Below are 72,089 nucleotides of genomic sequence, written 5' to 3' on the forward strand. Positions count from 1 at the left end.
TTAGATAGTCGTCCGTTAGGATCTGGGTTGATTGGGGAGGTCACAGCGCCACTTAGGATGATGACGCAGGGGGGTCATGAGGAGACGATTCAACTCTATCTGATCGACTCTCCTGCGTATCCGGTGGTACTGGGGCTTCCCTGGTTGATTACCCATGATCCTACTATTTCGTGGCGAGAGAAGGCTCTTAAAGGGTGGTCTGCTCAGTGTGAGGGGTTATGTCTGGGTGTTTCCGTAGGGGCGACCTCGGTGGAGAGTCCGAACCAGATGCCAGCACTGCACATTCCTCCTGAGTATGAGGATTTGGCGCTCGTGTTTAGTAAGACCAGAGCGGCACGGTTGCCACCTCATAGACAGGGGGATTGTGCGATAGACCTCCTGACAGGAGCCGCGCTTCCGCGGAGCCATGTGTATCCTTTGTCACAGGAGGAGAAAAGGGCAATGGAGACTTACATTGCAGAGTCTCTGAGACAGGGATACATACGGTCCTCCACTTCTCCCGCGTCCTCGAGCTTCTTTTTTGTGAAGAAAAAGGATGGAGGTTTGCGTCCGTGTATTGATTACCGCGGTCTCAATCAGGTAACTGTGAAATATAGTTATCCACTTCCGCTGATTGGGACCATGACGGAGTCATTACACGGGGCACGGTTCTTCACAAAATTGGACCTCAGGAGCGCATATAACTTGGTGCGCATTAGGGAGGGCGATGAGTGGAAGACAGCATTTAGTACTACCTCCGGCCATTACGAGTATCTAGTCATGCCATATGGGTTAATGAATGCTCCATCAGTCTTCCAATCGTTTGTAGATGAAATTTTCCGGGACATGCAGGCGCAGGGAGTAGTGGTGTACATAGATGATATTCTTGTGTACAGTTCTACTCGGGCCGAGCATGTAGCCCTGGTGCGCAGGGTATTGAGGAGACTGTTGGAGCATGACCTGTATGTCAAAGCTGAGAAATGTCTGTTCTTTCAGGAGTCAGTTTCCTTTTTGGGTTACCAGTTGTCTGCGTCAGGGGTGAGAATGGAGGTGGACCGAGTGGCAGCCGTGCGTAATTGGCAAACCCCAACTACGGTTAAAGAGGTGCAGCGGTTCTTGGGTTTTGCGAATTACTACCGGAGGTTTATCCGGGGTTTTGGACAGGTGGCAGCTCCCATAACGTCTCTTCTGAAGGGGGGTCCGGTGTGCTTGCAGTGGTCGGCTGAGGCGGACAGGGCCTTTGGGAGACTGAAGGACCTGTTTACCTCGGCTCCGGTGTTGGCGCACCCGGATCCCACTTTACCCTTCCAAGTTGAGGTGGACGCGTCTGAGGCCGGTATCGGGGCAGTTCTTTCTCAACGATCCGGTACACCACCTAAGCTCCGCCCCTGTGCTTTTTATTCTAAGAAGCTCAGTCCGGCGGAGCGGAATTATGACGTAGGGGACAGGGAGCTGTTAGCCGTAGTACAGGCCCTAAAGGTGTGGAGGCATTGGCTTGAGGGGGCTCAGCACCCTTTCCTCATTCTGACCGACCATCGTAACCTGGAATACATTCGGGCAGCTAGGAGACTGAATCCTCGCCAGGCTCGATGGACTATGTTTCTCGCCCGGTTTGTGTTCAAGATCACTTACATCCCTGGGTCCCAGAACGGGAAGGCAGATGCTCTGTCCCGTCGGTATGACACAGAGGAGAGGTGCGTGGAGTCCATTCCCATACTACCGGAGTCTTGTCTGGTGGCACCGGTGGTGTGGGAGGTCGATGCGGAGATCGTGCGGGCGTTACGCACCGACCCTAGTCCTCCACAGTGTCCGGTGGGTCGGGCGTACGTCCCGCTCGAGGTTCGGGATCGGCTGATTTATTGGGCTCACACGTCCCCCTCCTCTGGACATCCAGGTATTGGCCGGACAGTGCACTGCCTTAGTACGAAGTACTGGTGGCCAACGTTAGCCAGGGATGTGAGGGTTTATGTCTCCTCCTGCTCAGTGTGTGCCCAGTGTAAGGCGCCCAGACACTTGCCCAGGGGTAAATTACAGCCCTTGCCCGTTCCACAACGACCCTGGTCTCACCTCTCGGTGGATTTTGTTACCGATCTTCCCTCCTCACAGGGGAATACCACCATCCTGGTCGTTGTGGATCGGTTCTCGAAGGCCTGTCGTCTCCTTCCCATGCCGGGTCTTCCTACTGCCCTACAGACCGCTGAGGCTCTATTTACTCACGTCTTCCGGCATTACGGGGTGCCCGAGGATATAGTGTCCGATCGAGGCCCCCAGTTTACCTCCAGAGTCTGGAGAGCATTTATGGAACGTTTGGGGGTCTCGGTGAGCCTTACCTCGGGTTACCACCCGGAGAGTAATGGGCAGGTCGAACGAGTCAACCAGGATGTGGGTAGGTTTCTGAGGTCATATTGTCAGGGCCGGCCGGAGGAGTGGGCGAGATATGTGCCCTGGGCCGAGATGGCACAGAACTCTCTCCGCCACTCCTCCACGAGACTAACCCCTTTCCAGTGTGTGTTAGGGTACCAGCCAGTTCTGGCACCGTGGCATGAGAGCCAGATCGAGGCCCCCGCTGTGGATGAGTGGGTGCGGCGCTCGGAGGAGACGTGGAACGCTGCACACGTCCATCTGCAGCGTGCCATACGTCGACAGAAGACGAGCGCCGACCTACACCGCAGTGAGGGGTCAGTGTACGCACCTGGAGATCGAGTCTGGCTCTCAACCAGAAACCTGCCCCTCCACCTGCCCTGCCGGAAGCTGGGTCGGCGGTTTGTGGGGCCTTTTAAAGTCCTGAGGAGATTGAACGAGGTGTGTTACAGGTTAGAACTACCTATTGATTACAAGAATATTAACCCCTCGTTCCATGTGTCTCTCCTCAGGCCGGTGGTAGCTGGTCCACTCCAGGACTTTGAGATTGAGGAGACTCCTCCGCCCCCGTTGGACATCGAGGGGGCTCCGGCGTACACTGTTCGGACCATCCTGGATTCGAGACGCCGGATGGGGGGTCTCCAATATCTCGTGGAGTGGGAGGGGTACGGTCCGGAGGAGCGGTGCTGGGTGCCGAGGAGGGACATTCTGGATCCGTCCCTGATGACCGAATTCCATCGTGGTCATCCTACGCGCCCTGCTCCGCGTCCTCCTGGTCGTCCCCGAGGCCGGAGGCGGCGCGCGGCTCCAGCTGTCAAGGGGGGGGTACTGTCACGGTTTCGGCCGAGGCGGCTCCTCCTCCTTGTTCGGGCAGGTTTCGCCGGTCGTCGTCTCCGGAGTACTAGCTGCCACCGCTCTATGTTTCTTGTTTGATTGGTTTTGTCTGTTAGTCACACCTGTTTTGTGTTATGTCTCATTTAGCACCCTATTTAGTTTCCTTGTTGTTAGTTTAGTGTTGTGTGTAATTGTTCGTGTCGTGTTGTTGCGCTACCCGTGTCGGTACGCTATTTTCATAGCTTCCTCCTTGTGTTTAGGAGAGTATTTTCGCACCTGTGTGTGCGCTCGCTTATTTACGCCTGTGTGCGTCCTTTTGCCTCCGGGCTGTTTGGATTATTTTTGTGTGCTCTAGTAAAGTCTTGTTGGACTTATCCTCTGCTTCCTGAGCCTGATTCTACACCACACCAATCCACAGCAACGTGACAATAATCTTATTAAATACTTTTTTATTTACATAGTTGAATGTGCTGACAACAAAATCACACAAAAAATATCAATGGAAATCAAATGTATCAACCCATGGAGGTCTGGATTTGGAGTCACCCTCAAAATTAAAGTGGAAAACCACACTACAGGCTGATCCAACTTTGATGTAATGTCCTTAAAACAAGTCAAAATGAGGCTCAGTAGTGTGTGTGGCCTCCACGTGCCTGTATGACCTTCCTACAACGCCTGGGCATGCTCCTGATGAGGTGGCGGATGGTCTCCTGAGGGATCTCCTCCCAGACCTGGACTAAAGCATCCGCCAACTCCTGGACAGTCTGTGGTGCAACGTGGCGTTGGTGGATGGAGCGAGACATGATGTCCCAGATGTGCTCAATTGGATTCAGGTCTGGGGAACGGGCGGGCCAGTCCATAGCATCAATGCCTTCCTCTTGCAGGAACTGCTGACACACTCCAGCCACATGAGGTCTAGCATTGTCTTGCATTAGGAGGAACCCAGGGCCAACCGCACCAGCATATGGTCTCACAAGGGGTCTGAGGATCTCAACTCGGTATGGCAGTCAGGCTACCTCTGGCGAGCACATGGAGGGCTGTGCGGCCCCCCAAAGAAATGCCACCCCACACCATGACTGACCCACCGCCAAACCGGTCATGCTGGAGGATGTTGCAGGCAGCAGAACGTTCTCCACGGCATCTCCAGACTCTGTCACGTCTGTCACATGTGCTCAGTGTGAACCTGCTTTCATCTGTGAAGAGCACAGGGCGCCAGTGGCGAATTTGCCAATCTTGGTGTTCTCTGGCAAATGCCAAACGTCCTGCACGGTGTTGGGCTGTAAGCACAACCCCCACCTGTGGACGTCGGGCCCTCATACCACCCTCATGGAGTCTGTTTCTGACCGTTTGAGCAGACACATGCACATTTGTGGCCTGCTGGAGGTCATTTTGCAGGGCTCTGGCAGTGCTCCTCCTGCTCCTCCTTGCACAAAGGCGGAGGTAGCAGTCCTGCTGCTGGGTTGTTGCCCTCCTACGGCCTCCTCCACGTCTCCTGATGTACTGGCTTGTCTCCTGGTAGCGCCTCCATGCTCTGGACACTACGCTGACAGACACAGCAAACCTTCTTGCCACAGCTCGCATTGATGTGCAATCCTGGATGAGCTGCACTACCTGAGCCACTTGTGTGGGTTGTAGACTCCGTCTCATGCTACCACTAGAGTGAAAGCACCGCCAGCATTCAAAAGTGACCAAAACATCAGCCAGGAAGCATAGGAACTGAAAAGTGGTCTGTGGTCACCACCTGCAAAACCAGTCCTTTATTGGGGGTGTCTTGCTAATTGCCTATTGTCTATTCCATTTGCACAACAGCATGTGAAATTGTATGTCAATTAGTGTTGCTTCCTAAGTGGACAGTTTGATTTCACAGAAGTGTGATTTACATTTACATTTAAGTCATTTAGCAGACGCTCTTATCCAGAGCGACTTACAGTTAGTGAATACATATTTTTTTTATACTGGCCCCCCGTGGGAATCGAACCCACAACCCTGGCGTTGCAAACGCCATGCTCTATCAACTGAGCTACATCCCTGCCGGCCATTCCCTCCCCTACCCTGGACGACGCTGGGCCAATTGTGCGCCGCCCATGAGTCTCCCGGTCGCGGCAGGCGGCGACAGAGCCTGGATTCGAACCAGGATCTCTAGTGGCACTCTCACTGCGATGCAGTGCCTTAGACCACTGCACCACTCAGGAGGCCTGATTGACTTGGAGTTACATTGTGTTGTTTAAGTGTTCCCTTTATTTTTTTGAGCAGTGTACAATCTGTGCGAAGGATCAAAGATGTGAAGTTGGAGCTACTGTAAAATATGAGAAGACAGAGAATCTCAAGAGAAAAGGATCATATTTGTTGGGGAAGGCAAATTGTCCAAAGGATATCAGTCAAAGAGATTGCCTCCAAGGTAAGCAGACAGACAGCAGGCCTCTCAGTCAGAAGAGCACTCTTCCATGGCCATGTGTCTGGCTATACCTTAAATACCCAGGCTCAACATAACCTGTCCTTGTCTTTCTAAGGAAGAAAAAATAAACACATTTCAAAGAATTGTATGACGGTTTGACTGTAAGACAGTGTATACCAGGACTACTCCAAATAGGCCTTGAAGCTCTACATTCTCAATGACTCAAGGGGTGTTACAATCCCACTCACTTGCTAAAGGTATTTTTATGGCACCAATATAATATAATGCTCGGTAGCCTTGGTTTCAGGTCTAAAGCCCTCTGTCACAATATTGGAACTGAAGTCCTCCATTGTCCAAAATGGTTTGAAAACCTCTCCAGTCATCAAATGCCTTTTTGGCAGATGCTGAAAAATCTCAACCTCATTTTCTGGTGACTGACTTTACTGCTGAATTTCATATTGTGTTTGAAGACTTGGTGAAGTTCTAGCTCATATTTCATATCAAAATCATATGGAATTAAACGTGTTGTAGTAAACTAAGCAATTTCAAATCCATAAACATTTCAATCTCTTTTGCTTCAACACATTTATTGTCTTGCTAATTCTGTGTGAATTACTTACTGGCTGTTAGACATCAACTATAAAAAGGCAATGGAACTTGGATTGGAGAAATGTTTTATTAACTATTGATCATTTATCTCAGATTTGTGACTTCTTAGTCACCTTTATCGACAATGGCTGTTTTTGATAACCACCTCGGCATTGTTTTCTCAATCTGCCTTATTGTCTGCACAAATACTACTCCTGTGCCTAATCTCCTGGAGCACTCAGTCGCTCAGTGGGTGTGAAGGGTGTGAGAATGGCGAGTTGCCACAACATGCTGCTCCTGGTTGTTTATGGACATATTGGAGCATTTCAGATGTTATAAGTCACGCAAATGTAAATGAATGTCAGGAAATTGTTGTGTGAGTTTCATTGCAGCTTTGAATCAAAAACATTTGTTAAAATAATACATGCTAAATATCATCAACAAAGATAAATATACTGCAGTCTACATATGAAAGCAAAATGCATACATATGCAAAGCTATTCACAAGCTGCCAATCAGTTTTCCTATTCTTGTCAATGTTTATATGTATGATTCATTGGAAACAATTACAATTTCGGAGTTATTATCTACAATAATAAATATATGACCCAAATGAAGCTTTGAAATGAGGGCCAGGTTGTCAGGATGGGTAGTGTGCTGTATAAGTACACATTAATTACAAGTAAGTACCCCTCAAGATACACTTCATTTTAACTATCTAAATCATGTGTAACCCCTAGTAATTACATTGTGCTTAGGCAAACATTACATGTACGATGCTTTGAAATAATGTTTTTCCTCAACTGGGATGACCAAATTAACCCAGATAGTACACTTTATTTTGGTGTCAAGTGCTAGCAAAAACGTTGAGTTATTTTGAACAGTGCATATTCGTGGGTAAGTAATTAGAGCCTATTGGGCATAATCTCTCGGACACCCAGCGCATCCACGAGGGGTCACAACCTTTGTGACAGTTGTTACAATTGGATAGAGCTGAGAAGAAACAAAACACTACATTTGTGAATTTAGTGGAAACCTGCACATTTGTAACATGCATGGTAACAAGCGTCCATTGTTACACCTTCGTAACTACACACCGCAATGTTGTTATTACAGTGTAACTATTGGTTGTTACAGTTAACTACCATACTTGTTACAGTGTAATTACACATGTAATTACACTGTAATAAGGACCCCTTAAAATGCAGTGTTACCCAATATACTGTATAGTAGAAAAAAATTAAGTAAAGTAGAACAAAAACACATGACAAATAGAAATAAGAAGAACACGAGAAAGTAAGTAATCTATATACAGGGTCAGTGCCAAAACCATATAATGTGCAGGGATACTGGAGTGATAGGGGTAGATATGTATAGGGTTAAGGTGACTAGGCATCAGGAGTAGCAGCAGCGTATATGATGATTGTAGGTGAATATGTATACGTGTGTTTAGAGTCAGTATGAATATATGTGCGTCTTATGTGTTTGTGAGCAAATGAAGTGTGTGAGTGTGTGTTGGAGTGTCAGTATGAGTGTGTGTGAGTGAGTGTGTAGTGTCCTGTGAGTGTGCATAGAGTCAGTGCCAAAAAATATATAAAAATAAAGGGGTCAATGGCTTATGACCTAGTAATGAAGAATAATGTTGTTGAGTATTGGCCATGCCAATAAAAAAGTGATTTTTCCTTTGAAAAATAAATTCAAATGGAGGACATTTGTATTGCAGGGTAGAAAAGCATTTCACTATGGCAATCAAATGAGCCCTGCTGGCTCAGCAGACATGTAATGATAAAAATATGCCTGATGCACAATTGATTGTGAAGTCCTGGCTATAAAGAGAGGATAAAGCGATTCTAAATCAACCATAAAATTGCAGATGGTGGTCCAGTATATGCCAGTAAATATGTTAAATGACTGTCATCATTACCTCCATTCCTTGCCTGACCTGTGGTATACATCATTACCTTATCAATGAGTTGTAACTCCAACGCTCTTGGATGAAAACATTTTATTATATTTTCACAACAAAGGAGACCTTTAAAATCCTGCTTGATTTGCATCATCTTTCTCTATGGACTATGATTTAAATACCAGATGGCTCTCTTTTCTTCACTAAGTTGTGTGATTTAGCACACTTTGTTCAAGTGCGGTAGTGTGTGGAGAAAAAACAACAATAACAAAACAAACAAATTAATCTTTCATTTGATTTATTTTCAACACACTGACTATACTGAGTGGATCAGTTATTACTATTACATGTCTATGTCTGTGTCATACTGTATGAGGCGATTTAGGCTATTGATTAGTGGTACATAATTATGCATTATGGTTGTCTACTTAAATCAGTTATCAATGCCATGTCAGAGAACAGAGAAGGTTACATAATGAGCTGGGCACTCTGCCCAACCAAGCAAAAGAGCAGTAACTGCACATTTGGTCAAAAATGAGTTACTAACAAATACACGCTTTATCATGTGGACAAATTGTGTTATGGAGAAAATGGGGGGTTCATGTTTGCAGTAAGTTATTCAAGTCAGACAAAAAAAAAAATCAGGGACGGATGTCAAGCAGTGAGATCCAAGACTCCAGCTCTGGGGTAGAATAATGTAAACAATAGGATCCAGGTCAATTATACAGAGAAAACTGATCATCTGCTCTGAAAATCAGATAAGTCTCAGCAGCCAGCTCTCATGAAGAGAAGATCAATGTCATTGAGGGGGTGATTGTGGTAAATAACTTTTACCCAGGTAGGTGTATTCCAGTCTGGTTCTTCTGGTAGTTGAATGTACCAGGCCAGCGCAGAGCCGATCTCTGCATCATGCTATAACATCATGTTATATAGGCCTACCCGTTTTTCAGAGCCATGTGAAAGGATAGATCTGCGATAATCTTCACAGCAAAGCTGGTAATTTAAATGATTTAATGATACATTGTGCTAGATTCATGAAATTCTAATTTAATTGTCATGCACATTATCATGGTTATTGTCATAATTGTAATGAATACAACACTGCTTTGGTGACAAAAACAAATGGTTTTGACCGTCTCAAAAACAAATGGTTTTGACCGCTTAGAACTTTAGGAAATAAAGCTTTTCCTCTCGACCGTGCCATACTGCTCGTAAAATGATTGCTGTCCTCGTTGAGAAAATTACAAACTATACCCTCTTCTTGTAAAAATGAAAACTGCTATCAGGTAAACTATATTTACATGAAAATTACATTGAAATCCCCTCTCCCCCCTCAAATTCATGTATTATGATTATTATGATTATTTTCCGTTCACAGTTAATGTCCATAACTGTTGATTACAGAATAATATGATTATTGTGTCAGCCCTCATTTTCATAGCAATTTACATATATATATATAAACATTTTTACCCCTGAAAGTCAAAGTGATTGAGCCGGATTGCCTTGATTGTAGTGCTCTGAAGCTGATCCTCTCTAGTGTGAGGGCTTTTTAAAGTGGCATAGTAGGACTTTGGCTCAGTTTATGCTGGAGTAACTGGTATAAAAAATGTGGTCAGAATGTGTAAGCGCCTCTGCTCCTCCGGCGTGGTCGACAGCCCCTGGTGGGGAGCCCTGTGCAGGAGGCTGGCTGAACAGCCCAGCACACAGCAGACAACAGCCTCCTCACCTGATTGGATCACAGAGAACCACTCCTCTTGCGGTCTCCTCGCCAGCTGTGAGCTGGAGGCGATGTCCACTCAAGTTATTAAGTTGTTAGACATACTTTATATACTATAGGTCTTCTGAGATGCCAGGGGCAGTGCTGTGTCTCTCCTCACACAAGATATAGCAGCACAAAACATCTTAGATTAGGCTCCTTGCAGAGAAATAACTGTGTAATACAATTGAGACATAAATGACTTGTTGGTAAAAGTGAAAGTCTCATTGACTCAATGAGTTCAGTTTTTTCTAAAATGAGGTTCAGTTTGTTTCTCAAATCATTATATTGGCATTTATTAACATCATTATATTTTGAAGTATTTGTAGGACCAGTCAATGCTTTTCAATATTTGATCAACATAAATTAAATCTCTTCAAAAATATCATAAGCATTTGGGGTATTCACTTTTAGTGCTATGTTGCACTTGGTGCTCTGAGAGCAGACCAAATTGATTTATTGCTCAATAAACCAGGGACCTGTTTTGCCCAATTAACTCTATTTATCGGAATAATAGTATTTCACTTTACTTGGCCAGCCCACTTTGTTGTATCTTGGAGCTGTACTACATGTTTCATTGAAGCTTGACTTCTTATTCCAATCCATTCCTGTTGTAAATCAAACAGATGAAAACAAATCATGGACAACTGAATTATTAGGCCATATATTATCACTATTACTTTTGACTGCAATGTAATGAAACAATTTTGAATTCATTTTTGGTAACACATTTGTCAAACACATTCATTGGTGCTGCATTACACTGTGCAGTTGAAATGCGCTGGCAGTATTCAGCACAGCAACCACTTAACATTGATATTGCTCATAAAATTAGGTGGACATGGTGTACTTGAATGTAAAGAAAATATTTCTGCATTTAAAAACCAGTGGGAATTTATCCATCTGTAAAGTACTCTGGCAAAACGAATCATCCTAATCCTAAAGACCAGGGGCAGGAATTTGCAGAACACCATTAGGACAATAACGAGAAGCTGTTTAATGCCCCAGCATATCAATAAATAATACATTGCATTTATTTTATTACACTTAAGCTTTGGGCATTTCTTAGGTTCCTGCATATCATTTCCACAAACAGTATGTTAATGTTCAGGAGGACGTATCTGTCATTCATATTCCTGATTGGGTGCATATTACATTCTGCAAATCCATCATTATTCCAGGTGATAGTCTATATGAGCCTTGCATAGAGACATACAGGCAGGAGTGTAAATGGGTGTGGAAAAATGTTTTCGATTGCATTGTGTTTTAATGACAAAGAGAGTAAAATATGCAAATACAATTCGAAGCATGCATCGACTTGTGCATTTGTGATAAGGGAAGGTCTCTGTAGTATGGTAATGTTGCTGTTTATTAATTTATTTCACACTTTTTATCATTCATGAAACCCATGGATTATACAAGCTAGGGGAACCTGTTCTCTAGTAGAGAAGGCCATACTGTAGCACTGCCTAGAGGACAGACACTGTGCTGCTCATGAGACCACACAGACAGACAAGCTGATGCACATACAGTGGAGGGTGATGTGTGGAGACTTGGCCAGAGATGAATGGAGATTCCAGGTCAAACACGGAGTCACCCCAGTCTGAACTGCAGAAACCTCTGCTACAGTATTGGGCTGTTTCCAGAGCAGCCCAGAGCCGTCTTAGTTGTGTGATATACCCCCATCTGTCCACCTCCCAAGGGGACCCATTTACCTTTGCCGTGCCATGTGTTCCTCCATAGCCTACATTCCTAAATAAGTGCTACCAGAGTCACAGTACAGCATCTGTCTGTGCCAGATATGTCAATCTATGGTTGGTCATTTCACAGCTTCTCCAGAAATACTGGGAAGATGTCCTAGTCCTAGCATTCAAAGCTTCAGGAAAATACTCTGTTACAACTACAAAAACAGTTTTACTGAAAAAGCCACTCTGTTCTACAACAGTTTGGATTGCACACCATCAAGAGCCAGTACCAGATATTTGAGATGTCTCTGTAATCATCATTAACCTCATCATTACTGTTAGACTATAGGGCCACTAGAAAGTCAAGGCTGAAGCATCACAAATGCTTATGCCAAGTCTGTAGGTGAGAGTGCATGCATCCGGTCTGTTGATAATTGGACAGAAATGCAGACACTTTGCTCCTCAATGACCTGAGTCATTACATCACTTGTCAAACTCATTCCACGGAGGGCCGAGTGTCTGCGGGATTTCGCTCCTCCCTTGTACTTGATTGATTAATTAAGTTCACTGATTAGTAAGGAACTCCCCTCACCTGGTTGTCTAGTTCTTAATTGAAAGGGAAAACCAAAACGAGTAGACACTAGGCCCTCCATGGAATGAGTTTGACATCCCCTGCATTACACAGATAGTTTCTTTCTTCTCATAATAAAGATTAAATCCATTTAGGCCAAAAATATTGATTTATGGTATTGCAGTACATACATATGATTACAGCATAAATACATATCTAATAAACCATTTAGCAGACAATTGTGTGTGTATACATTTTGGTGTGGTGGGAATCAAACCCACAACCCTGACATTGCAAGCACCATGTTCTACCAATTGAGCCACGCAGGACCATATATAATAATTTCGTTTTATATATCCCTCAGAAGAGCAGAAGAACAGAAATACAGTTTTCAGAGGCCAGGCCAAATGCATTTCAAATCATCTGGGACACTCAGCAAGCTCTAACCACCCCCTGACCATAATTTGTTTCCTGAAATGTCTAGTAGTGCTGGCAGCAGGATTTATGCAACAAATAGGACAGGGCAGAGAAGTTTAGCTCTATTTTTCTCCCCCCAAAGTTGCTGCTCACATGGAAAATGTGTTGATGAATGAAGGCCTCATACAAAGTGAGTTGCTGACAGCTCCAAGAGACCTGCGGATCAATTCATTTGCAGCGTAAGTACGATGTGTTGAGATCATTCCCTTAGATGTCCCAGCTGCATCAGAGCTTTGAGAGAGTCACAGGCCTGCACAGGCATTAGCATTTTTGCCACTCTCCAAATTAATCACCCTTCAGTTCAGTACACTTGTAATGTAGGATTGCCTTACATTAATATGAATATGGACTGTAACTAACTCTTGCTAAGACAATAAGAGGGACAGAAAGAGTTCATTTTCATGCAGAAAATACGGAAAGTATACTAGCTAGGGACAAATTGGGAAATTTACTTTGGAAATCAACCTGTTGGGCACAGATAATGTTTCGGTCTTTAATTCAAAACAACACTTTACATTTAAGTCAATGGAGATTATGAAGCAACAAAATATCTGTCCTTTCAAGTCCCAAAGACAATTTAAACCATGACTGTGCAAACTTGATGAAAATGATTACTCCTTCCCTGGAAGACATTTACAGTTTCTACTGTTCCAAATTGTTCCTGTGTGCTTGAACAGATATAATTAAACTGAAACAAAGTATAAAAAGTTACATAATGTCCTTGATTATTTCACAAAATGGCCTCATGATGTGAATGCCAGTATATCAGCAAAAACATTAATCAGGGCCAACATTAATGCCACACACACACATGCACACACACAGATACATTCATATTACTCATCATATTTCTGCTGCTACTGTTTACTCTTATTATTTTCTATCCTGATGTCTAGTCACTTTACCCTGCCGTTATGGACACAGCGCATTCGGAAAGTATTCAGACCACTTGACTTTTCCCACATTTTGTTACTTTACAACCTTATTCTAAAATTGATTAAATCAATCTACACGATACCCCATAATGACAAAGCGAAAACCGGGTTTTTAGAAATGTTTGTACATTTGTTACAAGTAAAAAACAGAAATACCTTATTTACATAAGTATTCAGACCCTTTGCTATGAGACTCGAAATTGAGCTCAGGTGCATCCTGTTTCAATTGATCATCCTTGAGATGTTTCTACAACTTGATTGGAGTCCACCTGTGGTAAATTCAATTGATTGGACATGATTTGGAAAGGCACACACCTGTCTATATAAGGTCCCACAGTTGACAGTGCATGTCAGAGCAAACACCAAGCAATGAGGTCGAAGGAATTGTCCGTAGAGCTCCGAGACAGGATGGTGTCGAGGCACAGATCTGGGGAAGGGTACCAAAACATTTCTGCAGCATTGAAGGTCCCCAAGAACACAGTGGACTCCATCATTCTTAAATGGAAGAAGTTTGGAACCACCAAGACTCTCCCTAGAGCTGGCCGCCTGGCCAAACTGAGCAATCGGGGGAGAAGGGCCTTGGTCTGGGAGGTGACCAAGAACCATATGGTCACTCAGACAGAGCTCTAGAGTTCCTCTGTGGAGATGGGAGAACCTTCCAGAAGGACAACCATCTCTGCAGCACTCCACCAATCTCTGCAGAACTCTCAGACCATCTGAAACAAGATTATCTGGTCTGATGAAACCAAAATTGAACTCTTTGGCCTGAATGCCAAGCGGAGGAAACCTGGCACCATCCCTACGGTGAAGCATGGTGGTGGCAGCATCATGCTGTGGGGATGTTTTTCAGCAGCAGGGACTGGGAGACTAGTCAGGATCGAGGGAAAGATGAACGGCGCAAAGTACAGAGAGATCCTTGATGAAAACCTGCCACAGAGTGCTCAGGACCTCAGACTGGGGCAAAGGTTCACCTTCCAACAAGACAACTACCCTGAGCACATCTCCCGAGTGGTGCAGCGTTCTAAGGCACTGCATCGCAGTGCTTGAGGCATCACTACAAACCCGGGTTCGATCCCAGGCTGTGTCACAGCCGGCTGTGACCGGGAGACCTATGAGGCGACTTACAATTGGCCCAGTGTCGTTAGGAGAGGGTTTGGCCGGCCAGGATTTCCTTGTCGCATCGCGCTCTAGCGACTCCTTGTGGCGGGCTGGGCACCTGCAAGCTGACTTCAGTCGCCAGCTGTACGGTGTTTCCTCTGACACATTGGTGCGGCTGGCTTCCGGGTTAAGGGAGCAGTGTGTCAAGAAGCAGTGCGGCTTGGCAGGATTGTGTTTTGGAGGACGCATGGCTCTCAACCTTCACCTCTCCCGAGTCTGTAGGGGAGTTGCAGCGATGGGACAAGACTGTAACTACCAATTGGATATCACGAAAAAGGGGTAAAAATAAAAATGAAAAGATGACCCTAAGCACACAGCCAAGACAACACAGGAGTAGCTTCCTTGAGTGGCCCGGACATGAACCCCGATCAAACATCTCTGGAGAGACCTGAAAATAGCTGTGCAGCAACACTCCCCATCCAACCTGACAGAGCTTAAGAGGATCTGCACAGAAGAATGGGGAAAACTCCCCAAATACAGGTGTGCTTGTAGTGTTATACCCAAGAAGACTTGAGGCTGTAATCGCTGCCAAAGGCACTTCAACAAAGTACTGAGTGGGTATTGTGTGTAGATTGATGACTGAAAAAAAAAATCTGTCCATTTTAGAATAAGGCTTTAATGTAACAAAATGTTTAACAAGTCAAGGGGTCCAAATACTTTCCGAATGCACTGTATCTACCTCAAATACCTCGTACCCCTGCACAGTGATATGGTACTGGTACTCCCTGTTTATAGCTTCATTCTTGTGTATTTTAATCCTCTTGTGTTACTATTTTTATTTTTCATATTATTATTTTTAACTCAGGAAGGGCTCTAATAAGCAAACATTTCACGTAAAGTCTACACCTGTTGTATTCCAGCTCGGTCTCATAGACTAGTGAATGTAAATCTGGGACACTCAAATTAGTATGATATGTTTGGTATGGTTACATAAGACAGATGGGTACTTAAGGCAAAAATGAAAGCAGGGTGGTTGGACAAGGTGGATGGGTGGATGTAGAATGTGAACGTCTAGCAACATTTTAGCTAATTAGCAACTTTTACTACTTTTTAGCTACTTTGCAACTACTTAGCATGTTAGCTAATCCTTCCCCTTACCTTAACCATTTTAGCTAATCCTAACCCTAACCTTAACCCTTTAAACTAACTCCTAAACTTAACCCTAACCTTAACCCTAACCCTAACCACTAGCCTAGATAACGTTAGCCAGCTAGCTAACGTTAGCCACCTAGCTAGAATTCGTAACACATAATACGAATTGTAATTCGTAACATATAATACAAATTGTAATTCGTAATATATCATACGAAATAGGTGATGATTATCCACAAATTAGTACATACCATACTACACGTTACATACCATACTAAATGGATTATCACAGATTTTTGTACAGAATAATATGAAATGCTCTGAGACCAAGTTGCTTATTCGGTTCCTCCAGCGGCTGGGACCTGGATATCTGAAACAAACTAGAACTGGTGACACAGGAAAGGATTTATAGTGTGGGAGAGCCCATTTCTCCTCTACTTAATCCAGCCATTTGTTCCTGCGCTGGGTCTTCTATGCAAATGCTGACATTGACCCGAGTTGTACATTATTTATAACTTTCCTAGTGATTTAGATGAAACGCTGTGGGAGTGCTTTGTCTGAAAATTCTCTATGGCTTCACTGGGGCTCTTAAAGGTTCGTCTTGTGTTCTGAGTCATTGACCTCTCCTCTCCTGCATTCATTCCTCAGTAGCCTCAGTAACACGAGCACAGGGGCTCAGTCCTAGTCCCTACAGTCAATTACATTACACTAGAGGTAAGGGAGCACAATGTAGTGGGTTATTCACAGCTAAAAACATTTTATCGTAACATACCATCCAAGGGACCATATCTTTGACCAATATAGCTGTTCCTCATGTATAAACTGTAAAATATATATATATATAGCAGTTTTCTTTAACATATTTATTTTGTCTGCTGAGTCCTAAAGAACAAACGTGGTCCTTCACACAGGAGGAAATGTGACTTGTAAAGTTCAGTCAAATGGAACAGGGCAACCCATCATGACCTGAGCAGTGTGATACTTTACTCTCTGCTATCTGCTTATCTATGTGATTATAGCCCTGCTCCTTTATCCACTGACTGAGCCCACCCCTTTGATTTCCCATGTTAGTCTCCTGAGGCACAAGTTGTTTTAAACAATCCATTAACATCCTTGGAAACAAGCATGACCTTGAAGTGATACCTTTTCAAATACATTTCCCCCCCCACTGTTCTTACAACTCTGGAAACACGTTCTCAGACGTCTGATTTGAAGTCTGTCATGATTGGAGTGTGATCTGTTTCTGCATATGATATTGCTTTATCAGGAAGGTCCCTACCTAATTAACACCTGATGACGTCAATACATATCTAAACTCAAAGCTAAAGAAACATATGCATTCTATAATCTATGAATTAGAGAAGCTCCAACACAATTTGGCACAATGTGAGGTAAAAATGTAATTGAGTGATTACTGTAAATATGCAGTAAATTACAGTAACTTAACAGAATCAGCCCCACACAAAGTATACCCATTCATGTCCCAATGGTGTTATGCATTGTTTACAACAAAATGTTCATCAGACAGAACACTTACCACATTGTAACATAGGCATAGTCATGTTCTGCATCCCAACCAGTGGATGTTGTAATGGCATTTCAAAGCTTTCTGCAGAATGTTCAGTTTATTACAAACCCCAAAGCACAAATAGTTTATATTTAAATTGAAGTGTTCTTTCTATATACAGTTTAAAGACGGACAGTCAGTCCATGGCCAATGGTTATGAAAAGTGAAACAATTTAATAACATCAAAAACATCCATAAACATTCTGAAACACATGCAATTGCTGTACATGTATTTGTACAAAGATGCAATAGAAAGCAATCATCATGTTAACGTTTAGGTTGACTTTAAAACAGGCCTACTATGGTTCATTTTTGGAGTTGAATGGCAGTGTCTACAATGGCATGCAAGTTGTAATGAGCAAGGCTGTTCTAAGAACATTGGAACAACATTAAGCCATGCTTTAATTGGTATGTTGATGAACTAGATGAAGCGGTAACTCGGTTGATAATTGTCTGCATGTTGTAGCGAGCTGACATAAAACCACTGAATCACAGCTTCACCTTGGAAATTGTATCGGAAATGTCTACAACAACAGTATACGTACTTTCCGTTATCAACTGAGCGTTCTCAGAGCACCTGGGTCGTTCCATGAAATGAGTGCCTTTTGTGTCCCTTGGATATATTAAGTAGAAATTGTGCACAAATATTGAATTGCCTGTTATATTAAATGAAGTGGCCTGTAATATAGACCACATGGAAAATTCAATAAATCCGATTTTTTTTATATGAATAGACATACAATTCATGTTGCTCTGTGCATCCTCTGTGATTGTAATCCACTTAACCCCAACGTTTCTCCAAGTTTTCACCATCATTGTAAAGCCCTAGTTATTTTGTTGCTTTGACACTCATTTCTGAAAATGATTATATATTTAATGTGATTAGTGATTCATTTTAAGGTAAAAAAAAATAACCTGTCCCTCATGTTAAGGTCAACCCTGTTATGTGAACTGAACTCTCGTTTTAATATATTGAAACTATTCATTTTTAAATATTTTTTTCAAAAGAAACATTGAACATAATAGTCAAATCATAGTGTAAAATCTGGTGTTTCTGGTGTTTTGTGGTGTAAAACTGAGTGGGTTGAGCATAACACATGAACCCTGTTATCTACAGATAGACAGGCTAGACATTTTTCTATAATTAAACATTTTTTGTGAAGCTTGCATTCAATTGCCCTTCCCTGTTGCACACATCAAGCTTCTATTCCCCGTCACAAGGGGATTTATGGCTGATTCAAGATTAAGTCGTCAACCCTGTTACGGTCAACCCTGTTACTATATTTGGCACTTAATAGGCACTTACTATAGTATTTTTTATTTATTTAACCTATTGAGATGGGATAATTTTTTTATTTTATTAAGTTTAACATTTGGTCTTTATTACAGAATATTGAAATTAGGTTAAAAAAGATATAATGTTGACCAAGTTACACTACTCAAAAGGCACCTAATCAGTGGAATGACCCACCTGCCTTAGGTCTTTTGTGTATTTCATCATGTGATATAACTGAGGCATCCATTTTGTTATTATTTTGTCATGTATAAAACCAGGAAATAAGTTAATAAACAACTTTTGTACACATATTAAAATCATATTTAATGAATGCATTTCAAATATAAAATGTCAATAATATTTGCTTCAACTGAACAAGACAGACATCATATGCTCACTAACACGTGTTGTTTGCTAAAAGATGACTGGGAATGAGAGACCTGGCAGTATAACACAAGGAGCAATATGGACTGGACTTTTCTTATTTTCTTCCTTTTATATTTGAGTGGATTACAAACAGTTGTTGCATTTGACAAAAAAATGCAAAAGCCTCAAAGGTTTTCACTGATTTGTAGTAATATAAAACACTCCACACATACAATAATATATACATTTCGAAATGATGCATTCTGTTACAGTTTGATAAAAGAACAAGCTTTATAAAATGAAGATGGCAGTGCAGCTGACAATGACACATTACATTTCACATGAGATTGTGCTTGGTATGGATGATGTCATGTACTTCCTTTATGTCCCCCCCTCCACCAGTCTGATGAAAGTGTTGTCCTAAGGATGGATGATGGCCCCATTTCCTTTCTCTTACGCTTTGCTCTGATTGGGGGTTCCTTTGACTTCCATGGACACCCTTTTTTCCTTGCGTCCAGCGTACTCGCCGATAAAGGAGCCATCCTCGTTGAACTGGACGTCCTCATCCCCATAGTCCACCAGGCTGTCCCCACTGTCCTCTGCTTTGATCTGTCCGCTCAGAGAGTGCTGGCTGCCCTTCAGTGGCTTCTCATCGTTGTCACTGTGTCACAACACGATGGCAAAAAGACAGGGGATTTAAAATCCACCTAATTTCACTCATGGCTTAACTCAATAGGCTTTACTGGTGAGGACAGGGACACAGGCAGGTTTGAACCCATAAAGCTTCAATGAAGAGCTTCGGTGATTTGGCAGCAATGTTTACCTCTGACTGACTGATGGAAGAAAAAATGATCAAATATGTGCACTAGTAAGGGGCACTCATGTCAAGTGTACTTAAACTATACATGTACAGTATATCAATGTACTGTATGTGACAATGAATGGGGTGATTTAAAGAAGACAGGGTATTGATGCGGATGTCGGGCTGATATAGTGTTCAATACAATAAATGTGCTTTCCCGTGGTCTGACATTGGGGGCCATATATTTTAAGGACCATACACACCACTCTACTTCTCAACTTTACTGTGACCACATGAGGAAAGATGTCTTGGCTACTTTTGATTCATAACACCAATTTAGGTTCTGAGTGTGAGACTCTACTGATTGGAGTGGAGTGTGGGTCTCTGAGTTTCACTCTGTTAGTGTGTTCTGAATCCAACCAGTGGAGGATTAATGAATAGAGCACAGATATTACTGCCCCAGAGACGAGCTGCATTCAATTACACAGATTGGTTTTAGCCTCCTGCTAGGTTGTGTTGCGGCCAGGCAGCCATCCTTCATTGAGCTCCATTCAGAAACAATTAGTAACATCTGAACAATGAGGCTGTTCCTGCTAATGAGCTGAGCTCTACCACCACACATCTACCTAATCACAATGCACCCTATAGGGTGATACCACATCAACATCACTGATTCGTCAACAACAACAGGGGTGTTTGTTGCTGTTTACCACATACATGTTTAGCCTACATGTTACTCAGCCCATCACATGTCTCGAACAGGGATGTCTGTGAGGGTCCGTGTATAGCTCATGCATGTGGGGTTTTCTTTTAAATCAGGAGAAATGCAGAGATATAATTATATGATGTGATACAATTCAAAACATTGGGTACAATGTAATATGAGCTGTTGTCTGAATTCTCGATGTAACGGTGGTTGGAGGTGTGATTTACCTGTATTCACAGAAGGTGTCGTCATGCATACCCTGAGATTCAAGGTCTGGGTGGAGGTCCTCTTTCTCCTTTACTGCTCAGAGAGAAAGATCATTCTTTAGGGTACCATGAGTACAGTATAACATTCCAGAAACAACTTTTTACCTTCCCTTACAAAAAAAAACAGGTGAAATGGTTGCTTTCACATGTTGAGCTTAAATTTCACATGCAAAACCATATTTTCACATGTATTAAATTTAGAGTTCATATGTTAAACCCACCTTTTCACCTGTGAGGAGAATAACATGTTTTCACCTCACATGTGAATTGTAAGTTCACATTTGAAAAACATTAAAGGCCCAGTGCAGTCAAAAACGTGATTTTCCTGTGTTTGATATCCACTGAGTGTAAAAAACATTAGGAACACCTTTCTAATATTGAGTTGCACCCCCTTTTGCCCTCAGAATATCCTAAATTCTTCGGGGCATGGACTCTACAAGTTGTCGAAAGCGTTCCACAGGGATGCTGGCCCATGTTGACTCCAATGCTTCCCACAATTGTGTCAAGTTGGCTGGACGTCCTTTGGGTGGTGGACCATTCTTGATACACACAGGAAACTGTTGAGCGTGAAAAACCCAGCAGCGTTGCAGTTCTTGACACACTCAAACCAGTGCACATGGAACCTACTACCAAACCCCGTTTAAAGGCACTTAATCTTTTGTCTTGCCCATTCACCCTCTGAATGGCACACATACATAATCCATGTCTCAATTGTCTCAAGGCTTAAAAATCATTATTTAACCGGTCTCCTCCCCTTCATCTACACTGATTGAAGTGGATTTAACAAGTGGCATCAATAAGGGATCATACAGTAGATTTATCCTGGATTTACCTGGTCAGTCTATGTCATGGAAAAAGCATGTTCCTAATGTTTTGTACACTCAGTGTATATTCCCACACTATGAGGTTGGAAAAATACTGTGAAATTGTGAAAATGATGATGATGCCATTTTAGTGTAAGAGCTGTTTGAAAAGACAGCCTGAAATATCAGCCTGTTATGGTGGGATGGAGTTTTTGCCTGCCTGGTGACATCACTAGACGGTAAATTAGTTATTAGACCAATGAGAGTTCCAAACCTCTCTGCCAATAACAGCTAGTTTTCAGTTTTCCCCTTCCCACTCAGACCACTTCCAGACAGTCCTAGCAAAATTCTTGCTTGAGAAATTGCTCTTTACTAAGAGGCTATTCTTGTTTCTTTTCGACAATTTTAATTGAAAACAATCACAGTAAAGTATTTAATTGTTAACCATAAATGATTGCTATTGAGATAAAAACGGATGCATTGGACCTTTAACATGAGAAAATCACATTTGCAATTTCACATCTAAGAAAACTCCACATGTGTAAATCTCATTTTCACATGTAGAATTGAAAGTTCACATGAAAAACAATTGCTACCACTAAGGAGAGGCATTCAGTGTATTACTGCAGCAAGCGCGTGTCTCTTCTTCTTACGTTGGTCTTCTGTTATAGTTAGCTGTCCATTGGTTTTTGTTACATTTAATACACAGGCCTAAAAGGGATTTTAATGTATTTGAAAATGTGTGAATATGTTTGCTTTTGGAATGAATGTAAACAGATACTTCTATATAAAGAGATTATTTAGAATTAGGGCTGTTAGAGTTAATCGCATTAATCAAAATACACTGAATCATCCAAAATACATAATCGATACAGCTAAAAACAACAATGCGATGTCAAAACAAGTTGAGATTGAGGTTAAAGAAAGTGTGCTTTATCAATTTAGCTGATTTTGCTAACCGTTACTTTGGACAAAATCAAGACGTCAATATTCTTGTAATGCTTTTTATTTTAAAAATCTTAAATTACAGCTAAATTTTAGCAACTTGATAAAAATGTTAAACATTTGACTGCCCTATTCTGAATCGAACAGTCAATATTCAGAGATTGTGATAAATGTATAATAAATATACATTGGAAGAGAAAAAGTGTTGACCCGCTTGGTTTAATGGTCAAGACATTGGCTTCTCCCATTGGAGACCCGGGATCTAGTGAAATGTATAATATCGTTGGGAAATGTGTCTGAGTCAAATGTTTCTGAGTCACGTGAAAAATAAACGTGAAAAATATACATGTCAAAAATCCATGTAGAACCTACCATGTGTCTGAAAACCCTGTGTCTGACTCATGTGGGCAAAAAAGTGTTTTTTCAAATGTTTTATTGTAAGGGTTGATAAAGACACAATAATGTTCTGTTAAAACACCTTACAAGTTTTCTCACATTCTGAAGTAACAACATAGTCATTAGTGCTTGATGTCAGCAACATTTACAATATGAGTAACAAATGAATCCTAATTTCAAAGTGGAAAGCTTACTATCAGTGAAAGTGCAGGAGGTAGTGTTTAATGAAGGCAACACAGAACAAAGCCCTGTGATTTAGACTGTCTTTCTGACATGATGGGCAATTAGCTGAGCTGAACCTGGTGCCCAATAAGTGTATAAAGATGAAAGGGACTGTAAAAGAACCCCCATCCCCCACAGACAGGACTGGCATTAAGATACCCTGGCTGGTGCTTATGGCATCACACCACCACTGGCATGTGACCATAACATTTGCATATCTTCTGTGTATTTTGTGCATTGTATGCTTTGTTATTCAAATTCAGCATATTCCAAATATGCTGTATTTAAATGTTATGAATACAAATGCATATGCTCCCATTAATTCAAGTTCCCATTATACTCTAAATATATCAGCGTTGACATTTTGAGCAGTGGTGTGATGTATATTTCTACAAATAATAATATATCAGCTTAAGTATATCTATAACGGTGTCCAGAGTGATGTATAATTTATCTTTTGTAACGAGGACTCTAAATGGAAATATAATGATGCCTAGTGTAATGATTAGTTAGCATTCATAAGGTGCAGTGTGTGTGTGTTTGAGAGTGAGCACCTACCAGAATATTTCCCTCCTTTATTTCTGTTGACAAAGCAGGCGATTAACGCAATGAGTGTGAGGAGAGCCACGGCACACATCAGCCCGATGAACCAGCCCTGAGTGGAGATTCCTCCATGGATGCTTGCCAGACCTGAGGAGAGGAAAATAAACAGCAACATGACTCTTTGACATTGACTTGACTCTGCCTTTCATGAGGACACTTCATTGAATGTTTACATCGACAAAGTCTATCTGATGCAGAGGCAGAGAGGCAGCAGGTTACGCTGAAATGGAAATGTACCAGTATTAATATTAAACAGCTAATCCCCTTGTCTAATTAATCAACTGAGGAGGCTGTTCAAACAGGATTCCTTTCACCAAGTCACACAGAAGAAGAAAAAAAATGGAATCCTATTGACACTGAGAAAACCATGCATGATATACCTTGAGACACGTTCAAGGACATTGGTGCACCTGCATAGGCCTAGTACTCAATAAGACTCAATTGGTTGTGGTGCTTATGTAGGTGGGGAGTTGAATGAGGGTTGGGAGAGCGTTTGCTTCTTTTCCTGTTGCATCCCTGCTCACCTTTAACCCTGGTCCTGATTACATCTTCAAAAATACTAGAATTATCAACCCAGTTCTTAGTCATAAGGCGCACAGTGTACGCAGTCCCAGGCTCCAGCCCCTCAATGATGTGGAAAGTCTTAGAGATGTTAACTGCCTCAGAGATCTTCCAGTTACCTTTACCTATAAGGTGCACAATCAGGGAGGGTTAGTACTCATGAGGGGTGAAGGGTCAAGGGTTAAAGGTTATTTACAGAGAGTTCGATGAAATAACACAGAACAACATTTCTAACATGTAACGGTAATATGGAATACAGATTTCTCAGATGTTACCAATACATTCAAAATCACCTTAAACATGTATAACTGCAAAATAGACTACAAATGGACAGAGAAGTAATATGTGCTTACGGTTGTTCATATATGCAACATAAAACTCTGAATCTGTTTGTTCGCTTCCCGGAATCCAGCTGATATTTGCAAAGTTGTCACTAACTGAGGAACTAATATTCAACAGGGCTGGGACTGACAGACAGAAGAGGGGAGAAATGGCAGAACAGGGTTAGTAAAGGATAGTAAGGAGAGGACAGATTACATCCACACAATAAAACATTACATCTAAAGCTGGCCAGGGAGTTTGCTTATGTGTTTCATTCCTAATACGACTTGAGGATACAGAATGAAGGCTTATCAATAACTTTTACACATTTCATGAATCACTTGTAATGAAATGACCAAAGGAAAACAGCAATGATATGGAAATGTTATGACAAGGAAAGCCCGCAGAGCTGAATGGAAATCTATAGATAGCATGCATCCACTGAAACCTGCAGACGAATGAACAAAGCAAAACCCTGCTTATTGACTCATTTTCTTAAGCAATACCACTGATTGCTATCGGTTTTCAAATCACATAGATTTACCCTGCTGAAATACATATGTACTGTACACTGAGTGTACCTAACATTAAGAACACCTGCTCTTTCCATGACATAGACTGACCAGGTGCATCCAGGTGAAAGCTATGATCCCTTATTGATGTCACTTGTTAAATCCACTTCAATCAGTGTAGATGAAGGGGAGGAGACTGGTTAAAGAATGATTTTTAAGCCTTGAGACAATTGAGACATGGCTTGTGTGTGTGTCATTCAGAGGGTGAATTGACAATATAAAGATTTAAATGCCTTTGAACGGGTATGGTAGTAGGTGCCAGGCGCGCCAGTTTGAGTGTGTAAAGAACTGCAATGCTGCTGGGTTTTTCACGCTCAACAGTTTCCCGTGTGTATCAAGAATGGTCCACCACACAAAGGACATCCAGTCAACTTGACACAACTGTGGAAAGCATTGGAGTCAACACAATAAAAAGGGGCAACACAATATTATAATGTTTTGTACATTCAGTGTACATACCCCTATGGAAAATATGCTTAAGATGTGGAGGAGTTCAAGAGGTTCACGTGGAAGGGTTCAATTTCAAAATTGAGCTTTTCTTCTACAACAGTAAACACATCAATGGGAATGTTAAATATGAGAGGTTAGCAAGTCCCTGTGCCTCACTGCAGTTTAACTCATGTACACAGTGGTGAATACACTAGACAATAACAGACTAATAAAGACTCTGAAGACTCTGACACCTAGAAGAAATCAAAGAACCACTGCACCTGGAGTGAGGGTGAGAATCATGCATCACTCCATATTGCTAAAGCTGGAAAATAAAGCTTTGGTCTGAGCCGGTCAACAGCAACCGATCCCCTTCATTTCCCTCAGGCAAACATGCAAATCTGTGACTGTGTCTACTGCTCAGGTGTCATTATTTGCTCAGGTGATAATTCAGTACACAAGGACACCTGTGTCTGTGCTGCCCATCCCTGTGAGCACAAATGACACACCGTGGGTAATGCTGATGTATGACTTCGTAACTATGGTAATTTCCATCATTCGCTTAGTATGATGACTAAGTGACACAGGGCCTGACTAAAAATATCCCAGGGCTTGGCGTGTTTGTCACTGCGCTGCTCAGCCTGGTATTAAAGGCTGCAGAAAGCATCTGCTGCCACAGCAGGGAGCGCAGCCCTGGCCCTGCCACAATGCCTGAAAGATGGCTCTTCGAAGTCAGGGAGCTCTATTGAAAGGAGTGACCCAGTACACAGAAATATTCTGATCTACAGCTTTCAAAAGTTGTCCATTTATCCACTTATCTCAGTCCCCTAAACATTACTGTCTCCTTAAGAGCTCACACCTCCTCCTCACTCTGCCTGGCTAAGCCGACATTTCCCTCAGCTCAAATGGTGCTATGGACATTTGCTTGCCCCACGGCACTATTGTTGTTACCCAGTTGAAGGTTACAAGGAAATGTTCAGGTGACTGTTTGGTCAATATTCTGCCGTGTAAAAGAGGACTGGGCCCCAAAAAATCAATCCTTGACAATATCCTGAGTGGCGCAGTGGTCTAAGGCACTGCATTGCAGTGCTAACTGTGCCACTAGAGATCCTGGTTCGAATCCAGGCTCTGTCGCAGCCTGCCGCGACCGGGAGACTCATGGGCGGTGCACAATTGGCCCAGCGTCGTCCAGGGTAGGGGAGGGAATGGCTGGCAGGGAGGTGAGGGGGAAGCTCAGTTGATAGAGCATGGCGTTTGCAACGCCAGGGTTGTGGGTTCGATTCCCACGGGGGGCCAGTATAAAAAATTATAATATGTATTCACTAACTGTAAGTCGCTCTGGATAAGAGTGTCTACTAAAATGTAAAAATGAAAGACATATTTGTCCTGTTCAAACTTCAACACACTACATTCACACCTTCGGGTATGGAATAGATTCAATAACTTGACTGTCTGTTGGTGAGCTTGTTGAGCCATTTTCTGGACTTTAACTCAACATCGATACTTAGGTTAGTTTTTCATTGATTGAAGTTCAAAATAGAGTATTTGTGTCATTGCGATCACTTGAGTTTCCAGTATTTCCACCTATGGCTCTCATTGCCATACTGAACACAATTGGTGACATGTATACCTATGTTGGAACGGGTGGCATTGGACACGTGGGAGACTGCAGTGCTTGGAGGTGAGGGGGAAGCAGACTGGTCTGAAAAGAAAGACAGATCTTGAGATTATTGGCTATTTTTTTGAGTTAGGGAGGGGGAGCTACTGTCTACTGACTACTAGACAAATTGTTAGTACATTACAAGTATGGGTATTGTGGAATGATATTAGTTTCTAGTCTATTGGACTGATATTAGTTTCTAGTCTACAGATATGTCTACTATAATGACTAGTCAGGGTGGTTACTACTACAGAGCAATGAATACCATCAAACAACTAGGAAATAAGGTCTAATTTATGGTTAGATATGATCATTGGTAATCATTTGTACTACAGGAAGCGACTATTCCACTGTTCGGTTTGAGGCAAAGACGCCATCATTTGAACTGAATGACACTACAATATAGATGCCTGTCTGATAGCCTTCCTGTATGTTGCACTTAAAGATTCATTTGATCCTGTTGCTTTTGTAATACAGGTGGCATTGATCCTGTTGTTGTTAGAACACAAGTCAATATTCATTCAGAGATTCACTAATGAGATCGGATTAATATGAATTTATAATCAGGATCCTCATTACCATTGTTATTGCAGAGAAAACCACAAACTTGGTCTGAAAACAGGGGAGTCTGTATTGGTCTACTAATGAAAGGAGGCATCAGAGTGCTCAGCGCTGACGGCAAGGGCAAGCAACAGACAAGGGCAATTATTCACAGATGAGAGGAGTATCTGCATCATTTTAGTTTCGTATTTGTGTGAAATATTAAAGGTCTTAATTGTTGCTGACATCAGATTCAGTAACTTTTGCTAAATGCCTGCTTGACCCATTCAACCATGGAGGCAGGAGCTGTCTAGAGCTGTCTGTAGCTGTCACCTCCCACCCGTTTATCAGCCCTTTATCCATATTCATGCACACAGCTAGTCTATGTTAAAGAAACTATAGCTTACAGAAATCATACTAACAGGTATATCAAAAGAATAGCATGAGTCGTTCTCAGAAATGGAATGAGAGAGCTACAGTACTACTCAACTATCTACCAAGGATATGATACAATTATTGAATTGCAGACTCATGCAGTAATAAATCAACGTAGTTAATATACCCGAGGGCATGATTTACAGCAGCGTTAGACTACAGTAGTTCTTTTTACTGCACATAAACAGAAATCTACATACTGAAGTTGACAGTGGACACCGCTGTTGAAGCTGGTGAAGAGATAGAAAAGAAAAAAGGAACGCATTGCCAAGCAGGTACATGTTTTGAAAGTGGTTTCAGCTTCCACACCACACACTGAATGTACCCATCAAAACGATGGATACCTGATAGGCATAGATTATTTTCAATTGCACAAGTTAAAAGCCTTACATATACTGAACAAAAATATAAATGCAACATGCAACAAATTCAAAGATTTTACTGAGTTACAGTTCATATAAGGAAATCAGTCGAATTAAATAAATTCATTAGGCCCTAATCTATGGATTTCACATGACTAGGAATACAGATATGCATATGTTGGTCACAGATACCTTAAAAAAAGGTAGGGCCGTGGATCAGAAAACCAGTCAGTATCTGGTGTGATCACCATTTGCCTCATGGAGCGTGAAACATCTCCTTCGCAGAGTTGATCAGGCTGTTGATTGTGGCCTGTGGAATGTTGTCCCTCTCCTCTTCAATGGCTGTGCGAAGTTGCTGGATGTTGGCGGGAAATGGAATACGCTGTCGTACACATCAATCCAGAGCATCCCAAACATGCTCAATGGTTGACATGTCTGGTGAGTATGCAGGCCATGGAAGAACTGGGACATTTTCATCTTCCAGGAATTGTGTACAGATCCTTGTGACATGGGGCCATGCATTATCAGGCTGAAACATGAGGTGATGGTGGCGGATGAATGACACAACAATAGGCCTCAGGATCTCGTCACGGTATCTCTGTGCATTCAAATTGCCATCGATAAAATGCATTTGTTTTCATTGTCCGTAGCTTATGCCTGCCCATACTATAACCCCACTGTCACTCTGTTCACAACGTTGATATCAGCAAACCGCTCGCCCACATGACGCCATACACGTGTCTGCGGTTGTGAGGCCAGTTGGACGTACTGCCAAATTCTCTAAAACAATGTTGGAGGCGGCTTATGATAGAGAAATTAACATTCAATTATCTGCCAACAGCTCTGGTGGACATTCCTGCAGTCAGCATGCCAATTGCACACTCCCTCAAAACTTGAGACATCTGTGGCATTGTGTTGTGTGACAAAATTGTACATTTTAGAGTGGCCTTTTATTGTCCCCAGCACAAGGTGCCCCTGTGTTATGATCATGCTGTTTAATCAGCTTCTTGATATGCCACACCTGTCAGGTGGATGGATTATCTTGGCAAAGGACAAATGCTCACTAACAGGGATGTAAACGAATTTGTTCAGAAAACGTAAGAGAAATAAGCTTTTTGTGCGTATGGAACATTTCTGGAATCTTTTATTTCAGCTCATGAAACATGGGACCAGCACTTTGCGTTTATATTTTTGTTCAGTGTACATTAGCATGGCATAGCGAAAGCATATGCAGACACCAACCGCAACATAAGCATGAAAAAGATGCATCAATTTGTGTAAATGAAGTAAATTACAATTATGGCCCATCTCAATCAACACTCTTAGAATAAAAGGTGCTATGTAGAACCTAAAAGGGTTTTTCAGCTGTCCCCACAGGAGAAACCTTTGAAGAACCCTTATTGGTTCCAGGTAGAACCCTTATTGGTTCCAGGTTTAAAAAAAACGTTGGGTTCCAGGTAGAAAAAAAGGTTTCTACCTGAAACCAAAAAGGGTTATACCTGGAAACAAAAAGGGTTCTCTTATATGGACAGCCAAAGAAACCTTTTGGAACCCTTTTTTATAAGAGTGTAACTTGTATTTACAGGATATACATCCAAAACAATATTATCTAAACATGCATTCTCACAGCACACCAAATTTGATGTTTTTGAATTCATCCCAGAAGCCTGCTTACTGAGATTGAATAGGATGCTATGTTTTGTTATACTGTACATTTATATTCATGTGAAAGCCCTTACTTGCAGGTAGCCTAGCGATTATGAGCATTGGGCCAGTAACTGAAAGGTCGCTGGCTCGAATCCCTGAGCAGACTTGCTGAAAAATCTGTTGACGTGCCCTTGAGCAAGGCACTTAACCCTAATTGCTCCTGTAAGTTGCTCTGGATAAGAGCGTCTACTAAAATGTACTATTAGAGAGGACCCAAATGAATTATTACTGTTGTTGGACAGAGGCTGTGTGTGCTGTGGCACCTCAGAATACAGTACAGACTCTCCATTACAAAATCAAGTGCACTTGCTTATTTTCATTAGATTCTAATTATATTTGACTGGTGCCACCCCCTTATCTATACTCCCACAGACTCAGAAGAGTACATATCTACCACTCATGTGAAGTGTTTTATAAAATGAACCAAACATGCATGAACCAAACATACTGCAATGGCTGGCAATTGACTTACCTCACCAATTCCTATATAATAATACAATATGATATAGAAAATATACAGTTTCTCTTGCCGAAGGCAAATCTATTTTCCAGCTGGTTGTTTCATAGCTTGCTTTCTCCTTTAAATCAATAAGCACTTGCTCTTTCATGACAATGACGAATGAAACCCCTTCTCACACCCTTATGATATTGTTTACCAACAAAAATTACTTAGATGGAGATATGAAAAGCCTGGCAGTTGGAGCCAATATCATATTCCCTGAAATTCTGGGCCAAGCCATTACTGAAATGGCTTGGTCATCTACAGAGTACAGGCTTGGTCATCTACAGTGTACAGGCTTGGTCATCTACAGAGTACAGGCTTGGTCATCTACAGAGTACAGGCTTGGTCATCTACAGTGTACAGGCTTGGTCATCTACAGTGTACAGGCTTGGTCATCTACAGTATACAGGCTTGGTCATCTACAGAGTACAGGCTTGGTCATCTACAGAGTACAGGCTTGGTCATCTACAGAGTACAGGCTTGGTCATCTACAGAGTACAGGCTTGGTCATCTACAGAGTACAGGCTTGGTCATCTACAGTGTACAGGCTTGGTCATCTACAGAGTACAGGCTTGGTCATCTACAGAGTACAGGCTTGGTCATCTACAGAGTACAGGCTTGGTCATCTACAGTATACAGGCTTGGTCATCTACAGAGTACAGGCTTGGTTATCTACAGAGTACAGGCTTGGTCATCTACAGAGTACAGGCTTGGTCATCTACAGAGTACAGGCTTGGTCTTCTACAGAGTACAGGCTTGGTCATCTACAGAGTACAGGCTTGGTTATCTACAGAGTACAGGCTTGGTCATCTACAGAGTACAGGCTTGGTCATCTACAGTATACAGGCTTGGTCATCTACAGAGTACAGGCTTGGTCATCTACAGAGTACAGGCTTGGTCATCTACAGAGTACAGGCTTGGTTATCTACAGAGTACAGGCTTGGTCATCTACAGAGTACAGGCTTGGTCATCTACAGAGTACAGGCTTGGTTATCTACAGAGTGCAGGCTTGGTCATCTACAGAGTACAGGCTTGGTCATCTACAGAGTACAGTCTTGGTCATCTACAGAGTACAAGCTTGGTCATCTACAGAGTACAGGCTTGGTCATCTACAAAGTACATCATCCCAAAGTCTGGCTGCCACAGCTCACTATTACCCCCAACCCTAAACCCATGCCCCCTTCTGTCCATATAGGACTTCCTCCAGTATCCCCCATCTGCCCTGCAACACCCCGGCCTGTGTGACTTACGTGCTTCAGGCGTGGTGGTGCTCTCCTCGCTGACCTGGGGCCCACAGCCCACCCTGGTGCAGGAGCGCAGGTAGAACTTGTACCTGCTGACAGCCTCGAGGTCCCGCAGGACACACGTGGTGGTGTCAGGGCGGCTGATGTCCACCGACTGCAGGACACCCACCTCCTCTGTGTCATTGACTAAACACACACAGACACTGAATTAAACTTGTGTTACTATATTAATGGACACATAGGATCTCTCTGAAAAGAAGCCTTTGATTGATCATTTGAAAAGGACACTCATGATATGTTGGGGTGATGGATACATGACCACGCTATGTAAGCATGTATAATATCTGATCTGCATTGTGAGTTGGTTCAGCCCTCCCTAGTGATGGAACTAGCTCTCAATGTAACAGTGTAGGTCCTGTGGAACCTGTGAAATATTTAGTTAGCAAGGCCCTCTAAGAAGCTGGGCTCAGCCCTGGAACAGCTGTGCAGCAGCCTTTAAATTCCTCTGGTGCTTCCTCCCGGTGCCATGCTGACAGCTGTGTGCATTATCCTTAACATTTCACACACAAGTTCCTTCAAGGGGACTTCAAAAACCCCTCACTTCAAAAGAGTCCATCAGCTTTATCACGCTTGCACAATGTAAACGTCCCTTCTTCTGAAATACAGCATGACACTTTTGGCCCTCTTGCACAGCGGCAAAATCAAAAACCATTAGGGAGAGTTGCTGTGCAAAGCTTTCTTTAAAACTTTGTAATTAGCCTCATCATCATCATTGTTTCAGGCCAGGGATGAAGGGTGAGACATACACATGCACGTTATGGTTGTCCAGTGACTGTTTCCTTTGGGATTAATCTGGGACGTTGGTTGTGATGAAGTCCCCAGTGGACGGTATCGGGTCACTAACAAAGACCTTAAAAGGCTGTGACACGCTGGCCTTGGTCAGCGCTGTTGGGGCCGGATCATGACACACCACACAGGCCAGTGTGTCACACCCCAACCCAACACTGACCCCTCTCTCATCAGAACAACACAGTGATTTTTTTCCACCAAGGGGGTCATCCCTGGTTATACTATCAATAAGTCATACTTGGATATCCACTTCCATGCTTTCTGATGCCATCCAATAAGAGACATTTAACATTTAGTTGTATTCAAGCCTCATTATTTTAATCTGAGTTTCCCCCCATTTAATCTTATTCTCATGCAATCACTGTGAGATTTAAACCTGTGGATCTTCACAATCACAGCTCTGCATGCATTTCTCACATTTCTATAATAGAACACCAGCTGTAGGAACTAAACTATAAACCCTCATTAACAAAGCGTTCAACAACGTGCTGTAGCACCATTCACAAGCACAACAATATCTCCTAGTGGTAAGATCAAGGAATCGCTAGTCACTTTGAATGAAGGTAGGCTGGTGCATGTAAGAGACTGCAGTTCAACGGGGAAGGGGAAAGAGTTGTACACACTTAGCTGATACTCTAGCCGGTATCCTGTGAGGACTCCATTGGCAACCAGAGGAGGTGCCCAGGTGAGAGCAACGGTGTGCTTCTGAACATCTGTGACCCTGAAAACTGGGTTTTTCTCTGGAACTGAGAAACAAAATAATATACAGGTAGTAAGCAGTTTGATAGTGTAGCACAATAATATTGTCTCTAGATAGTTATTTTCTTCTTCAGTTGGACAGTACTGAATCAATATGTTCCATGGCACCCCAGACCTCTCCCCTCCTGTCTTACCTCCCTCGGGAGTTTTGAAGTTGACGGCGTGGCTGCCTGGCCCGTTGCCTCGCCCGTTGAAGGTCATGACGATGAGGCTGTACTCAGAGAAGGGCGTGAGCCCCGGTACCATGGCATGGTTCCGGTCCCCCGGGAATGTCAGTGTGTGTTTGTTCCCGTGAGTCTTTTTTGAGTCCAGCAGACTACGCAGCCGCCACCAGTTTATCTGACACCGCCATGACAGAGGGGAGACAAAGTGTTATGGGTCTAACAGATCATAATTATGTGAGAAAAGGACAACAGCTCATAAATAGAACAAGGCTATAGTCTGGGTTATAGTATTTTTTTTTACTAGTGTAAGGGAACAGTGAGCTGTCAGCAGTAGGGAGACGGAGTGGGATGAGAGGGCCAGAAGATCCAGCGTGGTCAGGGTCTCTCCTTTTAAACTGTGTCTTAAAGCTACTGGGCTGTTTTGAGGAATTACCCTGTAGCCTCCCAGATGTCCATGCAGCTTGTCCTTGTGAACACGTGTCCAGCTGACCTTGACCAGCGAGTTGTTCATCACCTCCACCTCTACATCATCAGGGGCTGCGGATGGGACTGCAGGGCCAAACACACTCACATCAGACAGGCCATTCATATGTGTAGTGTTGGCTGGGTTGAGTGTTTAGGTGATTCAAAGATTTACCTCTGTCAAATAATAATCTATACATCAGTGACTGCAATCTAAATAATGTGATATACCACTTTCACAAGGGTGGAACTAGTGTGGGGCTCAGTGCTATTGCCTAAGCGATGATACCAGACAGTATGACAACAGAAGAGTACAAAGCTTCTAAAGGAAGAAAACACATTGTTAACAAGGTTGAGGTGTTATATTTGACCTGAGGTTACATCCTGAGGGCAAATCCAAAAGAAAGCTAAAGATAAAGATAAAAAACTGTATGGAATGAAATGGTTTATGACTTCTAAAAGAGAGTTTTCACTTTGGCATAAGTGAAAGGGGACATAGGCTCTATAAAGTGATGCTCAACCAAGCTACTAGCAAACATTGGATTTCATCAACTACTCTGCTCACAAATGTATAGCAATTTGAAGAAGAAAGAGTCCAGCTTTTATGGACTGTAGCCAACAATACACAGAGCTGAATGGTACATACTGTACTGGCCTTATACATTTGAATAGTATTATTATTGTGAAATTCACATAAATTCTTTGTATTTACAAGGCTGTAAGATTTTATTAAAAAAGGACAGTAGTCACTCACAGTCCTCTCCAGAGTAGCCCGTCATCACTTTGGGTTCTGGTCCCCATCCCTGGTAGTTCCTCGCCTGGATCCTGATCTCATATGGCACAAACGTGGGAGTGCCCTTCACCACAAACGAGTGTCTTTTCACCACATGCTCATGCCAGTCCTCCTCCACATCCTGCCGTTTATAGCTCACCTTATATTCAAGGCCTGGCCCATTGTGTTCAATGGGGGACAATGGCTGCAAGGGCGGGGAATGTAAGAATAACAGTAACACACAGATTATTACCGTTTAATAGGAACTTGAACAATGAAGCAAGGAGCTCTTTATATTTCCTTCAACATCTCAGCTATTGTGGGGTTATCATGTCAAGCCCATATACATGGATCCTAATCTTTGATCATATAAAATCAGTAAAACAATAAGACAATTGGCTGGGTGCTGGCTCCAGGGAGCTCTGAGGCACCCCTCTGATATAAGGAGCAGGCTAGGACTTCACAGACTATAGAGATTATAGAGAGATCTAGTGCTTTCCTCACAATGGCCTGACCATGATGGGAAATAGAATAAGACACTATTATCCACAAAAGCAAATCATTAACAATGAGGGAGCTCATAAATTCAGAAGTTCAGGTTAAATTACTCTGCTAGGGCAGGACGATAATACGTGGGGGTGAGATTAATCTTTTTACAATGAAGCAGAATTTATTACTGTATTACTGTACTCCTCTCTCCTCCATTCCTTTTCACTTTCTATTAAAAGCACCACAATGAACTGCTTTGATAGCTATCCCATTCACTACGACCCATCAAAAATAGGTTTTCTAAAGTTATACATCATAATATGACATAACAAAAGCAGGGATATTTGATTTATTACTGAGGGATAACACTAAAGCTTATTTTCTCTATGAATAAAGAGAGATTCTTTGATTTCCCCAAAATGTAACTGCTGTGAAATATTCAGTACTCGGAGGGGTGCGTACGTTCGCAGGGAAGGAATATTAAAGGAACCACATTCTGTTTGTTACCTCCCAGTTGATATCCATTTCATGTGGCAAATGACCTTCGATTTTAATATTTTCTGGGTTCTTGTCAGGGGCTGGTGGGAGAGAAGAAATATGGATTTTGCCAGAATTGTAATTGTTAGTTAAATACATCTCCTGTGAAATGTGCATGAGAGACCTAAGGGTGAAATCAATTATCTCAGATGTTTGAGTGTTTTAAAGTTCAACGAGCGGCGGAGGCAGGTCAGACGGCCTGTAGGGGGATATGAAGCTGGAGGATAAAGGAACATAAGTGGACTTCCTACCTGCAGGAGGGGTCTTGTATCTTTCTGTGGGCTCACTGGGACGCCCCCTTCCCACCGCGTTGACTCCAGACACTCGAAAGCGATAGTCAACATGTCCGTAAAGTTTGAGGACTGCCGAACCGTGATTTCCTGGAACTCTCTGAAGCTCGTTCCAGTTCCCTGGCTCCCACTGGCTCTCCTCATACTCAATAATGAAGTCTGTTCACAGGGTGAGACACACAAACCAGTCCCCAATCTGCCCAAGCCCTTTGCCAAAGGAGCTGCTTATCTAACAGCCACCTGTGTAGCAAACTCTTCAGACACTGAACTAAGCAGGAAACTTGCTAAAAAAGGACACATTTGTGTTGGGATGTTGACAGGAGACTTACACAATAATAAAGTACTAATTCCATTTTCTTAGTAAATATGTGCCATGTTATTATCATTGTATATACTACAGGCCTGCTGTTACAACATGCATGCAGAGCTGCTGAACTTTGTTTGTAGAGCCAGACTATTACCAGTGGTTGAGCTGTTGTGGTCATCCCCAGGGATCCATTTGAGCTTCACACTTCTGCCCTTGTGTTCAGACAGCACCAAGTTCTCAGGTGCATCTGGGACATCTGGAAAAACACCACCACCACAACAACATTACTTTGATAACACAAAGACATGGTATCCTCTGGAAAAGGACTGAGAAAAATGTTTAAATGCTCCATGAAACAGTCAGAAACTGACTAATGGAAAAGAAAGCAACATGTAAAACTACGATGCAAACGATATGAAAGGCATTGTTCTGTAAATGCAGAGCCGAGGTCTGAAGACACATGGTGTAATCATGTTCTGCTCTGTTCTGCACGCCATGGAACGCTTGGCTTCAGCATATGGATCCATACTGTGACATGCTATGCATTTCTGTTGTGCTGGGTGTCATAGACCCTTTGGGTCAGACCAGGTTTTGATGTACAGTATTTGACCTATATGCTCACCCAGCACTATAAGTAGTGCAGAGGCAGTGTCCTGGTCCACTGGAGTTCTGGCCACACACTTGTACATGCCCTGGTCTCTGTGGCTTACGTTGACGATCTGCAGTATGCCATCCTCTACGAAATATCTATCGGCAGAAAAAAAGAGAGACAACCTATTGATCTGTGCAATCTGAAAAAAAACAAGTTCACTATCCGGCTAGGCTTGAATCTGTGACACCATAAGAAAGGCTTCGTCTTACCCAGAATTCTCAGTGTGGTTTAGTGCTATCTCCATATCATCTTTTTCCCACACTATCTCAAAGTCGCCACTGAAGGAGTTGTCGTACACCGCCAGGCAGGAGAGCTGGGCTGTGGATCCTATTAGGACCTGCAAGTCCTCTGGGGCCTGGAATATCTTTGTGGGATCTTGGATAGATGAAACACACCACTGTATAAGCTACATGTAAAGGCCTATGTTTAGGACCCTCTTTTTTCTAACCATGTGACTTTCTAACCAAAACTATGTAAGGCATTTTTTCCTAGTCAGGTCACATACTGTATTTAGAAAAACACATGGCCCTAGTTGTGTGTTAAACAAATGACATCTTATATTTAGTTTCATACCTTTAACATCCAGTAAGGCAGTTATAGCCGACTTCCCTTCAGTATTCTTGGTGTAACATGTGTATTGGCCCATGTCCTCTTTCTCCACATTATGGATCTCCAATGATCCATTCTGGTGAACTGTAAACCTTTGTCCCTCCACAGACCCTGTTGAATCATCCTTGTTCCTGTACATTTAAAACAATCAATTAAAGTCTCCACTTGCGATTTAATTCAATTACAGCGGAACCTTGCTGAGCACTTAAGAAGATACTGCAACAATACCCCTTAAAGAATTTGTGTAGGTGTACGTTTTTTCTTTCTGTACATTTCCACAGTAAACAGTGGTGCACCAACAGAGAAACAGATCCTGTACACAGTTATTTTTATAACTATCTAATGACACTTTGACACTGATATATACTAACGACACATTGATAGCTACTGCTCTCTACTGGCCTCTGAGAGGATTGGTTGGAGCTGGAATAGCCTGGTCCAGCATTTGTATGGGCTTGAACCAATGATTGATGGCATGACAAGAAGAGTAGGATGAGTTGGCTGAAGCCAGTACTGTTCTGGGACCAGGCTTTGGTTAGCCTACTCACCAGGTTACAATAGAGGGTGGAGAGCTGAACACCTTGCAGTGCATGACTACACTCTTCCCCTCCACAGTGGAATACTCCAGACCTTCCTCTGTCAGGATCATAGGAGGCAGATCTGTGGGGAGAGACATCCCAGTTAGTGATTCAGGGTTTGGGAAATGAACGAGAGAGAGAGATTTATTTTCTAACTTCCATACAGATATGGAGGGATTGAGGAATTGCCCTTCGCCTGTATTGCAGTATTGGTTACAAAGATACACTAAGAAAGTCCATTAAAATGTATAGCCAAGATTCAAATAAATGAGACTGATAAAGCAGACCAAGTTTTCTTCCATTTTTGTTAATTAACATTTATTTTGAAAGAATGGCTGGACTGTCACGATGATTGTCATACAATTTGAAACAATAAAAAATGAATAATAAATGAAAACAAGTGGAACAATGACTGCCAAATTTAAAATAAATGTGTCTTATCATTTCTAACCAAAACATCCTGTCTGTCTCACTCCATTGTTAACAAAAAGGAAAAGCTGTGATTTTGAATCCAGAAACAGTCCAGTTAATAACTTCCTAGTTTGTCACCAGTGACAAACTCCATGTCACGATCGTCTGAAGGAGCGGACCAATACGCAGCGTTGCGAGTGAACATGATGACTTTATTAATAAAAGCAACCACGAAGAAAACAACAAAATAACGATACGTGAAGTTCAAATACTGAATACGACTAACAGCAACACAGAAACAATAACCCACAAAACAAAGGAGAAAACACACAGAATATATATGGCTCCCAATCAGAGATAACGAGCCGACAGCTGACACTCGTTACCTCCGATTGGGAGTCATAGACCAATCACCATAGACACAAACAAAATGAAACTCACCCATCCCCAACACCACCAAATGAAATACACCCAAACAATAGAAAGTGAACAACCCTGGCTCAAAATAAACGTCCATAGAGCCAGAGTGTCACAGTACCCCCCCCTAAAGGTGCGAACTCCGGGCGCACCAACATCAGGACTAGGGGAGGGTCTGGGTGGACGTCTGTCCATGGTGGCGGCTCTGGCCCCGGTCGTGATCCCCACCCCACCACAGTCACAACCTGCTTCGGTAGCCTCCTCCCAATGACCACCCTCCACCTAACCCCACCTGGACTAAGGGGCAACCCCGGACTAAGGGGCAGCATCGGCCTAAGGGGCAGCACCGGGATAAGGGGCAGCACCGGGATAAGGGGCAGCACCGGGCTAAGGGACAGCACCGGACTAAGGGGCAGCACCGGACTACGGGGCAGTACCGGACTAAAGGGCAGTACAGGACTAAGGGGCAGCACCGGGCTAAGGGGCAGTACCGGACTACGGGGCAGCACCGGGCTAAGGGGCGGCACCGGACTCAGGGGCAGCACCGGACTCAGGGGCAGCACCGGACTAAGGGGCAGCACCGGGCTAAGGGGCAGCACCTGACTAGATGGCGGATCCTGGCTGGCTGGCTCTGGCGGATCCTGGCGGGACGGCTCTGGCGGATCCTGGCGGGACGGCTCTGGCGGATCCTGGCGGGACGGCTCTGGCGGATCCAGGCTGGACGGCTCTGGCGGATCCTGGCGGGACGGCTCTGGCGGATCCTGGCTGGACGGCTCTGGCGGATCCTGGCTGGACGGCTCTGGCGGATCCTGGCTGGACGGCTCTGGCGGATCCTGGCTGGACGGCTCTGGCGGATCCTGGCTGGACGGCTCTGGCGGATCCTGGCTGGACGGCTCTGGCGGATCCTGGCTGGACGGCTCTGGCGGATCCTGGCTGGACGGCTCTGGCGGATCCTGGCTGGACGGCTCTGGCGGATCCTGGCTGGACAGCTCTGGCGGATCCTGGCTGGACAGCTCTGGCGGATCCTGGCTGGACGGCTCTGGCGGATCCTGGCTGGACGGCTCTGGCGGATCCTGGCTAGACGGCTCTGGCGGATCCTGGCTGGACGGCTCTGGCGGATCCTGGCTGGACGGCTCTGGCGGATCCTGGCTGGCTGACGGATCTGGCTGCTCATGGCTGGCTGACGGATCTGGCTGCTCATGGCTGGCTGACGGATCTGGCTGCTCATGGCTGGCTGACGGGTCTGGCTGCTCATGGCTGGCTGACGGGTCTGGCTGCTCATGGCTGGCTGACGGATCTGGCTGCTCATGGCTGGCTGACGGATCTGGCTGCTCATGGCTGGCTGACGGATCTGGCTGCTCATGGCTGGCTGACGGATCTGGCTGCTCATGGCTGGCTGACGGATCTGGCTGCTCATGGCTGGCTGACGGATCTGGCTGCTCATGGCTGGCTGACGGATCTGGCTGCTCATGGCTGGCTGACGGATCTGGCTGCTCATGGCTGGCTGACGGGTCTAGCTGCTCATGGCTGGCTGACGGATCTGGCTGCTCATGGCTGGCTGATGGTGCTGGCTGGGAGGCTGGCGGTGGAGGCGGACCCCAGCCTCGGATTGCAGTCATCACCTCCAGCAGGGCGGCTCCCATCTGCAGGAGTTGCTCTTTCTGGTCCCGAACCTGAGCTTCCAGTCTAGTCTGGGCTGCGTCGGCTCCTGCTGATTCCATAGCAGGTGTATGATTCTGTCTGGCGGACGGCTCTGAAGGCTCATGGCAGACGGACGGCTTTGCAGGCTCAGTACAGACGGGCGGCTTATGCAGCGCTTGGCAGACGGGCAGTTCAGACGCCCTAGGGCAGACGGCAGACTCTGGCCGGCTGGCGACGCACATCGTGGACCTGGTGCGTGGAGTAGGAACAGACCGGTCCGTACCGGGAACACCCACCACTGGCCTTAACTGGGGATCAAGAACGGACCGGACCAGACTGGGAACACACTTCAGTCTCTCATGCCGTGCCACAACAACTTCCCTCCCTCTACTCGCCAATGGCTCCCGTAATCCGATAGCCTTCTCTCCAGCTCTACCTGTGGCAGCCTCCTGCTGCCCAGGCGCCCAAGCCATGTGCCCCCCCAAAAAAATTTTTTGGGGAGTAACCACGGGCTTCCAGCCTCGACTCCGCGCTTCCTCTTCATACCACCTCCTCTCGGCTGCAGCTGCCTCCAGCTCTTCACGAGGGCGGTGATATTCCTCCTCATACCACCTCCTCTCGGCTGCAGCTGTCTCCAGCTCTTCACGAGGGCGGTGATATTCCTCCGGTTGTGCCCAAGGACCCTTTCCAGCCCGAATCTCCTCCCATGTCCAAAAATCCTTAGGAGGCGTCCATAAATCCTGCGTAGGTAGGTCCTGTTGCCGCTTGTTACGCCGCTTGGTCCTCTTGTGGTGGGTTATTCTGTCACGATCGTCTGAAGGAGCGGACCAATACGCAGCGTTGCGAGTGAACATGATGACTTTATTAATAAAAGCAACCACGAAGAAAACAACAAAATAACGATACGTGACGTTCAAATACTGAATACGACTAACAGCAACACAGAAACAATAACCCACAAAACAAAGGAGAAAACACACAGAATATATATGGCTCCCAATCAGAGATAACGAGCCGACAGCTGACACTCGTTACCTCCGATTGGGAGTCATAGACCAATCACCATAGACACAAACAAAATGAAACTCACCCATCCCCAACACCACCAAATGAAATACACCCAAACAATAGAAAGTGAACAACCCTGGCTCAAAATAAACGTCCATAGAGCCAGAGTGTCACACTCCAGACATTTCTGAGAAGCCAAAGAGAGCACATTTTTTAAAATCTGCTCTTAAAAAAGGAACACATTTTAGTGTTGTGGCATTGCATTCTGAATGGAGTAGAGAAACGTGCTAGCATATGAATAAATGCCTGGGAGCAGGCGGGCTGATCAACAGGGACAGGGGACGTGGGTGGGTAGTCTGTATGGAGGACTGTGGTGCTCAGACAACCTTTATTTCACCATGGCCCGAGGTGCGCAGGCGCCAGAGCCGGCTTTCAAACCAGACACACCACCACTCACAGACAGTCTTCCACTGCCTCACGCCAATGCCAAGCAACTGGTTGGATTATTTTGTGCACTTTCCTCTTCATACAATTCCATACTAAATGGATGAGCACGACTGGTAAAACAATGATGAATGCTGAGATGTTGCAACTATTCATTTGTGACCATTAAAACTTAAAGCCTCAGAGGAAAGTAGAGGCTATTTTCAGAGGTGGAGCGTAAAACCAACGAAGCCCCATAAACTTACTCATGATCATGATATTGGCATTGGCCAGTAGGGTTCCATGTCTGTTGGAGGCCTCACATTGGTAGACGGCACTGTCAATTGATTTGGCGTTGTGCAAGACAATGGTGTCATCCAACTCTTTTCTGTTAGATGCTGGGACCTCTGCAATCAACAATGAAATCCATTAACTGTGCATCAATTGGCAGTACTAGAAATAGGACATCCATGTCTTGTCGAGGTAGACTGAGAACATACCCTCAAGACGTTTTCCATTCACCCTCCATTGGATGGTGGGCTGAGGAGTGCCAGTGGCGGAGCACTTGATATGCACATTTGAGCCAATCGTACTAAGCTGGCTCTCAGGCCCAGACACCCACCGAGGAGGCTCTGGAAAGAACAACATCAAAGACAGACATAACATCAGGAAGAAGTGAGGGAACCAGAGCACAGTACACCTCTCTCCCAGAATTTGCATTAAAAAACATGGGAATCATGCAAGAGTTATGATGTTTGTGTTTTCTATCACCTGGAGCCAATTCTCAAATGGTGACTTTTTGAATCCCTCTTGAATAGCAGTTCATTCAATGTACAGTAGATGGCACTCGTTATCATAAAAATGAGTTACTATTACGAAGTACTTATCATATCAGACTCTATTGCGGTTTCCTACAGTAAAACCTATGAATGCAGTTTAAGCTATACAGCTGTTTTTCAGACACACATAATAAAACTAAGAACCTATTATTTCAACCTTTGTCAATTTCTCCACTTACCTTCCACTGATACATCAAAGGAGTGCCTGGCCTCTCCGTGGATGTTCTTAGCCTTACACATGTATTTCCCACTGTCGTCCTCATTGACCCGGTTAATGCTCAGGAGTTTCCCATGGTTCTCTATTGTCGCTCTGTCGGGCAGCCTGTGGCCCATCTTCACCCATTCAATCTTGGGTGTTGGACTGAAAGGGGCAGTATAATGATTGATATTTTACATTGATGTAGTTGCTTCAAATACAATGAAGTGTCTAGCAGATATCATGCAGTACTTTGTAAAATAGAGAGGAAGGGTTTACTTACAAGCCCTCCGCAATGCACTCCAGTAGCAGCTCATCACCTTTCACCAGCTGTGTCTCCGACTTGACACCAGAGGGCATCAGAAGACTTGGTTTCCTCTCCAGAATTGAATTGGCTTTGAGAATGGAATAGAAACAGTTTTTTATGCTTAGTTTTTCAAAGAAGGCAATGCATGGGTCTAACTCTTGGACTGCTAACCTACAATGCAATCTTTGGATCCCCATATCACACTCTGATATGAAAAAAAATAATGTATGGGGTGTTCTGGACAATGATATGGTATGGCATGTAACTTACCATGACCAGGACTGCTACTTGAGTCACTGTTTGAATTTTCTGAAATGAAGGTGGGTAACATATGAAAATGTGCAAAGCATCCATAAAACAGAACAATCATGACAGACAATGGGGTGCTGTAGATTCATGAAAACATCAGTGTCATCAAGAGTAAAGAAAATACAACTTTGGAAATGCGGTTGGATATTGGGAATGTTCTTGATCATGTACAGTTGATGTCGGAAGTTTACATACACTTAGGTTGGAGTCATTAAAACTTGTTTTTCAACCACTCCACACATTTCTTCTTAACAAACTATAGTTTTGGCAAGTTGGTTAGGACATCTACTTTGTGCATGACACAAGTAATTTTTCCAACAATTGTCTACAGACAAATTATTTCACTTATAATTCACTGTTTCACAATTCCAGTGGGTCAGAAGTTTACATACACTAAGTTGACTGTGCCTTTAAACAGCTTGGAAAATTCCAGAAAATGATGTCATGCTTTAGAAGCTTCTGATAGGCTAATTGACATCATTTGAGTCAATTGGAGGTGTACCTGTGGATGTATTTCAAGGCCTACCTTCAAACTCAATGCCTCTTTGCTTGACATCATGGGAAAATGAAAAGAAATCGGCCAAGACCTCAGAAAAAAATGTGTAGACCTCCACAAGTCTGGTTCATCCTTGGGAGCAATTTCCAAACGCCTGAAGGTACCACGTTCATCTGTACAGATAATAGTATGCAAGTATAAACACCATGGGACCACGCAGCCTTCATACCGCTCAGGAAGGAGACGCGTTCTGTCTCCTAAAGATGAACATACTTTGGTGCGAAAAGTGCAAATCAATCCCAGAACAACAGCAAAGGACCTTGTGAAGATGCTGGAGGAAACAGGTACAAAAGTATCTATATCCACAGTAAAAAGAGTCCTATATCGACAAACCTGAAAGGCCGCTCAGCGAGGAAGAAGCCACTGCTCCAAAACTGACCCAAGTTAAACAATTTAAAGGCAATGCTACCAAATACTAATTGAGTGTATGTAAACTTCTGACCCACTGGGAATGTGATTAAATAAAAGCTGAAATAAATCATTCTCTTTACTATTATTCTGACATTTCACATTCTTAAAATAAAGTTGTGATCCTAACTGACCTAAGACAGGGAATTTGTACTAGGATTAAATGTCAGGAATTGTGAAAAACTGAGTTTAAATGTATTTGGCTAAGGTGTATGTAAACTTCCGACTTCAACTGTACATGATCATAGCGACAAATGCATTGAATCAGAGGTTGAGGTCATTATGATGATCAAAACAAAGCTTTTTGCTGGATCTGAATCTTCACAAGACCAAAGTCATTTGGTCAAGCTCTACGCTGTAGCGGAGTTAATAAATAAACCTAATCACAGACATGCCTTTTAGATTGACACCTACTGCTTTTGACTATGACAGACATGGCAGTCTTCTGTACGATGGTGCGTATCCTGGGGAAGGCAGCGAAGCAGCAGTAGTCTCTGCGACTGTCCTTCTCCAGAGCATTAGAGAAGAACAGGTCGCCGTTCAGACCCATGGACACCCTGTCATCCTGCTCTATGTGCTGAAGGCCTGAGGAGGTGAAAAGAGGGCAACATTCCATATAAACCGCATGCTAGTAGCTTTTGTTTGATCTATTGTCCTTCAATAAAACGGCAGGTGTCCACAGAAAGCATTGGACATGACTCAGACACTGTGTTAGGTCTGGGAAGCCGCTAGTCACTCACCGATGGTCATCCAGTAGATCTGTAAAGGAGGGATTCCTTTAGGAGGGTTACACTCCAGAATGACAGGCTGACCCTCCTCCACCTCGATGGGATCAATCGTCTCCTTTGGAAACTTAGGAACATCTGATAAAAAAAAAACATAATATATATGGAGTGTACAAAACATTAGGAACACCTGCTCTTTCCATGACATAGACTGACCAGGTGAATCCAGGTGAAAGCAACTCAATATTAGGAAGGTGTTCTTAATGTTTGGTATACTCAGTGTATGTCAGTGTATGATTTGTCAGTCATTTGATGTAGTTGCCTTTCTCTCCAGCAGGTGGCAGTCCTATGATACTAGTGTTTTGTGCTGGTCGTCTATGGAGGTGTTTGTGTTCCAGTGAATTGGATTTTACAGCACATTCTTCATATTTTGACTTGCGGGAAGAAATAGACGTCATTAGTACTGTTGTGCTGCATGTCAGTCGCACTGAATGGTTGAAGCACGGACAAATTTTGTCACAGTTCCCCTCGGTCTGGATTTCTTTGAAGATTTATGTACTATGCTTTGGAACAAAATGAAAAATGTACCAAGGGAAATGATGGAGAGGCTAGATCAGTCTCCCTTCTATATGGGTATAGATGAGAGGCAACTGGGGGTGGAATGCTCTGGAGGTTCAATGACTTTCTGCCATGGTCAATACAACGAACAGCTCACGACGGAGCGACACAGTCACAACATTGATTTTCAGGCCCTGAATTACTTTCAAAGAACTGTAATGGAGCACCATAGAGATCAGAGATGTATGGATCTATGCTACTCACGGGGCACAACAAACTCAATCTCCTCCGTTATGGCTGTCCCTAGTTTGTTCGAGGCATAACAGCGGTATGTTCCCTGGTACTCTGTGAGGTTCCCAGTGTTGGGGATCACAAATGTCCCCGAGTTGTCCTCCTTGATCAGCCTCGGGTCCTGGTAGGGGTCAAACTCTTCCCCATTTTTCGTCCACCGGAATCTACAAAATCAACAGTTAAATCAGTCACTGATAACGTTCAACGTAAATCTTGAAAATGTTTCATGTGTTTCAGCCAAATGTACAGTGTGTTTAGTATCCAAGGTTGGTCCTCACAGTCTGTCCAAGACTTGAAAATCAAACACCAAAACTCGCCAAATCAACTAGCCAAATGTGACACGCCAAATCGATGGCCAGTGATAGGCTGTCTGTTGGGCTGCTAACGAGCTCTCCTGGGCTGTCCCTCTCCCATCTGCTGGGTATGGAATGGTATAGTAGGACACTCAGAACTCACTCTGGCTCGGGGTTCCCTTTGGCTTCACACGTCATGGGGAAGCTCTCATCGAAGGGGAAGGCGATCAGAGAACTGGGGGACGCCTCTGTGATGGTGGGTAGCTGCTCAACTGGAAAACAGACAACAAGGACAACACTTTATGAAAACTCCCCTAGACCTACTGCAGGTTTCTGATGATATAATCTCTCACACTCTATAAGGTGTTATGGGATGTTATGGGATGGTTCATTTCGATTATGATGGTATTTCCCACTGGGCACACACTGGTCGAATCAACGTTGTTTTCACGTCATTTCAAATGACGTCTGTGCCCAATGGGTTCCTTTTCTTACAGTTCTATTTCACAGTGACATACAGCACTGTTTGAACTTGCCCTGCTTTGTCAATGCTTTCTTGTTTCTTGTTTCTTGTGATATGAGTTAGAAATATACTACAAAACTACAGGGGTCAACAACGGTAAAACTAGCGGCATGAGGTGAGGCCAGTATGGCCAATGGTGCAGGTTAAAACTACATGCCACTAAATGGGTGACAGTCGTCCAAGACAATCCAATTCGAAGATGTTGATTGTGTAAATAAATGGAGGATGGCACATGAGATGCAGATCGTAAACAAGATGACCACATGGTACAACCACTGAGCCAAGAGATTAAGTGAGGACAGACAGGCTGTCACTAATGCTGGATGGGACAGGGCACATCAGAGCAAACTTACTGTTTACGTGACCTAAAACTAGAATATCCATGGCGGCAGGAAGACAACAAAAACACAGGCAGAAGTTTAAGCATAATATTGTTTTTTTTATTGGTTATAGGCCTTTAGAAACATTTGTACTGTAGGTACATCAAAACAGAGGATTGTGAATTGCATTTAAGGAGATTGCATGAAATTAATTACCCTGCATCAACAGCAAGTATGCATTGCATTTTCAAAACCTGTTTGAACTGTTCTTTGTAAGCGGGCCCTTAAGAGATGTTTCTGAATAATTTAGAAGAGAAAACTTGATACTCGTTTCCAAGGAAACTGTAAGATACACAGCCCCAATACAAGAGAATGAAGAAACCTGATTTAAACAAGATGAAACTAGAAACCAAACCCCAGTAAAGGATGTGTTCGACCCATGAATATAATTGAACTGATTTTGGCATGATACAGATTTACAAAATATGCTATATTTCAAAGAATACCTGTGCTTTGCTTTGACCATTACATATATTGGAGAACAAAATCAATATACTGTACTTTACAAAGCTTTATGATATCCTGCCCAAGCACTTTATGGGAAAAGTGAGCACTTACCCTCCAGTGGGATGTCTATGGCAGTGGTGAGGTGAAAGGTACAGACACTGGTGACCACGCCCATTAGGAGAGCCAATCCTGGGCTCCACATCGATGACCTCATCCTCATCGCTCCACAGCAGACAACAATCTCAGAGTTCATCATGGAGGAAGTGACACAAGCTGCACTCTTCCCACTCTCAGTTCATATCTATGTCATGCAGAAGATGAAGGACCTTCAAGAACAACACAAACAACAGAGAGAGAAAGAGTCAGAGAGGCCTCCCATGAATCCAGATTCACCAATGCGTCAGGCACGGCAGACAGTCAGGCAATCCCACACAAGGCAACACAACGCAGAGAGAGAACCCCCGGTGACTGAGAGAGATGCTTAGCCAGGCACAACACACGTCTCCAGCACAGCAGTCACTCGCATCAGCAGGGACCACATTCTGGGCTTAAACAAAAATCTACATATTAAAGCTCTATATCACCCTGTTCCCTTGAGACACAAATTGTTTTCTTGTTTATTGTCTGTTGGAGTGTGTTGGCTTGGCAGCACAACAGGCATCACAATTTCATGCACAATAGAACAAGAGTTTAAATATATAAATATATGTGGCTGCCTGTGGTTATATTAATACTTGGCAGATGTTCCACATTTCAAAGTGAAAATTATGAATTCATTCCACAATGGAGCGAAAGATTTACATCATTAAGATACAACCCTGCTGCAGCGTCTGCTGTCAGGCTGTTGCTGTTCTATGTCTGTGGGCTCCTCCCTGAATATTCAAAAAGATAACACAACACAACCCTGTTGATCTAGGAACGCTGCACACATGGTCCTCAGACATAGCAATAGTTCTCTTCCAAAGAATAGTAATAGTCTTTTTCTACACACATTAACGACTCTACACACTGAATAACATGTTATCTGATAACCAGTGGGTCACACGGTCAGAGGGCACAGGTCATTCTCCACCTAACTGGTCAGTGGCTTAGATTATAATGAGCTCTACACAGTATGACTAGAGCAAAGGATTTTGGGGGAAGAGCTCTCTGCAGGAATGTCCACCTCGGCGGCATTGTTGCCCACCAGCCTCTGTTCTGTAGTAGAATCTCTGGGGTATCCGTTCATTAGCCTCCCTCATGTTGGCAGTGACCCAGCTCATTGGGTCATTCTAGTCAGGACTCCAATTAGTTCAATGCAGGGTAGCATAGACCAGACCACATGGAAAAATAAGCAATAATCGGCCACTACTACGAAAATTGTCAAATTATAATGCTCATGGGTCTTTGGGGAGTCCCCACAATGAAAATAGCTGAACATTTCTCATCACAAGCTTACAAATCCAGTAATTACAACTGGTTGGAACTGGTGTCTCTTCTCGTGTTGATGGTGGAGCTTCCAGTTAATGCCAAAAAAGGGAATTGTACTGGGAGAGGGAAGCTGTGTGTGTTAAGCTCTTTATTTCAGCAGGACGGAGAGAACCAGACGTAAGAGATAACCATGCTCCAACAGGCACGGCAGTTTTCACAAACAGCTTTTTACTGGTGTGTTTTCAATCATACTGACCGAAACCACTGCTCCTCTTTTTTAAATCTTCTCCCTCAATTACCAAATTCAAACACAGAGGTCAAATGGCAGTTCATGAGAAGAAATTGAATAATTGACCAAGGAGTGAAAGAGTCGATTTAATTCATTTCTTCGCAAGGCTCTGTTTTCAGATGGACACGAAACCTGACCTCTCTCCCTATGCCTCATGCTAATGGTATTAACTCTGTCTGGGGCCTCTGTGACTCCATCCTGGTTATTCTGACACAGTGGTTGACCTGCCTAATGTCACCGGCAGAGCCACAGACAACAGAGTGTGCAATACACCCACCCCTCTTAATCACAATACTAGGCCATTTACTTTTCCTCCAACCTCAGATTGACATGGCTTTGTTATGATCCATGAGTCCTGACCTGAAAAATGCCCAAGGCTTGATTTGTTGCTCCCATTTCACTCTTTTCCCACACACTGTGATTTATGCTGCAAATTACAGATTCAAATCAGAAAGTAGGATGCTGTGCTGTGCTAATTAGCCAGTGCTTTGTCGGTAGGTTTGGTGAGTTTAAGGGGGAGCTTTTTACAATCCCTCCAAGACAATGCCTCCTGTAGCTCAGTTGGTAGAGAATGGCGCTTGCAACGCCAGGGTTGTGGGTTTCGTTTCCCACGGGGGGCGAGTATGAAAAAAATATGTATGCACTCACTAACTGTAAGTCGCTCTGGATAAATGACTAAAATGTCAAATGTAATGTGTTCCTCTCAGGGCCTTTATGAACTTAACACCACTTAGATGGATTACGTTCTGTTCAAACTGTGCTTGATCACTTGCCATCTGATTTAATTTGTTCTCCCCCTCGTTGAGCATTTAGCCCAATCCAACTTGGCCATCTGGTTGAGGGAGGTCCATAAAACATAGGGGCTAAACTGGTGGGAGACTGGGATGTCTAGCTCTAACCCAGTATACAGTATAAGCTACAGGTTATATGAATCAGTTGAGTGGGCCTGAGGCAAGCCTGCTCTAAGACCGCAGGCTGTTCTTAATCCTCTCCTTCAGCAGCAATAGCTTGAGTCTGAGACTGATGAAGTTAGTGGGAGGTTAAAAGCTACTCACAGTGGGAAGGCCAAAATGAACTCTGATCTCTCTTAGCCGAGGCTCAAAAGGAACAGAAGCTGTCCTGGGGTGGAGGGAGAGGGACAGGGGACACGGGCCATGTGCAATCTAGAGCCATGCCTTAAACTCAACTCTGATTGACTGATACTGTAGAGTGCTGCTCTCACACTGCTCTTCATCCTTTACAGTGGGCTACCTGCCAAGATGTGCAAAACCATTTCTCATTCAAAACGAGCACCAGGCACAAGACTGATAACAGAGGAAATGTAAGAGGCAGGCAGAGAGGGATGTCGCGTCTGCTCCATGCTCACTCTACCTGCTGGTTCACTTGATTGAGAAGCCCCATCGTCATAATTCAGGCTCCAGGCTGAATCAAAGACACCCACGTCTCTCTTCATAAGGAGATGTTACTGGCACAGTGTTCCGGTTGGCATGCTTTCTATCCCTTCAGTCTCCTAGTTCAGCCATCTGGGCTGGCATGGAATCCTAACCTTGATTTATACACCAAAGTCAAGAGTCTGTTGATACACTGTAGAATTCACTACTTCCTCAGAGGCTTTATAACAATGATTTTCTAGATGAGGCATTATCAAGATACAGTATTGTAGATATTATTATCAAGATATAGACAAAGCAAGCTGGCTAAAGGAAAATGGTGAAGCTCTGTTGAAGGACTGTGAAGTGTCCTTAACTGTTGCCATTCAAAGATGCTATGCTGTTTAACATCTTGCCGTTCTGTTGTCTGCGGTCTGCCTCTTTCACATGCAAAACTCTGCTGGACAACAGGCAGGAGAATATCTACAGGCTCTGCAGTACGACAGGCAGACAGGCAGGAGTGTCTACAGGCTCTGCAGTACGACAGGCAGACAGGCAGGAGAGTGTCTGTGTCTACAGGCCTACTGTAGTTTGATGTGCTGCAAGCCTGTAATGGGATTAAGCAGATCCTCATCTTGTCAAGCTAGATTAAAATATTCTCCTCACTGAAGAGCATTGATGTAGGAAGACAGTAGCACCACGCTCCACACACACTCCTGGTAATGCCTCAGCACTGAATCCCAGTTAATCACCGAAGTACAATTAAAACATTGGGAGAATTGATTAACATTAAACAGCAATTAACATGCATTTATGTTGCCGGTAATTATGTATTTTTCATTTTCTTTCCTTTCAGTTTTTGCGAAGTCAATTTCTCATTTAGTTTACAAATGACTTGAGACTGGTTCTAGACAAAAAACATAAGGGTGTAGTTCTTTACTGATGTGCTAGGGGTCCATCGAACAATTATGTTTTGTGTGAAGAATTTCCCATGACACACCCATATCTTGTTTAAAATATACAAAAAATCATAATATTAACTACTACAGGGGAAGTAGACCCCCTGGAATTTCATAAAAAGTACTTTTATTTGGATGCATTCAGTTAACTTACTTACTGTTATGTAATCATATTTCCTGTTGATTTGCAATGGGTTCCATTCTGACCTCTGGCAAACAGAGGCAGAGACAAGATTCAGATTCCTCTACATGCTTGTGAGTGAGAGGAGTTAATTCATTATTAAAACTTCAGCAGCAGCAGGAGGAAAACATAAACAAGGCCCTTAATGTGATTAGGAAGTCAGACCAATATTAAATAATAACCTTGTCTAATTGAGATTTGGCTCAATTTCACTCTGCTTTACCATGCATGCCAGTGTGTGAACAGTTCAATTACCACACCATTAATATTGCAGGAGTCTGTCCACGCATGGAGCATAGAGGAGTGAGGGAATGACGCTATATGGCTTTAGACCAATGTGGATATGGAGTGGTTCCTGAGATGTACTGCAGGGTCGCTGACCTCTGTCCCAAGTGGAGAAATGACAAATGACCTTACTGACCCCATATAAACTGTCATGACCAGGGACAGAGAGGGACACATCCCCGGGTGACACCATACGACCTTTGACCTCCAGGGGACAGGCATCGCTTTTTAGCCAGCAATGAAAATCCTGGAATAAAATCCTGGTATACTGTACACTTTGTGTCTGTAGCATCTTCCATTGGCAAAATATGGGCTATTTGATCATACATATTAAGGAAAACGATAGCCAAAACATCAGCTTTGTTTTATATCACTTCAAGGTTCCTTTTTGTCGATGCATTTCCTCACCTGTCTATTTAATCTTTGCTGAGTGATTACTGTGAAGGTTTTTCTCCTTTTCTAATGAGTTGTTCCTTCGTGAAACTCTGCTCTGCTTGCTGCTGAAAGCTCTGTTTGTCTCAGTGAAATATGGAGGCCTGCTGAGCATATTAAGGCACAGCAGGGACATAAACAGTGCAAAAATTGCTGCAATCTCTCCCAATCATTTCACCATTATTCTTCATTTAAAGATATGGTGAGATGTATTGGCTAGCCGCTTGTGTGTAATTTCTTTGTTGAAAGACACATCGCTGTAATTGGAAGTGAATGTGACTGGGAAGTGAGCAACAGGCCATGTCACACAATGGCTTACTATAACTGGTTTATAACGGAAGTGTAAATCTGAGAATTCAAGGGTTGAGAGAAATCATGGTGAAGCTGTCACAGCGTTGAGACAGCAGAGTAATGCCTGACAGAATATCTCAATGTGTCACGTTTCAAGTACAAGTGACACAAAAGGTACTGTATATTGCTCCTGTCAACTGTCTACAGAATGGTGAGAAGCCAAGCTCTTCAACATTTTTCCTCTCAGCTCTCGTCTCTTTGAAGTCCTGAGTCACAGATGGGTGCCCCATGCCCAGGACAATCATCATATTAGTCTGTGATCCTGCCTGAGTAGCCAGGAGAGGAGTGTTATGGATTCACAGCCTGGATTGTGGGGAAAGGGATATTATTTTGTGTAAACTAACGCAGCGAGGTCCTCCCCACGTTCATTCACTCCATCTGACTGATGATGTCAATTTCCCAGGATGTAACTGTGGATGAAACTGTGCCAAAGCCGGACATGATGGATGGGACTTATATCCCAAATCGCCTCCTCCATCAAACCCCAAAGCAATTTACTTCGGTGCAACACCAGGAAAGTCTGATTCCCTCAACGCAGATACAGTATAGTATATTGAACTGCCACAGGCTGGTTGTTACCCTTTTTCCAGTTCCCTAAGGTCCCTTTTCTACACATTGAAATGTCTGGCTCCTGGGGGGAGCTCAGTGTCAGAGATGTAAGATGAAAAGAGTTAGATAATGCTACGGATTCCCCCACTATATGGAGAGATATTAACGGCAGTATGATACTCCTGGCTAGACAAGTTCGTTCAAACTTGGTATAATGTTATCACCCAGCATCATGTACTGGCGTACACAGTTCACAATCCTATCAGGCTGTCATAAAATTGTATTTATCCAGAGAATCAAAATTATGTCAAAACTAGGTACTGTATAATTTTACCCAGACAAGAAGACTAAGAATAATATTTGGCCCAGACATTTCTCTTGTATCTTTCAAAACAGAATAACCTCAATATTACCATATTTATTGTATGACAACAAGAGATACCCACAATGAACTATTGAAACAGCTCAGTTCAATACATTCAACACATGAACATCGACAATGTTGCTCCTCTCCTCTCTTTGAGGGGGAGATCGTCCCAGTGCACCTCACCACACATGCAAAACATTTAACAGCCAGCTACAGAAACATCCCAAGATAAGACATCACTTACAAGACTTAACTTCATTCTCTGCTCTGGTCCCTCGCGAGATACATATGAACAACCATTCCCTCTACGGGCAATCCAATCCAAAGGGAAAAACTGTGCATAGAACAGTAAAGGGTCTGTCAAAATCCCAGGGACTGCTCTAGCGGTGTCCACTCGCACTGGATCCTGTCACACAAGCTGGGGACAGAGTGAGAGAGGCACTGTAGACACATATGTTACCAAAGCCTCTAGCTGGGCAAAGAAGCTCATTAAGCCACTGACAATCATTCTCACAAAGCCCGATCTAAAGGCTATTCACTGACTGTGTACAAAAGATTGAGGAGGAGAAGCGGAGGAATGCATGTTCCATCTTGCCCCCCTCAGTGTCCTGACCAGCAATATACTTGCTGCACCTGAAGCTTTGCTTAAAAGTGTTGTTTAAAAATAGTTAAGCACACATATTTTACAAAATGCACGCAAGAGCACAGGTGGGAGCAGCAGGGTAGAGATCAGCCTTTGAGTGTTATAGATCTCAGGGACCAATCCTCTTCGTAGGCAGGGACAATCTCCTTATTTCTTATAATGCTGGTGGCGATTGTCTCTCAGCATTACAGAAGACGAGGCTACAGTATCCCTACAGTACATCTGTGCCCAGGCCTGCTCTTGACTTTACCCACCCGGTCAAAGGAAGCACAATAATCTGTCTGAATATTATGTTCTGTTTGTTTGACCAGAAAAACCAATGAACCTGTGGAATGAAAACTGGGATTTTTTGAGCGACTGGTTTAGAGACCTTGATTGACACAGATTGGTGAGCACAGACATGATTCCAAGACTCCACAGACGGGGGCCTGTGTGACCTGTGGGGAAGAAGCAGAGAGCAGAGCAGAGAGAGAGTGCTGAGACTGCCGATAAGAGCCCTCCATAGCCCAACAACAGCACCGCCTCTCTCCCACGACACGGGGGGAAGGGAGCGGCACAGTCTGGATGATGTATGGTGTGGATCCAGGTCTGAGACTTGGGCTTTAACAAGGAGAAAGGGAGAACATTAAAAGGGGGAGGGGCAGACGGTCATGCTTGAATTATGCTGAAAACTGCAAAAAAAATGGCCTTTTTAGCAGAGCGCTATTTGTGCAAGCCCATGCACGGTTATTATCACTTGTGCTTCATATATGCTGACAGTTGGGAAATGGTGGAAATTAGATTGTATACTTTCGAATTTAAACATTAGATAATTGTACGCTTCGATATGGGATCAATGCACTATAAATACATTAAGCGATCAAATACTGTATATGGAGGCTATATTATTTTCCTTAGAAATTCAATTATGATTAATTCATATAAGTGCATTCCATTCTGAAATAATATGAATTTCAACCTCTGTGACTTTAACTAATTACATTAACATTGTAATATGAAATGCATGATTTCGACACACATTTTTTTATGCAAATGTTTTTTTTGTAGAGCATTCACTTTGCATTAATTAATGTAAAACATTTCTAATCACTTGAAGGTAGTTTAAATCAGTGTTGAAAAAAGTACCCAATTGTCATACTTGAGTAAAAGTTAAGATACCTTAATAGAAAATGACTCAAGTAAAAGTGAGACACCCAGTAAAATACTACTAAAAGTCTAAAAGTATTTGGTTTTAAATATACTTAAGTATCAAAAGTAAATGTAATTGCAAATATACACTTAAGTATTACAAGTATAGATAATTTCAAATTGCTTATATTAAGCAAACCAGACGGCACAATTGTCTTGTTTTAATTTACGGATAGCCAGGGGCACACCACAACCCGCTGACATAATTTACAATCAAATAATTTGTGTTTAGTGAGTCCACCTGATCAGAGGCAGTAGGGATGACCAGGGATGTTCTCTTGATAAGTGCGTGAATTGGACCATTTTCCTGTCCTGCTAAGCATAAAAAAATGTACGAGTTATTTTGGGTGTCAGGGAAAATGTATGGAGTAAAAAGTACTTTATTTTCTTTAGGAATGCAGTGAAGTAAAAGTCAAAGTTGTCAAAAATATAAATTTACTGAACAAAAATATAAACACAACATGTAAAGTGTTGGTCCCATGTTTCATGAGCTGAAACAAAAGATCCCAGAAATCTTCCAATCGCACAAAAATATTATTTATCTCAAATTTTTGGCACAAATTTGTTTACATCCCTGTTAGTAAGCATTTCTCCTTTGCCAAGACAATCCTTCCACCTGACAGGTGTGGCATATCAAGAAGCTGATTAAACAGCATGATCATTACACAGATGCACCTTGTGCTGGGGACAATAAAAGGCCACTCTAAAATGTGCAGTTTTGTCACACAACACAATGCCACAGATGTCTCAAGTTTTGAGGTAGCGTGTTCCCAGAGAATTTTATGTTAATTTCTCTACCATAAGCCGCCTCCAATGTAGTTTTAGAGAATTTGGCAGTACGTCCAGCAGGCCACCCGGTTATGCAACCGGCCTCCACATGCGGCTGAGACCAGCCACCCAGACAGTTGATGAAACTGTGGGTTTGCACAACCGAAGAATTTCTGCACAAACTGTCAGAAACCATCTCAGGGAAGCTTATCTTCGTGCTCGTCGTCCTCACCAGGGTAATGACATGACTGCAGTTCTGCGTCGTGACCGACTTAAGCGGGCAAATACCCACCTTCAATGGCCACCTGCACACTGGAGAAGTGTGCTCTTCACGGATTAATCCCGGTTTCAACCGTACTGGGCAGATAGCAGACAGCGTGTAGATGGCAGACAGCATGTATGGCGTCGTGTGGGCGAGCGGTTTGCTAATGTCAATGTTGTGAACAGAGTGCCCCATGGTGGCGATGGGATTATCGTATGGGCAGGCATAAGCTACGGACACAATTGTATTTTATCGATGGCAATTTGAATGCACAGAGATACCGTGACAAGATCCTGAGACCCATTGTCGTGCCATTGTCGTGCCATTCATCACCTCATGTTTCAGCATGATAATGCACTGCCCCCTGTCACAAGGATCTATACACAATTCCTGGAAGCTGAAAATGTCCCAGTTCTTCCATGGCCTGCATACTCACCAGACATGGCACACATTGAGCAAGTTTGGGATGCTCTGGATCGACATGTACGCCAGCGTGTTCCAGTTCCTGACAATTACCACAATTTCGCACAGCCAAGAGGAGTGGGACACCATTCCACAGGCCACAATCAACAGCCTGATCAACTCTATGCGAAGGAGATGTGTCGCCCTGCATGAGCCAATTGGTGGTCACACCAGATACTGACTGGTTTTCTGATCCACGCCACTACCTTTTTTTTTGAAGGTATCTGTGACCAACAGATGCATATCTGTATTCCCAGTCATGTAAAATCCATAGATTAGGGCCTAATGAAATCATTATAATTTACTGATTTCCTTATATGAACTGTAACTAAAAAAAATTGTTGCATGTTGCATTTATATTTTTGTTCAGTGTAGTAAAGTAAAGTACAGATACCCCCAAAAACTACTTAAGTAGTACTTTAAGGTATTTTTACTTAAGTACTTTATACCACTGGTTTTAATGTGCAATTGTAACTTTATTCTCTAACACCATTGTTGAAATCAATATAGTAATATAACGTAATAGACTATTCAAAAGACCAATTCACATATCAATGAATGATTTTCCATGTATTCAGACCCCTTGATCTTTTCCACATTTTGTTACATTACAGCCTTATTCTAACATGTTTTAATTGTTTTCCCCCCTCATCAATCTACACACAGTACCCCATAATGACAAAGCACACACAGGTTTTTAGAATTGTTTGCTAATTTCTAAAAAAAATTAAACGGAAATATCACATTTACATAAGTATTCAGACCCTTTACTCAGTACTTTGTTGAAGCACCTTTGGCAGCGATTACATCATCGTCTTCTTGGGTATGACGCTACAAGCTTGGCACACCTGTATTTGGGGAGTTTCTTCCATTCTTCTCTGCAGATCCTCTCAAGTTCTGTCAGGTTGGATGGGGAGCGTTGCTGCACAGCTATTTTCAAGTCTCTCCAGAGATGTTAGATCGGGTTCAAGTCCGGGCTCTGGCTGGGCCACTCAAGGACATTCAGAGACTTGTCCCAAAGCCACTCCTGCGTTGTCTTGGCTGTGTGCTTAGGGTCATTGTCCTGTTGGAAGGTGAACCTTCACCCCAGTCTGAGGTCCTGAGAGCTCTGGAGCAGGTTTTCATCAAGGATCTCTCTGTACTTTGCTCCGTTCATCTTTGCCTCAATGCTGACTAATTTCCCAGTCCCTGCCGCTGAAAAATATCCCCACAGCCAGGGACGGCCTGTTCAATAGGGCGATATGGGCGACGCACTGCCAAACGGGAAAAGGAAGGGATTTTTTTTTAAATCAATTATATCACGGCAACAGTAGTTATCAGTGTTGTAATCTGATCTGACTGCCACTAAATGTCAAATCAGGCTAAAGTCGTGCTTCAAATGGCCCCGCCCGTTTTTGGGCGATTTCAGTCAGGTTGAAAATCGCCCAGAAGTCTCTCATAGCCTGTCATGTAAAATCTATTTTTTTCAAATTTCAAAGCTTTCAATACATTCTCTATGGGTGTCTGTGGGCTTGCACTTACGCGCTTTCGTCATACGTGACGTAACCATGAACGTAACTAAGCAAATAGCGGCTAGCAGCGTCTCTTTGCGACCTGCAGTGTGGCGTTATTTTATGTTTTTAATTTGTACACTTAGTGGCGTTATTTTATGTTTTTAATTTGTACACTTAGTTTACAAACATTCTGCCAACCATGGATTTCGAGTGGTGGGTTTTGGACTGATCTTGTTGATCGTGTACATACCCGCTACGAACGGACTAAATAATGAAAACGTTGCTGGCAGCGGAATCCAATACAGCTGGGAGACTTGGCTGGATGACAGAGTCCCGGACAGAGAAGTGGAGCCGGCCGGCTTCACCCTGGTCGGAGCGGACCTCGATCTGACAGTCACAGGGAAAATCGATCCTGGTAAGAGAGCGACTCTGTACCCCCGAGCCCCGACATTGAACTGCTTTCTGTGTCACTGTGACCTTACTATCTGCCCCGTGAGTTCCTCCAATTGTTTGTTACCGTTGTGTACTGTTGATAATCACAAGTTTACTGGAGAACTGAGACCAAGTAGAGACTTTGGACAGGGTGGATATGGTATAATAAAGGCAGTTTATTCAGAGGTAAAGATATCTGGAATCGCGTGCACGGACTCGTTCGTCAAACTCTTAGGGAGCTATCTGAAGAGAGCCCCGAAAACATTGTGTGCTGACATTTTATACAATAAATGATGTAGGTTGAATCTAGTAGTTCTGATCTTCTGATTGGTCCTGATGAGTTGGGCGAGGTCCCCTCCACTGTTGCATTGGCTCTGAGTCGGGTTCTCTGTCTTCAAATGTTCAGCCTAAAGAGAGGGGATTTTTGTGTGTGTGTGTGTGTGTGTTTAACAGTGATGATGTGTGTGTGTGTGTGTGTGTTTAACAGTGATGATGTGTGTGTGTGTGTGTGTTATCAGTGATGATGTGTGTGTGTGTGTGTGTGTGTGTCCTCAGAGCAAGAACTCGTGAGTTGGAAGAACTGAGAGACCTATGGCGTGGGTGTTGTCCTTGGCCACCTGCTGACAAGGCTGACAAGATAGGACTCTTTTGTCCATTGTTATAGGATAGGAACAGCATTGATTGAAAACAAACGCCCAACACAAAATGGGTCATGCACAAGATTTTAGTCAGACCAAGCTATAACATTATATATTTACTACGACAGTACATTCAACCAAAAGCTAATATAACAAAGGCATCAGAGATTATTTATAATCTGTCACAGAAACTGGAATCCATCTCCCCAGATCAGTCAATAAATGCTTCTGGTATTGACTTATATGCTGCCCCTGTCTTCATGTTGTTGCTGGACATATCTTTTTTTAAATGTGTGTAGGTCACCTAAATCATCAGAAAAATTGCCCCTCCTGAGAATTTTTTCAGGAGCCGCCACTGCCCACAGCATGATGCTGCCACCACCATGCTTCACTGTAGAGATGGTGCCAGGTTTCCTCCAGACGTAACGCTTGGCATTCAGGCCAAAGGGCTCAATCTTGGTTTCATCAAACCAGAGAATCTTGTTTCTCATGGTCTGGGAGTCTTTAGGTGCCTTTTGGCAAACTCCAAGCGGGCTGTCATGTGCCTTTTACTGAGGAGAGGATTCCGTCTGGCTACTCTACCATAAAGGCCTGATTGGTGGACTGCTGCAGAGATGGTTGTCCTTCTGGAAGGTTCTCCCATCTCCACAGAATAACTTTAGAGCTCTGTCAGAGTGACCATCAGGTTCTTGGTCACCTTCCTGACCAAGGCCCTTCTCCCCCAATATATAGACAGGTGTGTGCCTTTCCAAATCATGTCCAATCAATTTAATTTACCACAGGTGGACACAATCAAGTTGTAGATAGAGCTCAAGGATGATCAATGGAAACAGGATGCACCTGAGCTCAATTTAGAGTCTCATAGCAAATGGTCTGAATACTTATGTAAATAAGGTATTTCTGTTTTTTATTTTTAATAAATGTGCTTTGTCATTACGGGGTATTGTGTGTAGATTGCTGAGGGTAAAAAAAGATTTAATCCATTTTAGAATAAGGCTGTGTAGTAACAAAATGTGGAAAAAGTCAAGGGGTCTGAATACTTTCCGAAGGCACTGTATTTTTATGATTTCCAGAAGACACAAAGATGATGGGATTGGACCTTAAAAAGTCACAATTTAAGCCTTGTTTATACCTGGCTCTAACATGCGTCCTTTGTCCTGATCTTGTCCACATTCTGATTACACCCACATTTTCAGAAATACGTCTACACATTGTATTAAAATGTGTCTCTCATCTGTCCACTGTGTCTGCATTGTGAACCACATTTCCTGGTCCCTCCCTGTATGCAAATTATTTGACAGCTATTCTTTCAAAATAATATTTACATATTGATGCCATAAGTCAATGGTGCCACTTGTCAATGATTTTAGAAGGCAGAATAATTATGATGTAAATGGTTTCACTGTCCAGACCCATCTACACTTGTAAGATATCCAGACACACAATGCGTACTCGACCACCTTTGAAGGTGGTCAGCAAGATCTGATCACAGTCAGAGCACAATGTGTCTCTTAATCGTCTACACCTGTCTAAAAATGTGGTCACAATCAGAATGTGGAAAAGATCAGGACAAAGGATGCATGTTAGAACCAGGTATAAACAGGGCTTTAGAGCTGAAGTAATGGACAGTCGGTGGACATTGGCCTTTTGATAATGTGAGCAGCAGATTGCCAGCGCCAGACACTGAGAACACTCACACGCCTCTCCTCTGCAGAGCCAGAGAGACCCAGCGCCAGACAGGCCCTCCAAGGTACTCAGCCCTCTCTTTGAGCAGCAGCAGGATGAAGCCGCCATTATGGCCACACAAACAGAAGGAAGCCTTATGAACTTTACACAAACGCTTACTGCTTGGAGCTAGACAGCTCTGGAAACGAGGACGACGAGAGGGAAGGTCCCGGGGCAAGCTGCCAGTTCCGAAAAGCTTAGTGTTCACTCACTCAGGCCAGACAAACCTCACATTGTCCTGGGCACTGCCCCGAGGACTGCTTCTTCCCCTCTTCTTCCTCCACTCTCGTCCGTTCCAACCCATTCACACCTCTGTCCCCACAGATTACATGAATGGGACATGACTTATAGAGGCGCAAAATCAAACATTTATTCACACTTAACAGCATTTGTTAAAATGGCATGGAGCAGGCTGTGGGAGACTCTCACAGTACACGAAGATCGACTAGAGCTGTAGCTGGAGCTACAAAAAATGGAAGCTGTAATAAACTGAGATAGCTCAGCTCTGTTTGTGTCATCCAACATATTTCATAGCGTGACATTGCTGGGATATTTGCTTGAGGGTCTCTATGTGATACAGCTAATTCATAGTGCATACGCACACAACAAAGGGGAAATCGGTACACAGAAAATAAAATGGAGATATCCTCCAATGATCTTTCTGTGAGAGAAGATGTTTACAATTCCATTTGATTTACAACACATCTCTTATCTCCTTCAGGCAGCGATCAACAAATACTATCTATCTGGCCAGTATGAGATAGAGGCCTATCAAGTCAATGTAATGGTAATAGAAACATGGTCCAGACCAGAGTTCCCTCAGGCGACTTGGAATGAAGCAAGAGAGGAGGACACAGGGAGGAGCATAGCCTGCATCAACAACATCAGCCCACACATCATAGTGTCCATGTTGTTCTCGCTCTGCCCTGAGAGCAGAGAAGAGACCGAGGGAGAGGAGAGCAGTCTGGTGTGTTCACCAGCTGTGTCTAGCCCTGGTTTAACCCCTATATTCCTAGACATTAGACAGTCGGCTCTTTATGCTCAGGTGGGTCTTGAGTAGCTCCTTCTGTCCCATCAATGAGATCTATGCTCAGGAGTTAAGCATCGCTTCAAAGCCTTAAACTAAAAGTAAAGTATGCTGGGGTGAATGAAGGACATCCCCACTGGGACAAGAGGGATCACTGATGAGGCGGCACTAAAGCCAATTTTGACAAATTCAGAGGCTTGGCAGATATGCAGACTATACACAGTATGAGGTTATTAAATTGAACTTTCGGCAGATAGCCTAATTTTGTTGTTTTCACTCTCAAACTCGTCTTCTAGTCAATGTGTCAGAAAACCTGATGTTAATACTAGAAGGTGACATCTGCAGAGCTGTGGCATATCTTTCATTACTGGTATGCATTCCTCTGAAAGTGGCTAGAAAAAAAAAGGAACTGTGTATTTTTTCCTGTGTATGTTGTTACGGTGACATTACTCCAGTTTACCATGCAGATTGCGTTGATATTGCTCTCCACAGCTGATGTGTATGGACAACTAGCTGTGGTACAAATCTTGAATCCTGTTGTTTTGAGGATGTTTGTGTTCACGGTTTGAGTATCCCATCACAAACAACACCCACCTCTGTTTAAACCTACAGAAATCACTTAATTGCCGGATATTTGATGGGTACTGTATGTGACCTCCGACTGCAAATGAAAACCAGATGAAATTCCACCTATTTATTGGCCATGTTTATATGCAATTCACCATTATCCCTGACACTTTAATGGCCTCTACAATTGTTTCCAGATCCAGGTTTATAGGTGATTTATCCAGCGCAACACTCCAAAGAGAGCGTCCGATCAGACCAAAGGCATAAAGCTAACACCAGATAAATCAGGGAACAACCTAGGAAGGATACCTTTTCAACATGGTACATATTGTATAACATATGTGCCTATTATAAATCCCACATCTTTCTGATATTTTCTTACACTTAAAATATATTGTCGCAGCTTAAGCTGTTCTGAACATGTTAAGTGGTTCCAGCAGGTTGTATGGTATATTGTACTGTGTGTGACTGTGAGTTCAGCAGTTGGTGAGACAGTCTCTACAGCCATACGGCAGGGATGAGCCCTGACTGACTGACTGCAGCCTTGGCAGGACAGACAGGAGGACAGGAGGGAGTGGGCCAGGAGGGCCTGAGATGCATCCAGCTCTCTCAGTGAGACATCAGGCGGGTGGAGAGCCCGGCGGAGCCGCACAGATGGTGCGCTCAGTGATCATGGCAGTCATCATGGGATCACTCCTCGTGATTAGCACACCTACTAAAAGCTGTGTGCACGCTAGCGTCTGTTGCACACACATCACTGGTTGAGAGACGGCAATGTGGTAACTGGAATTGTTATTAATACATTTCAGTTTGTGAGTGCGTGCTTGTTATTTCTATTTCAACCTCATGTTTCTGGCTGTACAGTCCTTTTAAAAATAGAAAACCATGAAATACAAGTGAAGGAAAGTCAAAATGAAAGAGTGGACCACCAGGACAAAAAGACAGAATGGCTCCTGTATGCCACGTCTTATCTACCCTCACAGTAGTCTTGTGGACAAGTTCAGATGAAGTGTCCACTTAGAACCCATTTTAATCATGTTACTCCAGGAATCAATAATCAACTATTTCCCCGTAGGTCACTGTTAACAAAGGAAAGGGTCCCCAGTGCCGAGATATTTTAAGTGTGTACACAGCAGATTGAGAATACAGTGCAAAGACAAATTCATTAAAACAACCGTGCTGTCTTTCAGTCAAATGTGTAGGCATGGCAACCGTGCTTCCGAGCTTCCCTCAACCTGGAGAGAGAACACACACAGCCCCCAGAACACACAGCATTCAGCATTCCAAATGGTCGGAGGGCTCGGCATACACTCAATCACACACTGTAGACTGCATTGAATCAGCCCTCCTACATTGACTCAGCCCTCCTCCAAATGGAGCAGTTCAATTGTAATTGAATGGTTAGATCCTGCAGGCAGGGAGCTGTGCAGATCAGATCCTCATCACCATCTACAGAGCAACAGCAGCAGCATCATCAGCAGCCCACCTGTTGTCTGTAAGATAGAGGAGTTTTCTCATAAACCACTCCAGGCAAAACCCTCCACTATGGTTCTCTTCTAACTGATTCAAAATCAAATCAAATCACACATTTTTGTTCACAGATTTGCATATATTATCGAAGGTGCAGCAAAATGCTTATGTTCGTAGCTTCAACAGTGCAGTAATACTTAATAATACAATAACAATACACACATAATACAAAAAGGAACAAAATATCAGAACAAGCAATGTCAGAGTCCGGAATATATATATATATATATATATATATATATATATATATATATATATATATATATATATACAGTTGAAGTCGGAAGTTTACATACACTTAGGTTGGAGTCATTAAAACTTGTTTTTCAACCACACAAATTTCTAGTTAACAAACTATAGTTTTGGCAAGTCGGTTAGGACATCTACTTTGTGCATGACACAAGTAATTTATCCAACAATTGTTCACAGACAGATTCTTTAACTTATAATTCGCTGCATCACAAATCCAGTGGGTCAGAAGTTTACATACACTTAGTTCACTGTGCCTTTAAACAGCTTGGAAAATTCCAGAAAATTATGTCATGGCTTTAGAAGCTTCTGATAGGCTAATTGACATCATTCGAGTCAATTGGAGGTGTACCTGTGGATGTATTTTAAGGCCTACCTTCAAACTCAGTGCCTCTTTGCTTGACATCAATGGAAAATCAAAAGAAATCAGCCAAGTCTGGTTCATCCTTGGTAGCAATTTCCAACCGCCTGAAGGTACCACGTTCATCTGTACAAACAATAGTACGCAAGTATAAACACCATGGGACCATGCAGCCGTCATACCGCTCAGGAAGGAGACGCGTTCTGTCTCCTAGAGATGAACGTACTTTGGTGCGAAAAGTGCAAATCAATCCCAGAAAAACAGCAAAGGACCTTGTGAAGATGCTGGAGGAAACAGGTACAAAAGTATCTATATCCACAGTAAAACGAGTCCTATATCGACATAACCTGAAAGGCCGCTCAGCAAGGAAGAAGCCACTGCTCCAAAACCGCCATAAAAAAGCCAGACTACGGTTTGCAACTGCACATGGGGACAAAGATCGTACTTTTTGGAGAAATGTCCTATGGTCTGATGAAACAAAAATAGAACTGTTTGACCATAATGACCATTGTTTGGAGGAAAAAGGGGGTTCTTGCAAGACGAAGAACACCATCCCAACCATGAAGCACGGGGGTGGCAGCATCATGCTGTGGGGGTGCTTTGCTGCAGGAGGGACTGGTGCACTTCACAAAATAGATGGCATCATGAGGAAGGAAAATGATGTGGATATCTTGAAGCAACATCTCAAGACATCAGTCAGGAAGTTAAAGCTTGGTCGCAAATGGGTCTTCCAAATGGACCATGACCCCAAGCATACTTCCAAAGTTGTGGCAAAATGGGTTAAGGACAACAAAGTCAAGGTATTGGAGTGGCCATCACAAAGCCCTGACCTCAATCCTATAGAAAATGTGTGGGCAGAACTGAAAAACGTGTGCGAGCAAGGAGCCCTACAAACCTGACTCAGTTACACCAGCTCTGTCAAGAGGAATGGGCCAAAATTCACCCAATTTATTGTGGGAAGCTTGTGGAAGGCTACACAAAACGTTTGACCCAAGTTAAACAATTTAAAGGCAATGCTACCAAATACTAGTTGAGTGTATGTAAACTTATGACCCACTGGGAATGTGATGAAAGAAATAAAAGCTGAAATAAATCATTCTCTCTACTATTATTCTGACATTTCACATTCTTAAAATAAAGTGGGGATCCTAACTGACCTAAAACAGGGAATTGTTACTAGGATTAAATGTCAGGAATTGTGAAAAACTGAGTTTAAATGTATTTGGCTAAGGTGTATGTAAACTTCCGACTTCAACTGTATATATATATATATATATATATATATATATATATATATATATATATATACACTGTACATTGAGAGACACATTCCTGAAGATATCAAAGAATGACGGATGCTTCATTCATGATTTCCTGTTTTGTCAGCCTCAGGAAAGCAATTATTGCTCCACCTCATTTAAAGACAAAACTCCCCATTTCTGAGGGACCTCAAAAGATCACCAAGGGAAACTAACTGACGGTTGAAAGAAGAAGAGTGGATAACTTGTAAATGAAAAAACTCTCCAAGGAAAACATACTTTTACTGTCAGACTTTCTCCCCTTGCAATCACAACTTGAATATGAGCAAAGCGGAGCGATCTCTAAACCTCCCTTTAATAGAGTCTTTCTGGGAGGCGCAGGAAGAGGAACAAATGCATCCATTCAGCTGCTTCCAAAATGCTAATGCCTCTGGCTCTTAACACTTTTTATTGGGGTTTCCATGTCACGACATGGCACAGTTTTCCCTAATAGTGGTTGCTGGTAGGGTCTCTGCGTTGTGGAAAACATGGACATATTTTCAACAGAAGTGTGTGACAACAACAAAACTGATTTCCTGTGGAATTGTGGGGGCCTTATTATCTCTATCAAGCATCTCTATCTCTATTATGAAGCGTACGTAGTCACACAAGCTCACAAAGTGAGCCTCTATAGTGATTTTCTGAACCTTTAGGCTATGTGGAAGAATATAAAGATTGCATTGGGCCTAGACATTTAAAATCTCTTGTAGAAGTTATTGGCATTGTGGGCGACTTGTCGCCATAACAACCTCCACATATTTCCTGGTGCTTGAGGAGGAATACTGAGGAAGTTAATGAGTGAAGGAGATGCAGGGGACAGTCATTGCAGGGGAAGAAGGGAAAGTAATTATTTCCTTATCAATATGGGTGACGCAAGGCAGCAAGATGGTGCTGGTATGCTTTGTTAGGCAGAAGCCAACAAAGAGACACTCAACCTGTGTCCAAGATGTCCTTCACAACGTGGCCTTCACATAAAGCTGCATGATCGGTCATCTTTCCTCTCTCTGAAGCTACACTCTTAGAAAAAAAGATGCTATATGGAACCTAAAAGGGTTCTTCGGCTGTCTCCATAGGATAACCCTTTGAAGAACCCTTTTTGGTTCCAGGTATAACCCTTTTAATTCCAGGTAGAACCCTATTGGGTTCCATGTAGAACCCTGTCACCAGAGGGTTCTACCTGGAACTCAAAACAGATCCGCCTGGAACCAAAAACCTGGAACCAAAAAGGGTTCTCCTATGGGGACAGTCGAATAACACTTTTGGAACCCTTTTCTCTAAGACTGTACAGCCAAACCACCAACATGTTGGTCGAGACATAGGACAAACAATCTTGCATGATATTTTGAGTTGTATTTTCAATTAGGTGTTTTTTTGTGCAAAGACATATCATCACTTTTCCCCTGTATTTTGACACGCTTGCATGGCAGTCCTTATTCGTATATTTGGTGCTGAACTGGCAGTTGATTGAGCTGATGATGGAGTCAGAATATTGAAGAAGCCTACAGGTCCAGGGGATTTAGCCCTGACAACAGTACTGACCCCCTGATTGATCTTCTGTCTGCACACTCAACATTTGTTTACATGGAATGTTTTCTCTATACAGTAACAGAGTGAAAACCTGTCATCAATGTCAGCTGAGAGGGTGGGGATTTCCCCTCATTTTCCCTGATCTCCCGACAAATTCCCCCAAATCCTGATCCTCAGCAGTATTATGTTTTCATCTTAAAAAATAGATGGTTCAATTACATTGTCAATCCATCCGCGCTTCTATATAATAAAGTATATTATACAAAGCATTCTCAGATTTTATCTGGAATTGTGTCATTCAATGAATAGAAAGAGTTCAAAGCCCTCACTATTAGCATATATGAATTCTTATGAGCAGTGTCAGGAGACCTAACCTTTTTTTTTGCCTTAATATCTATTTTACCTAGCAAGTTCCAAAAGCTCAACTGAGAGTAAAACTATTTCCAGTTCTCTGAATTATATTTAATTTAATATGTGATTCTGGGTTTCACTCAAAACATGTGCTATTGGGAGTGTGCGTGCAATGCATTTATTCCCACACACTGTTTAAAGGCTGCTGTTTAAATGCATCAGTAACCTCTAAAGGAGTGGCCCAGTCAAATATTTGATGGTGCAATTATGATCAAACACTCTATGGACCACAACAATGATTGTGGCTTCTGCCCAGACTCTATCTATTCTAGAGAAAACCTTCCTTTACATTTAACCTTTATTACCCCTTTTGTCGTTATTGTTGCTGAATTCTGTTATTTCACTCCCTTGGTACATACAATACAATACATCATCTACCTTATTTGATTTAGACTTTAGGTACGATACACTCTTAGAAAAAAGGCTTCCAAAAGGGTTCTTCAGCTGTCCCCATGGGAGAACCATTTTTGGTTCCATGTAGAACCCTTTTGGGTTCCAGGTAGAATCCTTCTGGGTTCCATGTAGAACCCTCTGTGGAAAAGGTTCTACATGGAACCCAAAAGGGTTCTACCTGAAACCAAAAGGGTTATACCTAGAACCAAAAAGGGTTATTCAAAGGGTTCTCCTATGGGGACAGGTGAAGAACCCTTTTAGGTTCTAGATAGCACATTTTTGTCTAAGAGTGTACAGACTTTGAAGTGTCCTGCCTGAAACCCATTCTAAATCACTGTTCTTTTTTCTTTTAGATTACGTATTGTGGAGTTCACAATGCTTTCTGTTCAATAACTAGTTAACATGATTACCCAGCTGCTCCCAGTAAATACACTATTGCTACAGAGAGGTAACTGGATGGGCTGGCTTCAACTCTGGCCAACCTCAACTCTAGCCCACCCTCTCTTCCGCTCTGTAGTATTTGACCTCAGGCAATTACAATGCTGAATGCTGTATTTCACAACAAATATTTTTTACTGCATTAACAATGTCTGTATATCCTGCAACAACTATGACTTATTCCACTATCCACTTTTTTGATGGCAGAACTATCTCTACAGATGGCATATGATGAGATCCACACCCACCCCTGGCCCACCATAACTTGTACTAGTTTAGATTTTATGATTAAGCAAATGTTTCCAAAACAAGACTATATTCCACTAAACAGCTAAATGCTTTTACACTGTCTGTCACGGTAACATTTACACCGAGACCAAGGACATTGTTATGTCCTTTTGCCCAACCACTCCAAACCTCTACAGACCTCAATTAATTCTCTTTTTGCTCATATGAACGGCAGACTCTTAACATTCCACTTAACTCTCTGTATCCCCCTTAACCCACAGATGGAAAGAGTGGCACATTTAACACAACCTGTATCATACACAGCTTATATGGAAATTAATATATTCAACATATCACTTGAATCCTGAAATCCTTTGTATGAATATTGAATGTAAATCTGGAACAGAACACCCTGTGTTTTGGCACAAAATGTTACCCAACCACAGCCATGAATGCTGGAGCCAGGATACCACCAGAAGGTTCCAAAAGTGGATATCATTATACATGTGTCCATGGACAACACTAATAAATAATGTCCTTTCCACTTTGTCTGCACAGCACCTGGCAAAAACAGATAGAACAGAATATATTATTTTGTGTTAGGAATCACTTTCTTAGCGGCTACTGCACTGGCACCAATGAATTATTCACAGTATCTGTTCTTTACGTACTCTTCGGGTACTATTTTGTATGACCGAGTTATAGACTCAAACAGATTTTTTTGTTAGCATCTGAAATACTGTACATGAGGACAAAATATTTGTACAAATCGTCGTCATGTCAACAATACACCACCGTGGGAAAAGTAGTTCATTTTACTCAGCGTGTCTTTTACTGTAGCAAACAGCAAACTTTCACCCACACGCAGACAGACAACACAAAGCAATTCTATTCTCTTTCTAGGCGGGGCGTTTGATGTGAGCTTGACAAAGGCAGCACTCTAAAAGGTCCCTTTTGACTAGATTCTTTAATGTTCCATCTGTCCTTTCAAGTTTCAGAAAGATAACTTTCCGGGTGTTTCAATGAAGCAGGTGTTCATTTCATCTATGTGAGAATGCTTTCAAGTGGCACAGGCTGTCAGAGACTTACACTGAAAGGCTTTTCAATCACTTGATTTCCAGAGATACCCCACATGTTATACAGTGTAACTGGTAAATATCATATCTATGGGTTCCAGATATTATAAATAAACATATTCATGTTTGAAAAGTGGGAATATAAGAGAATTGGAACTTCTGTTTACTTAGCCCATATAGGCCACAGACTAAGATGTGGATCTTCTGGTCAAACAGGATAATACCATGTATTAATATAGTAGTACATAGTTCCATGTGTTTTGCTTCTCCTTAATACTATCCATTTGTGAGGTAAAACAGTTCAGAAAAGTAGGCATATACCGTTTCACATGGAGTATCAGTCGGTTATCTGATATCAGACCTTTAAAAGTAATTTTTAGGAAATGTACACTCCTATACTTTACTGTTTCATAGGGTTTAGAAACACCAGATGTGGCTTGCAGGTGCGGTTTTATACACCCCCATAAATTGCTTTGGTGGTCTTCTGGTTTTTAATATCTCCATAACTATCCTACATTTCGAGAGCTTGGGACTATAAGGGTCTATCTGCATTTTTGTCAAAATTGAGTTGTTGACATAGCCTTGTTCTGTTCAATGTTTTCTACCTACTGTATATAGTACTCTAAATACCCCAATTCATGTTGTTAAATTCAAAAGAATACAATATAAAAATTGCTGACACCATTCAAACCAATGAGGGTTCGGAAGTTTAAAGCCATTTATCTCAGAATTACATGTATCTTTTTGCGGCTAGAACCACATAGTCCCAAGCTCTCGATTTGTAGAGTAATGTAAAACTTGTGAATTCACAGCACTGTCAGCCTGTTTTCTCGACAAGACCCTTTAGGACACAAGGATCAAGAGTCTTATTGCTGTCGGTTTAAAGTTGATAAAGAATAAGGCTCTACTTTGAGAGTCTAAGTTAGCCATTTTCTACATAATTTCCTCAAGAACA

The 72,089-nt window shown here is 43.0% G+C and overlaps 1 protein-coding gene across 1 annotated transcript; it reads right to left on the reverse strand.

Annotated features, from left to right (window-relative positions):
• Positions 1 to 18,888: 18,888 nt before the first annotated feature.
• chl1b (cell adhesion molecule L1-like b) lies at positions 18,889 to 48,445 on the reverse strand (the record flags this gene model as incomplete). Its single annotated transcript, XM_084167475.1, has 26 exons — positions 18,889 to 19,610; positions 20,685 to 20,757; positions 23,648 to 23,779; positions 32,032 to 32,211; positions 33,498 to 33,620; positions 33,768 to 33,972; positions 34,231 to 34,346; positions 35,014 to 35,236; positions 36,028 to 36,098; positions 36,309 to 36,506; positions 36,809 to 36,910; positions 37,277 to 37,401; positions 37,516 to 37,681; positions 37,880 to 38,046; positions 38,464 to 38,575; positions 42,660 to 42,800; positions 42,894 to 43,025; positions 43,412 to 43,593; positions 43,712 to 43,823; positions 44,006 to 44,044; positions 45,423 to 45,593; positions 45,749 to 45,871; positions 46,556 to 46,746; positions 47,039 to 47,147; positions 47,752 to 47,769; positions 48,337 to 48,445. 26 exons carry the CDS (start codon positions 48,443 to 48,445, stop codon positions 19,403 to 19,405), a joined length of 3,528 nt encoding a protein of 1,175 aa, XP_084023601.1. The 3' UTR covers positions 18,889 to 19,402.
• Positions 48,446 to 72,089: the final 23,644 nt, after the last annotated feature.

Source organism: Coregonus lavaretus (genome assembly GCF_964263955.1).
Source record: "Coregonus lavaretus genome assembly, chromosome: 8".
Lineage (NCBI taxonomy): Eukaryota > Metazoa > Chordata > Actinopteri > Salmoniformes > Salmonidae > Coregonus > Coregonus lavaretus.